This window comes from Onthophagus taurus, chromosome 11 (genome assembly GCF_036711975.1).
Source record: "Onthophagus taurus isolate NC chromosome 11, IU_Otau_3.0, whole genome shotgun sequence".
In the NCBI taxonomy this organism is placed as follows: domain Eukaryota; kingdom Metazoa; phylum Arthropoda; class Insecta; order Coleoptera; family Scarabaeidae; genus Onthophagus; species Onthophagus taurus.
Window position 1 is genome coordinate 10,666,931 of NC_091976.1, and position 72,089 is coordinate 10,739,019.

The 72,089-nt window shown below is 35.3% G+C and overlaps 5 protein-coding genes across 6 annotated transcripts in view; 2 read left to right on the forward strand and 3 right to left on the reverse strand.

Moving 5' to 3' along the window:
• The window catches only part of LOC139431766 (uncharacterized), a 3,351-nt gene extending 1,138 nt beyond the window's left edge, over positions 1 to 2,213 (reverse strand). Inside the window, exon 1 of the mRNA XM_071199922.1 lies at positions 1,877 to 2,213. Coding sequence (XP_071056023.1) covers positions 1,877 to 2,213 — 337 coding nt within the window. The remainder of the gene's footprint in view (positions 1 to 1,876) is intronic.
• A 31,459-nt stretch (positions 2,214 to 33,672) lies between these two features.
• Positions 33,673 to 36,138, forward strand: LOC111418019 (uncharacterized). Its single transcript, XM_023050454.2, has 2 exons — positions 33,673 to 33,980; positions 34,997 to 36,138. The coding sequence occupies exons 1-2, from the start codon at positions 33,673 to 33,675 to the stop codon at positions 35,913 to 35,915; spliced, it is 1,227 nt and encodes a 408-aa protein (XP_022906222.1). The 3' UTR covers positions 35,916 to 36,138.
• LOC111418020 (uncharacterized) lies at positions 34,034 to 36,293 on the reverse strand. Its single transcript, XM_071199888.1, has 3 exons — positions 36,140 to 36,293; positions 34,745 to 34,904; positions 34,034 to 34,685 (listed from the first exon to the last, which is right to left on the reverse strand). The coding sequence occupies exons 1-3, from the start codon at positions 36,291 to 36,293 to the stop codon at positions 34,079 to 34,081; spliced, it is 921 nt and encodes a 306-aa protein (XP_071055989.1). The 3' UTR covers positions 34,034 to 34,078.
• An 11,992-nt stretch (positions 36,294 to 48,285) lies between these two features.
• Positions 48,286 to 49,366, reverse strand: LOC139431757 (uncharacterized). 2 transcript variants are annotated; one of them, XM_071199890.1, is made up of 6 exons: positions 49,280 to 49,366; positions 49,083 to 49,224; positions 48,958 to 49,023; positions 48,808 to 48,905; positions 48,682 to 48,742; positions 48,286 to 48,631 (listed from the first exon to the last, which is right to left on the reverse strand). In XM_071199890.1, the coding sequence occupies exons 1-5, from the start codon at positions 49,364 to 49,366 to the stop codon at positions 48,731 to 48,733; spliced, it is 405 nt and encodes a 134-aa protein (XP_071055991.1). In that variant the 3' UTR covers positions 48,286 to 48,631; positions 48,682 to 48,730. The 2 variants fall into 2 exon arrangements, with proteins under 2 accessions (XP_071055991.1, XP_071055990.1); XM_071199889.1 differs by having other exon boundaries at positions 48,286 to 48,905.
• Positions 49,367 to 71,908: 22,542 nt separating this feature from the next.
• Positions 71,909 to 72,089, forward strand: part of LOC139431756 (uncharacterized) — a 2,444-nt gene continuing 2,263 nt past the window's right edge. Inside the window, exons 1-2 of the mRNA XM_071199887.1 lie at positions 71,909 to 71,981; positions 72,036 to 72,089. The exon at positions 72,036 to 72,089 is cut by the window's right edge and continues 2,263 nt beyond it. The gene's annotated coding sequence lies outside the window, so the exon portion shown is untranslated. The remainder of the gene's footprint in view (positions 71,982 to 72,035) is intronic.

The window sequence follows — 72,089 nt, forward strand, 5'->3', positions numbered from 1 at the left end:
TAAATAATAATTACTCAATTAGCTTGTAATGTAAGTAAAACAACACTAAATAAAAACACTGTGAAATAAAAACGTAATAACGGTCAGAAAGGCAAGGAATTACAAACATGGGATTATTCATCAATTTGAAGTAAACAAAATTACTTGCATGCACACATTTTGAAATCATAAGTTGTTATTGATCTAGAGATATTGTGGGTCGACCTAATTGTCGGAAGTAGCTGAATATTCATTCGATTGTTTTCGTTGGACCTTTAAATTGGTTTCGTACCTGTCTCTGTCTTGAAATGACCCTCTCTTTCTGAGTGCCGCATCTGTATGATCTGTGATAATAGTGTATAGTAAAATGGTACTTCAACTATATTTTTCACATATAGTTGAAGTTTTTAAATTTATACGAGCAAAATCTTGCGGAAATGACAACTAATGTTACCTAATGAGGGTCATAAATAGATTAAATAAATTTAATTAATTTACAAATAATGGGGTTTTAATACAAAAATTTTTAAAACCAACTAAATTATGTGTAACAAAAAAATTTATATTTTTTTAATTACTGTATATCCATTTCAAAAAATTATTCTGTTTTCAATGTTAACATGTATCAAATCAAATTATCACTAGCCCTTCACACTAAGTCCTCTTTCGTAAAATCGCGCGAATGGATCACATATGTTGACAACATTTTAAACTAATTTAATATGGGTATATACATACCTAGTCTTTCTTTATTTACGAACTTTTTGCAAACAGCTTGTTTCCACTTGTTTGAAACAAGAAGAAACAGCCGTATGCGCAAGTCAAAGCAGATACGAGAATAGATGAACACCAACCGACACTCGACGAACGAAGTTTCGGTTTTTACCGAACATTTGGTCGATTTTTGGCCGAAAATCGTATTTTGGCCGAAACTGGCTGAAACCAAAACCGAATCTTCGGTCGGACACTATTACTTACATGTTTTTCTTTTTGTTTCAGCTTGTGTGCGAACCACATGGATTTATGATGGTCAATCATTGTGCAACTAAAGTGGGGCCATTACGTTGATAGTAAATATTTTGTTTGATATTCAATGAAACTTCCTTCAGCATCAATTTCGAAAAATGAAAATTGTAGCTGAACGTGACTTTTCCACTGTCACATATGGGTTTTTATCAGACCAACATGCAATAATATACACATTTATATTATTTCCACAATATGCTGCTGACATGTCTCAATGATTTCATGTTTGTGAAATATAGTTGGGAACCGGTCTTTTATGGCTGTGCTATGGATCGATACACAAGTGTTCTGCCAAGAATGATTTCCAGAGAACTTGAATAATTCTTTGTGGAATGCATGTGTATGTGCAACCTGTACATTTTGGGATCTGCTTTTTTGGTAATTTGTTTTATTAAAGTTCCCAAAATGTAACTCCTAATACTGAATGTTATGTCCTTATAAGTCTGCTTATTTTTCTGTGTACTGGATATTATGTAACTGTTCACATAATTCATCATGTATCATTTTTAAAATTATAACCCAGAACCCAAATATTAATAATAAAAGTTGCACTCAATGTTTTGAATGTTAAGAACATCATGTTGCCATCATAGTTGAGTGATGATGCTCAATGTCCATAATGATTGTTCGAAAAGGATTTGTCTTGGCTAAACAGGTTCAGATGAGATCTTTTCGAGATATATTTCAGAATATTAAATTCTGAAATATATCTCTATTTATATTCGTGTTCTTGCTTTTTACTTTTTTCTGTAGAGAATCTTGGATTACAGCCTGGCACTAGTGGTCTCAGTGGATGCTCAGTATTGGTGTTTTCTTCTCCGACTCTATGGATGAGCAATTACTCTCTGAAGAACGTTCTGATACTTCATACTCACTACTTTCTTCCGTATTTTTGGAATTTTTCGCAAATTAAATTTTGTTATTCCAGTTCTTGTGATTGTGTACAAATCTTGATTATGATCACCGTGATTATTAACTCCTGACGAAGTATTTGGCAGCGAATTACTAGGCAGTTTAGGTGGATTACGATTATTACTGTCAGTTGTCACCTCGTTACCAACAATAGAAGCACTTGACCGCTTTTTAGATCCATTATGAGCATTATTAGTACGATCATTTTTATTAATCTGAATCTCAACCGCAGAGGTGCTTGACTGCAAATCATTCGGATTCAATTTTGTTTCATTATGATCATTATCAGTTATCATCTTAATGGAAACAGACGAAGTACTTTGCATCACTCCAGGCTGCTCAGTAGGTCTATCAAGTTAATTTCGAAAAATGAAAATGATGCTGGACGTAACTTTCCACTGCCATATGAGATTTCTTATCAGACCAACATAAACTTGTATATTATTTCCACAATATGCTGCTGACATGTCTCAATGACTTCATATTTGTGAAATATAATTGGGAACCAGTCTTTTATGGCTGTGCTATGGATAGGTACGCAAGTGTTCTACTAAGAATGATTTCCAGAGAATTTGAATAATTCTTTGTGGAATGCATGTGTATGTGCAACCTGTACATTTTTGGGATCTACTTTTTTTGCTAATTTGTTTTATTAAAGTTCCCAAAATGTAACTCCTAATACTGAATGTTATGTAACTGTTCACATAATTACTTTGAATCATTCAAATTAATTCCAGCACAGGTATAACTTACATGTGTGTGATACCGCTCACAGATCCCCGTCGTCACTCCCAAGGTTTATATATTAAAGGTTGTCTAAGTTCATATACTGCAATACTTTTAGTTTAGTTTGTGGCTGAGGGGCAAGAGCTGGAGTGTTTCGTGTCGTAAGTGACGACGTATTGCGCGCGTAACCTCAGGTTCATGTTTACTGAGAGTTGAAGTGTCTTCTCTAGTATAACATAAATTAATTACTACTTTACTTTCCCTCAATTATTTTATGATAAGTGAATTTATATCAAAAATTAAGTTGAATTATTTTCCATTTTACTACCGCAGTTAATTATATACCACACTCAATACATTAAAATAATTCAATTACATTATTTTAAAAATTGAATTGCTTCGCGGTATTATTTTCTGCCTATGGCGTAATGCGCAGTATGGTTGCGTACGAACCTAGACAACCTCTTATATATAAACTTTGCGTCACTCCATCTGTAAGGAGCGGCTCTTACTTTGTTGTGTGGGCGTGCTAAAGGCGTATGCGACAAGCAGAACCTTGTCACGCCGGCTTGGATTTAGGGAGCAAAGCTAAATGAAATTAAGAAAAATAATAGAAATCAAGTTAAATTTAAATACTAAATTTAATGAGTTGAAATCAAACAAAAACAATAGCAAAAGAAATAAAATACAATCTAAAATTAATAAACAGAATTAAAATTGAAATAAATTGGATCAAACAAAGTTTAGCTACAAAAATAACTCGAAAACTTTATATTGATTAACAACAAAAGAAATTTTAATCTAGTAATTTTCCTGACTTTACTTGAAAATCTGTATAAGCAAATTTAATTAAAAACATTAAAAAAAAATCTAAGTTCAACAATTATAAAATGATCAGTTTAATAAAAAGAATAATTCAAAAAGAATATCAAATATTACGTACGTTCATACCAAATCAGAAAAAGTCAAAGCAATTAAAATAAAACATTAACGACTTACCAAGGGTCAAAGCGATCATATTGAGAGGAGTAACTCGTTAAAAAGTGTAACACTTTAATTTTAATCCGATCGAATAAAAGTGAATTAATAATTATTAATTAAATAACTTACATCAAACTTAAGAATTACCGGAGTCTTACTCGGACTTTTCACTAACAAGGGAAGTATCAGAACTGTCCCTTACCGATTTTGTTGAAATTTGGTACAGCGATAGTATGGCCAAAAATAAAGTTTACGTATTTTTTTATACGTGCTAATAAAGCCCCTGGGGCGAGGCTGAAAACGAAAATAGCTATCGAAATGTGGTAAATATAAACTGATATTCATTTTCAAAGAGCTTTCCATTGATGTATCACACATATATCTGAGGGCTTCAGGAGGTAAACTACCCCTAGTTTTTTGGAATATTTTAAAAACTACCCTGTCGATTTTGGCGATATTATGTGTCCTTATAGTACGTTTAAAAATATTAATGACGTGTTTTTTCTTATTTGCCTCTGACCATCCCCTGCAAAGTTAAGGGGTATGATAGATAACCCCTTTCCTTAAGAATAATGTGATAAACTGTTACACTGTTGAACAATATTTTGAAGAAAACCATTAATTAGATGTAAATTAAGATTTACGCAGTAAAATAAACCCTATACGACATTAAGGGGTGGCGGGGGTTAACTACCCTAACCACCCCAAATACATTTTTTTTGCGAAAATTGTTTGTCGATTTTGGAGCAATTTACCACGCTGATTTTTTTATACGTTAGTACTATTGTAAGAACAAGGGTTAGAAGTTTGGGGTAGAAAATATATTTTCGCTAATAATTTTCATACTCCTACAGAAAAAGCTTTTTTATCCTTATTCTATTTAAATAACACAAAAGCTAGGATAATTATATAAATATTTATTAATAATGAGTTAAAAAGCAACTGAAAAAAATGGTTAAATATCACAAATTGTATTCTACATTGTTAGAATCCTCTGGTACGTTTGGACCGAGGGTAATAAATACAATGTTCAAAGCAGATAACATATTCGTTTTGGCATCAAAGTCTGGTAAACTGACTTCTGCTCATATGAAAAATTGGCTACAAAATGTCTATTTCCCAAACACCGGACCCAAATTATTACTATTACTGGATTCTTGGAGTGGCCACTGCCCTGAAATTATTAGTAAAGTAACTCTATCGGATGTTAAGTTTAAATATTTGTCTATACCTGCAGGAACAACAGGTCAAATTCAACCCTTGGATGTATTTGGTTTTAGAATATGGAATAATTTCATTAGAAGATTAATAATCTGATCAAATTATTCTCTACCAGTACGATGTCAATTTGCATCAGCGAGATAATATTTTAAAATTGCAATCCCCAACGCATAACCTGTTGTCTTCCCCACGATTTATTAATGTTTTTAAATACGCGTGGCTTGCGTCTGGATATATAGAGGAGAGAACAGAACAGTTTGAAAATCTCGTGGAGGTTTGCTTTTCCAATGAAAAAACTACGTGCGATATCTGTGGAGAAATAGCTGTTATAACTTGTGCATGGTGAAAACAATCGTTGTATTTAAAACATTTTTTCCATGATTTTCATTATTGCCAATACATTAATAAAAAAAGTAAAAAGAAAGAAATTAAATTAATAATGTAGAATACAATTTGTAATAGTCAACCATTTCTTTGCCAGCTACTTTTTAACTCATTATTAATAAATATTTATATAACTACAATAACTTTTGTGTTATTTAAATAAAGTAAATATAAAAAACGTTTTCTGTAGGATTATGAAAATTATTAGCGAAAATATATTTTCTACCCCAAACTTCTAACCCTTGTTCTTACAATAGTACTAACGTATAAAAAAATCATCGTCGTAAATTGCACCAAAATCGATTTTTTCGCAAAAAAATTTAATTTTTGGGGTGGTTAGGGTAGTTAACCCCAGCCACCCCTAAATGTCGTATAGGGTTTATTTTACTGCGTAAATCTTAATTTACATCTAATTTATGCTTTTCTTCAAAATATTGTTCAACAGTGTAACAGTTTATCACATTATTCTTAAGGAAAGGGGTTATCTATCATACCCCGTAACTTTGCAGGGGATGGTCAGAGGCAAATAAGAAAAAACACGTCATTAATATTTTTAAACGTACTATAAGGACACATAATATCGCCAAAATCGACAGGGTAGTTTTTGAAATATTCCAAAAAACTAGGGGTAGTTTACCCCCTGAAGCCCTCAGATATATGTGTGATACATCAATGGAAAGCTCTTTGAAAATGAATATCAGTTTACATTTACCACATTTCGATAGCTAATTTCGTTTTCAGCCTATAAGCAAATATATATATTTCGCCCCGATTTCCAACCCTTATAACTCGCCCCAGGGGCTTTATTAGCACGTATAAAAAATACGTAAACCTTATTTTTGGCTATACTATCGCTGTACCAAATTTCAACAAAATCGGTGAGGGACAGTCCTGATACTTCCCTTGTAAGACTCTTAACCGAAACCGAATAGGGTGCTTCGCCGAAGAAATTAATTTAAATCCAAACCTGATCTGCACTGCCTCAAAAGGCGCTCCTCCTTAAAATTTAAACCTTTACCCCCTGGACTCTCTTTCCTCTAGGAAAGTCCTGATTGGCCAACACATGGCTCAACCAATTAGAAATTGCAACATCAGCAATTAAACAAAAGAGAGGGAAGGAAAACAAAAGGAAAACGTTTTTCCCCCTGAACGCTCTTAACTCTAAGAATAATCTTATTGGTCAACGCGTGGTTTAACCAATCAAACAATTACAACTATAACAATTAGACAAAAGAAAAGGAAGGGAAGGATGAGTCGAGCAGCGATCCCCCTCTATTTGAGAATGAATAGCAAATATCAATAATTAATTGACAAAATTTGAACAGGTCTGCGGATCTGCGGGTCTGCGAAAGAACGCTACTATAGTTGCGTTTCTTTTTCAATTCTTATCATGCAATCACCTATTCGTATATTTAGCAAAGGCAACATAGGTGGTTGCCTGATCTTATCTGACAACAAAATTAATGGATACAATAATCAATTCTATATTTACTTATAGTCCTTAACTAGCATCACTAAAGGTGAATATTATCACTTCTGAAAATGACTATCGCGCACTCGAACACTTCGCGAGACTCATCACAACACTCTCCTTGTTTTGTAGATCAGCTGGGCTAGAACCCTCTACTCGGTAGATGTTGATGGTCTCATCCATGTTGGTATTTCGGTTACAGACGGATAAAAGGTTTTCTTTGGAGCCATCGTTTATGGTTCGGACGAAGCATTCGGTATAGTGGGAATCGCGTCCTCAGGAATAGGTATTAAGGGTACTTCTGGATCAGGGTTGTTCGCCTGTGGTCTATGTTTGTTTAACAACCACATGGTTAAGTTATTCCAGAGACTGGCCAGAATAATCAATCCACAACCCATTGTTCGATATAGAGCGTAACCATGTAGTATTACGCTAGCCAACCCTTTTAAGAAACGGAATAGAACTATAATTCCAATGAAACCACTGATAGCCATACCCACTGCCGTAAACCAACCCCATAGGTCTGATAGGGTACTTTTCGCACATTTTCGTAACTCACTGGGGTTGAATAGATTTACCACGTCTATATTACTCCCATGCGTATCTTTTCCTTGTAACCGTCTAATTAAAATGCTTTGAATCGCGTTTCGTTCGATTCCAAATCGGATTGCATCTTAGCAAGCGAAACTTCTTTTTTTAAAATGCTGAGAGCAGAAATACGATGTTCCACGCCCACATATTTATCGTTGGTATCTTTTATGGTCACCTGTGTCACAGGTCCAATCATCGTTAGTAAATTATTTAATATTCTCTCCAGAGGCATTATAAATCTTAAAAGCAATTTCCTCTTCATATTATTATTACTATCATTATTATTACCATTATTGTCATTATTATTATTATTATCATCATTATTTTCATCATTATTATCATCATTATTTTAAAAACGCAATCGATTTTTCAAAAAGTCTTCTGGATAACCAAAATGACACCGCTTAATCGAAAAGAATTCTCTTTCAATCACATCAAACGTCGAAAAGAAAAAGTTATCGAACTCGACGTGACTATAAACCAAAAATAAGCGATTGGATTTCAAAAACACCATGAATTAACTCAATCAATAGATTATGGTAATTTCCCAAAAGATGGTGTTGCCTATATTTAGAGACGGGAAAATTCATCAGATTTAAATGCCCTATAAGATTTAATCCTGGATGGATGGGGCCTCCCGGACCATTTAACGGCAAAGACACCTCAAGGACGGTGCTCAAGGGTGCTCCAAAACGGAATCGACACATCCGACAGTCAGAGTGCTGCCTTCTTTATCAAGTATACCATGAAAAACTAAGGGGACCTGTAATATTGGTCGTCGGAGCACTACAATCGTATGCTATATTTGCTGCAACCTCAGTTACCACCACCATGAAAACCATGATCCATTTTCCTGCACATATTTTGAATCACAATGAACATTGTGATTCGACAATCTATTCTTCCAAACGTAACGACGTTATCTTATAAATAAAATTACTCTAAATGACATTAATATTGCAATTCATGAGACGAAACAAAACGGTTATACTGAATAATACAACTATTACGAACGTTACAAAACAATAAAGTAAGAAAGGAAAAGAAAGAAAAGTAGGAAAGGATTTCTCTTTTCCCAGATTAGCGAAGGACTGAACATCTGTTCCTTCGCTAATCCTCCCACACTGGTTTAAACTGCACTGGTGTTAAACCACATAAAATACCAGCGGTGGCCCTAGCTCTACTCAAGAGTCGACAGCCTGACTAGAGCTGGTAGTACGGCATCACCCATAGGCCACAATACGTAAAAAAAAAATTTTACTACGGGGGATTATCAAATAATTCCATCCCGCAGTTGAGTGATGCCTCGCGAGTGTCTGCAATGAAAAGAAATTTTTATGAACTACGCCCCAAGGGCACGGCCTCCTTTTCTTTATGTTGTAATTATGCATGTTGCAAGGTGTATATAAATAATGAAAAATCAACATTAACCTCTTACTTGTTTTTTATTATTTGCTTCGATACTAGTTTCGAGGTGTTACCTCATCTTCAGTCGAAAACTACAAGAATTTTTATAATTAGGAAAAATTAATTATGTTAAAATAAAATAAAAAACTTACAGTCAAAAATGAAGTTCACAATTGAGAAAAACATTACCAAAAATATTATCAAAAATTTTTAAACATGTTGAAACGGAGAAAATCTTAATGCGCAGCAAAAATATATTATGAAGGTCAAAAGGTAAAACGTGGTTGAAGACCAAAAAAATTATTTATAAGAGGTTAAATCTAAAATATAAAGCGGTTAACGATACGAACAATTTAAAAATATAAAAACATACGAAAAGGCGAAAATGATAAATTTAGCATAGGCTGCGAGACTTTTAAGGTAAAAGGCCGAAAAACGTTAGAAACATTTAAAAATACGTTAGAAGTCTCGCAGCGATGCGTAGGAGGTACGAGAAGAGAAGAGACTAAAACCAGGGGTAGGCAACACAATGTATTAGAAATTAAACCGTATTAGCGCCATCTATGGACACTATCTCCAACTAATTTGGTGCCATATAGTCTAGTTATTAATCTGAAATAAATCCTATATTAACAAATTTCTTCTTGATTATTTCTGTTAATAAAATAATATTATATTATTAAAAATTTATAAAAATAAAAGTTTATGATAATAATTTTTAATAACATAATATTATTTTATAAATAGAAATAATCAAGAAGAACAATTAATTTCTTAATAGGATAGGTGAAAGAATAAAAAACAATTTTGTTATAAATTATTTATGTTTACTACTATAACTTATTGCCGATTTATAAATAGGATCGTTTCCTTTATATCTATTATCTTTTTTATTTAGTATTCTATTAATTCCCACGGCCCAATTATTAATACATAATAATGTGAACTGTTCTATAATTTTTTTTTCATTATTTCTGAATGTTTACAATTAAATTTGAATCTAAATCGAATGATCTTACTCAATTCCTGTGTTAAGAACTCATAGGTAATTTTTTTCATTGCAAATTTAGGTAAATTTACCATTATAATTCTATATAATTGAAATAGACTGTTAATAAACTCTGGTGTGGCATATTTTAATCTATATGGTATATCTACATCACACTTGATCTCTTCCATAAATACTAACCAGTCCTCATTTCTATTAATACATACTAAATTATTTTTGCAGTGTTCACATTCGTACATACACCTAATTTTTTTACATAATATGTATTTGCTTATACAGGGTGCCCATTATGTATGAAATATTGTATATATCTTGGCAAGTATCAACTTTATAAAAAAACATTTTATACAAAAGTTGGTTAGTATTTTATTTGCCATAATAAGACACCATTCAATTGTTTTTATTTCAGAAAACAAATGAGCAACGAATAACATTTAATTTTTTTTAAAGGGCAATGTACCCTTTTATTAGGCTTATTTGATAGAGATTTCTTTTCTCTTTATGATGACGTAAAATTTTCTGATGTAAGGGTACAACATCAGAAAATTTTTGCATAAAATGTAAAAATTGTTTATTAAGAAAATTTAACCAATAACATTAATCTAGATATCCGAGATCGTCAACTACCTCGAATTATTACCGTAAATTAAATCTACATACAAAATAAAACAAATAAACTAAAAATTAGTGTAAATGAAAATTATTAAATTTTGAAGACAAAACGAAATTAGCACTAAAATGGTTTTCACGACAATAAATGTTCAAAATGTTCACCATTAACTGCAAGGCAGTGGCCCAATCTATCATAAAAGGCTTGAAAAGAATTTCTTAGCGATCTGGGAGAAATAGCTGCAGCTTCATCTTTTATTCGTTGCTCTAATTCTGTCAGATTTTGAGGTCGGTTTACATAAATTTTAGATTTTAAATATCCCCAGAAGAAGAAATCGCAAGGTGTAAGATCCGGAGATCGGGGTGGCCACTCTACAGACCCTCTTCTGCCTATCCAACGGGCCGGAAATACCGTATCTAAATATCGGCGTACATCTAAATGATAGTGGGGCGGTGCCCCATCTTGTTGAAACCAAAGATCATCAAGATTTTCTTGGCAAGCTGGGATAATTTCCTGTTGCAATAATTGTAAATAACGGTGACTAGTTAGAGTACCTCGAATAAAGAAAGGTCCAATTATGTGATCTGCACAAATTCCCACCCATACGTTTAATTTCTGTGGTGTTTGAGTATGATTTTGAATCATCCAATGGGGATTTTTAGCGGCCCAATATCGAGAATTTTGCTTATTTGCATTACCATTTAAACAAAACATTACCACTTCCACGACATATGCGACAACGTCCTCTTTTAGTACCTTGACTAGGGGTATCATCCTTACAAGTTTTCCTTATTTTTCTTCCAGTACTTTCTATAGCTGTGGTCACCAAATTTGTAAAACCCCGACCATCTTCTTCAATTTTCTTTACTCTTCTTTCAATTTGTGTCCTAGCAAGTTCCATTCCCAAATCTTGAAGAAATATTTTTCTTCGATATGTTATGGATGAATCACTGTGCCACTCCGGATTTTTTATTGTCCCCAAAACAAACGCGTTATAACATGCTATGTCAATCAAATTGAGAAATAGTCTAAGTGGCCATCTTCTCGTATTTCTTTTGCATGAATACTCACGCACAAGTTTGTCCAAAACATCTACGCCACTTTTTGTTTTGTTATATGCCAGAATGATATCAGGTTTAAATTTTTCGTTTTCATCAGCAATGTCATGTTCGTGATGGGTAGAGGAAAGTAAAATTACAAATTTTTTTGGTTTAGTAACATAGGACACTAATGTTAAGTCTCTAGTAAAGAGAAAATCATACGAATATACTGCACGTGATTTTATATCCAAAAGACTCTTTGGTAAGTCCTTTCTATTTTTGCGCATAGTTCCAATTAAAGTTAGTTTTTCTTTTAGAAGCTCTTCCGCAAGAGTTAAATCAGTAAAAAAATTATCTGTCGTTATATTGCGGCCACTTCCATACCAATGATTTGCTAAAGTCTTTACTACGCGAGGTCCTTGATTTTGTTCAGCTGATCCTCCCTTTTTACCTAAGTAAACTTCTAAATTACAGCAGTAAAATGTTGTCGCATCACATAATGTCCAAATTTTTATCCCATATTTGCCGGGCTTGCTGGGTATATAAACCTTAAATGGACAACGGCCTCTATAACTTACCAGCTGCTCATCTATTGTTCCAAATGCTGATGGGCAATATGAATCTCTGCAGTTTTTTGTGAAATTATCAACAACATCGCGAATTGGAGCAAGTTTGTCTAGACTTTTTCTCTCTGTTCTTGTGGAAATGTCGTCAAAACGAAGGAAGCGTAAAATATCGCAATATCTACTTCGGCTCATACAAGCTTGATATATTGGTCTTGATAAAGATATATTTGTTGAAGTCCACAAATTAACTGGGTTTTCTTTTGCTTCTCTAAATCTTCCTGATAAAATTAGTATTGCAAAGAAACCACGTATTTCCGTAACATCTACGTCTTGCCATGATTTGAATAAGTTGTCTTCATGAGTCTCATTATATTTACTTATAATTTCTTTTGCTCTTTGATTAGTAAATTTTACAATAATTTCAAAAATTTCGTCAGAAATAAATAAAAAGAAACAATCCAGAATCGATTCGATATCCTTGCTTTTCTCTGTCAAACCTTTTTCTTTGCGAATACAATCTGCTGCTCTTGTTTTCCTTTGTTTTTGAGCTATGTATTTCCATGTACGACCAGCAACTTCAATATTACGATCTAATTCTTCCTCAATTTCATCGCTAATATCGTTTTCCTCACTAGATAAAATATTGTCGTCATCATCATCAATATTTTCATTTTCTTCTATAACATCTTCTACTTCTTCAGAACTATCACTAAATACTTCCTCAATCATCAACTCCCTTTCATTTTCGTCTTCCGAATCATTGATAAGATTTTGAAAAAGTTCGTCGTCCGATAACGCCTTTTTATATGCCATTGTACTATTTTGCTACGATGAACCACAAACACTACATTACACTGGCACGTACGGAAGTAAACTGAATTGAAAAACAAGTCTTAACTTGCATGAAATAAGTTCGTTAGAATTAAGAAAAAATAAAACACAGTATACCAAAACCGGGTCACAGCTGACCCATTGCAACAAAATGCAATTTATTCTTGAACTGCGTTAATTTTCGTTTTGGTTATTATTGCTTATGTTTCAATACGATATTTTAGAAAAATTCAAAAAAGGAAAAAAACTAAAAAAAAATATTTAGCAAGTTACAAGGAAAAAAACTAAATTTCTTGAAACCGGGTCAACATTGACCCGGTTTCAGTCAAGCGAAGGTTAATGATGGTGGAATGCTCTCTTGTTGTCCTTTCTTAAACCACATATTTTTCAGCACAACCTTCGCATAATCAAAAAATTGATGATGGGGTGAATTATGTGTCAATGCACACCGCAATTCTTTTTTTCTTGGAGGGTACACGGAGTTTCCATTGACACTGTCAAACAACTTATCAAAAAAGTTTAGAATTTGGGCTGTACCAGCCGCGGTTTCTACAAACAAAATATTAACATTTATGTTTATTATAAAATAACAAAATAAAACAGTATAATAAATTACCTGATTTTATTAAAGCATTTATAGCACCCGCTACAGAATGGCTGAGAGTCTGTGTTGCGATACATACTTTCATTTTTTTAATTTTGTTCGGTACACAATGCTCCTCTGTTAGTTTTGTGAGAATGCTTAATTCCCCAGCGGCATTATCAAGCATATATACATTATATATGTCGTCCCATTTGGCAACATTAACAATATTTTTGTCCTTACACACTAAATCTTTTGTTAATAAATTGTTCCTCACGCCTTTGATTAGGTGTGGAGGATCAAATATATGATAAATGATGTCATTGTTTACTTTATAACATTTTCTGTTTCGATATTCTACTTCATTTAATGACTGTTACATTAAATAATTTATAGCTGCCATATTTGATGCCCCTTGGTCGCTAACGCTTGCAATAATTCGCAATCCAATATTCTCACATTGTTTGACAATTTCTTTGATTTTTCTTACTAAATCAATTGTTTTAATCGAACTCTGTGTAAACCCAAACGCAATAGGTTGCTTCCAATCCCTGGTAACGCCTCTTAACATAAAAACGATCGCATGATTAGCAATTTTTGGTGACGAAACATCATCACCAAGATCTTCAAAACCACAAAATTGTTTTGTTTTCATACAAAATGAAACATGCGATTATATCGCCATTTCGTCAAACAGAACACATATTTTTTCATCTGACGAAAAAGTTGTAATAGTGTCCTTTAAGTTTTTTAAAACTTCTTTATTAATTCCTACATTTAAAGGAATGTTTTGTAAAATTGTTGTCATGGTTTTTCTCCCTGGCGCCGCGAACAGTTTCGAAAACAATCTGTAGCCTTGAGGGCTTTGCTTATATAGTATAATTGCTAAAGATTTATCATTCAATGTATATCTTCTACCTTGTGGATGTTTCCCACTCAAGCGAATTTGGCTTTTTATAAATTCCGCGACATGTGGTTCCAAATCGTCTGTGACTCTTTTAATCATTTCTGTTCTTGTGAACGCATGCGTCCTTTCTTTTAATTGTAAATTAGATCGCTTTAATCTATAAATGCTCCTTTTTAGTTGCATATTTTTTTGGTAAAGTCTTCGTGCCTTAGGGGATAAATGTTTTTCTCTTCGTACACCAATCTCTTTTAATATGGAAATTATATCTAATAACAAAATATAACATCAATATATCAATCACTATAATTATTAATACAGCAAATGAGCTACCCATGCAAAAACAGAAGCAATGCATTAAAAAACAAGCAAAATACAAAATTAAGTTATGACAGCAAATAATAGTAACACATAACTTACGTTTTCTTGTTGAAGATACAAACTGTTGACTACTTGTCGAAGGTATATTATCTACAACAAAATAAAAAAATTAATTAGTTTTATAAAAAATTGTGGAAAAGAAAAGTATTAATTTAGTTACCTTCTAGCAATGGGGTATCATCCAATTGTTTTGTATAACCATGTTCGATACATTGGTGCGACGTAGAAGCAGCTTCATTTACTACTGAAATGAATATATATTATAATACAATATATGTAATAATATCAGTAATTTTACAAATAATTTAAAATTAAAAAAATTCAAAATTATTATAAGGCGACTTGTGGTAAGTGCGATCATATGGTGGGGCAAGTGAGACTATAATTTTTTTGTTTTTTAATATGAATATAACGCCTTTTAAAAAAGTATTGACTTTCTTTATATCACTTTATAAGATTCCTTATATATTACTTTATATTACTTTTTCAGTTAACTGAACAAGAACTTGGTCATGTGGTAGAGTTGGTATGTTCAAAGTAGGAACAACATTTTTCTTTAGAAGGTTATTAGAGCAGTCGCGCCGACTTTTTAATATTTAAGGGGGGGCAGAAGACAATTGTACACTTTTACAATTTTCCGGGGGGGCTAAAGCCTCGTGGCGCCGACTTCGGGGGGGCTCAAGACCCGCAGCCCCCCCGTAGTCGGCGCCACTGTATTAGAGTATATATCGTCGGAGGTGAAATGAGAGTTACAAACTCTCTCCTTGCGGTATAACTCCTTGGTATCCATTCCCATCAAATCATTATTTCCACATACTTTTACCCAAGCATCAAATGTCTCTGGAAATTTCTCTGGGTTTGGAAATAAATGTCTAGAAGACACCTTATCTTCACAACCCTTAACAGCGCACGTGCGGTAGCGTACCATTGTTATGTGCTATATATTGAAACAAAATTTATTTAAGAATTTCTCTAAAAAGCTGTTAATAGTTATGAAAAGCCTAATATCATGTAACGAACATAATATTTGCCAAAACAATTGTATTGCACTAGATTTCCAAATTATGTAAGTTAAACAAAGCTTTTGATAACATATTAGCAACAACGTTTTATCTAATCCCATTAAAAAAGCAATTTTTCTTCAAAACTTGAATTATTATAATGGAGTTAAATAAATATTTTTTACATATCAATTATACTTACGATATTATAAACAGCTGGTAAACATCTCACTCAAGAACCATTATGTTTACTTACTTAAATATATTTCCGCATTCTTTTTCCAATTTTTACTCTTCCTTCAAAATTTTAAGAATGATAGTAAAGAATAAATTTTGCTGGCATTTCGACCCCAAGCATTTATCACCAACGAATGTGAAATTATAAGTGAATTAATGTAACCATAATATATAATTTTTAATTTGTACTTTAAATAAACGCAAATATTCAATTACATGTAATAATTTAAAGTAATTTTTATAGTTATACACATTGATACAATACAAGGTTAGTTGAGGTTAGTGTATCAAATGTCAAATTTTTCATGTTTACCACATGTTTACAAATATTCGATAATGAAGTTTACTACCTTAACTACTTTGAGATGTAAGCGCCATCTCTGGGGACTGTCTCCAGCTAATAGCACAGTTTTTAATCAGGTTCTCGACACTCACTAAAGTGAACACCCCATGACTAAAACGACTAACGGAAAAAGAACCGCAGGTCGGGAAACGTGTTCGCGAGGGAAAGGGGAAATCAGCATTTAAGTTTAAAATCTTTTAAATATGTAAATATGGGTTTCTGTGTTAATTGAAGTTGATCATTTAAGAGTACAAATTCTTCATTGTTTTTATGTTTAACGATTTCAAGAATTTCAAGAAAATCAAGTTTATGACTTTTGTTACATTTATGTAATAGTTTAATATCTTTGTAATTAATAATATGACCTGTTTCAATGTGGTGTTTGTAGATGTTAGAGTTAGCTTTACTTTTATGCTCGCGAACACGTGTCCCAAGCGCACGTCCCGTTTGACCAACGTATATGGCATCGCAGTTAGAGCATCCAATCGAATATACTCCACTTTCTTTTAAAACATCAGAATTTTTAGGGTTGTAGTTAGAAAGAAGTTTCATGATAGAATTATTATTAGAGTATGCAAGGGAAATATTATATTTTGAAAAGATATGTTGGGCACGGGAAGTGACGTGGTTGTAGACTATGGGTTTATAAATTTTATTAATTTTATTATTAGTATGAAGGGTGTCTCTCTACTGTTGAATTCTGTAAAAGAGTTTATCAATAATATGTTTAGGGAAGTTATTATTATATGCCGAAGTGTATATGTAGTTATTTTCGTTAATTTTATTAATTTGAGAAAAGGGATAACTAAGTGCTCTATTAAAGAGAAAACGAAAATTAGCGAGTTTGTGGTTTAAAGGGTGTTCAGAATCAAAAGGTATAGTAGTAGGTATGGCTGAAGGCTTTCTATAAACATTAAAATCAATAAGGTTGTTGTTTTTCCTATTTAGATTTAAATCTAAAAACTTTAGCTGTTTATCTTTCTCTATTTCAAGGGTAAAATTCAAGTTTTTGTGCAAATTATTGAGATATTCGTGAAAACATACCAATTCTTCATTACTCCCCGTCCACAAACAAAAAATATCGTCAACATAACGTAGCCATTTGGTAACTCTCCCAAAATAAGGGTTAACACTGTTTAAAATGAAATTATTTTCAATGTGGTTCAGAAAAATGTCAGCCAAAAGTCACCATAATGGCATTCCCATAGGAAGCCCATCGGCAACAAAAAAGAAATCGTCATTAAAAGAACAATAATTTTGTGTAACTATATGCCTTAGAATTATGTTAAGATGTTCGATGGTAGTATTTTTATTTTTGAAAAAGGATTTAAAAAGATTAGAAGTTATATCTAAAGTGAAATCAATAGGGACATTAGAATAAAGCTTAGTCACATCAAAGGATATCGTGATACCATCTTGTATTTTAACATCTTTGATAGAATCAATAAATTGAATGGAGTTACGTACAGTAAAATTAGGAATGAAATTAATATTTTGAAAAATTTTTAACATGAAATTAGCGAGTTTCCGAGTGGGGGAGTTACCAAAAGCAGTTATAGGCCTGATGGGCTTGTCAGTTTTATGCAATTTAGGGAGTGAATAAAGTTTAGGAATATTAGAATTCATGTGTAAAAACAATGAGGTGGAAAAATACTTATTTTTAGAATTATTAAGGTGTGGAGTATATTCGATTAGAGTATCTTTACAGTGGTTGATTACTTCTTTACTTTTTCTAATTATTTTATCTAAAGGATTGGTTTTCAATTTGCTATAATTATTGTTATTTAAAAATTCATAGGTTTTTTGAATATAAACATCTCTGTCAAGGATCACAACCTTTTTTTTAGCCTCCCGATACCCTAGGAGGGAAGTGTAATTCAAGGATCGACGCCATAAGTTAGTTTTTCCGGAGGTTTGATCTCTACGACCCCTTCGCAAAGCTAACGGTAAACTAGTATCATTATCAATCGGAACATTGCTATCAGATTCTGTATCGGCCATCAGCTCATTGCTCTCGGTCGTTTCAATGTTATTTTCGTTATTTAGATCTTCTTCTAGTGCTTCGGCAAACTCTGGAGATTTAAACAATCTCGTTGGAACGACCTTCACGTTTCGAGTAGGAGTTAAGGATGGTCTGTTTTCTTGTACTCTTGGAGATCTCATTTTCCATGGCCCAGGAATTGTTCTAAAGATTGGCATCGGCAGGGTCATAGGCTTATATATTGGATCAGGTTCCTTAATTGGCGAAATTTCGTTATTACCTTTCTTCACATCATTTTTCCGTAGATAATCCGAGTAGTTATGATTTGAAGGAGTTTTATTCCAATTGGTTTTGAACGGTTTTAATCGATTTACGTGAATAACAGTTGTTTGCGACCCGTTTTGAACTTTAATTTTGTAATTTACTTCATTTAGTATTTCTACTATTCGATACGGTCCTGTCCATGTTCTAGATAATTTTCGTGACAATCCAGGCTTGACACTAACATCCTTAAGAAGTACTAAATCTCCTAATTCAAATAATCTTTTCTTACTCTTACGATTAAAATAACTCGCCTGTTTATCAGATACCGTTTTTAATCTTTCTCTGACTTCGTTGAACACGTTGTGCATTCTCGCTATATAGTCGCTCTCATAGTCGTATTTTATCGGTATTGGTTTTATGAATTCATCAATTGGCAATTCGATATCACGTCCGTACAACAGAAAATAAGGGGTGTATCCAGTACTACTATGATACGATGACTATTTATTTATACGATATGACTATTTTAACAGAATAGGATTAATTAATTATTGCAATGAAATAAACAATGTACCGGCGGCAAACTGAATCTAATTATTAAAAGCAATAAATTGCTAAGATCCATAATAGTGTTTTATGAAAACGGCTGAACCGATTTTAATGTAATGTAAAACATTTTTTCATTAATTATATTTTGATATATTTCTGTAAATTCGATAGAAAATACTTTTGAATAATATTTTGATGTCAAAACTCCGCGATTTTAATTATTTATTACTTTGATGCACGTTACGAGTATGCAAAGACACGTACAATTTATGAAAATATATTTAATTATTAGTGAACCACCAGACAGTCGGGTAATAAAAAAATTATTAATAAAGTAGGGACAAAAAGTTCAACCTTTCTCGGCTTTCTGTTCTTCTGTGGAAGTATCTAATAATGGCTCTGTTCAGTATTTAATTTTTAATACGTACCTACTACACTCAAACATTACAAATATACTTATTACAACTTAAATATATCTCCTATCGCAGGTGGGTTGGAAGAGATTTCCTTTACGAATAAGCCTCACCTTTTGTACTTACGTATTGTTTTGTAATTTATCCATTTTTTGTGTACTTACGCGTACAATAAATTGTAAAATAAATAATAAAATAAAAGTATGTATAACAAATAGGCAGGTAAGTACTTATTTTTTCCGACACTGGCAAACACTAACATCTATTCACTTTACATTACTTTTCGAAATTTCGGAAACAAATGAGTAGCGTTTCTCCTTGGCATTCGTATTCATGCAAGATTGTAAGCACACACACCACAAGTCGTATTTCGTCCCTTTGCACGTCTGAACAAGCGTTGCGGGCAGCGGCGGTTTACAAGGCTCGACACGTTGTACTGAATATGGAGTATGCTAATTTTTACAAGTAACAGTCGCTGAGCTTCTTAACCCTAGGTTACTCACGTGAATGACGATAACGTACAAAGTCACGCGGGGGACAGGTGTCACCCATTTTTCACTAGCTATAATTTTAATTGTTATATTGTGTTTAATGCATTTTTGCATGGTTATATCATAGGACAATGTATTTGATAAAACAAAATAAGAAAAATAATCAAAATAAACTTCATTCTTAATAAATAACTTAATAAACACTAATTTGTATTGCAGTTAATGCATATCTCTTTCAGGTGCTCACCACATACCCATTTTCCACATTTTTCGTAAAATTTTCTAGATGTTTTATCACGAACTCTTCCACATACGTAACACCTCCCACGAGAGCCTGTTCTATCTTCACGTAGTGGTACAGGTTCTTCAATCTCAAGAAGCAACCTTGCGCGTCGTCGTAGTTCTACTGGAAGGTTTGTAATTTGGGATCTCCGTTCTATTTGTGGCTTTATCAAATTTCAGCTGAGATTTTGCAAAAACGTAGCTCGTGACATTTTTTCGTTTATGTGATGGTGCTTATAAACACATAAGGCATTTATTCCTGTTATATTTACGAGATTATAAAAAAGAACCATAGGCCTACGCCGAGTATTGCGTGCAACGTTATTGTGTTGACAAAGTTGGTCAACGAGGTCAACACCTACTTTAGTCATATTATAAAACGTTATAGCCTCTGGTTTATTTTTATGACCAGTAAACTCGTCTATGGCATCCGTATAATGCATCGTTGATAAAAGTAGCACTGCTTTGTTTTTTTAGGACAGTAAGATACTAAAGAGCAGTCTGGTCTTCATGAAATCCAAACACTGAAGAATTTTCTGTTCTATTTTTGTTCGGTAAAAATTGTTTTGGTATCTCGCGTTTATTTTTTCGTATGGTCCCTACATATGTTAGCTTCTTTTCCGTCCGAAGCTTTTTCGACAGTATTACACTAGTGAACTAGTTATCGCCAGTAATATTTCTGTTGGATTCTGAAATTGGTGCAACCAAACGCAAAACAATGTCTTCCGCTGAGTTGCTTACTTGGTATGGTCCCTCAGGCTATTTACCCACGTATACCTCTAAATTAGAAGTGTGGGAAGCAGTTTTACTGTCGACTAGCGCCAATACCTTCAGACCGTATTTAGCAGGCTTGCTTGGGCTACAAGTTGCTCGTCTACTGTCAGGTATTCACTTGGCGAAAAGTATTTTTGAAAATTATTTACTAGTAGCTCTGATACCTCCCTGATTGGCGCTAATTTGTCAATTGCCCTTCGAGCGGGTCTATCCAGAATACTGTCAAATCGAAAACATCTGATCAAAAATCGAAATCTGACTTCGCTCATTGTAAGGTAACAAGATTCAAGGCCGTTGCCTCTTGAATTATCCCAGAGTAAATGTAAGTTTTTGCGAGACGATCTCAAAGATCCAATCATGTATAATAAACCTATAAAAGCTCGTACTTCAATAGCATCTGTATGTCTAGCATCTTGAGAACGTTGAAAATTATCCTGAATGCTGTCTATGCGTCTATACGAGTTCGTACATTTCTAGAACATATTGAAGTCCATTTTGTTCCGTCTTTACCTATGTAGTCGTTTATTGATTTGCTTGTAATTGCAACACTTTCATCAACATCTTCTTCAATTTCATTGATATCCTGATTCATTTCTTGTTCTGTATCGGTATCATGCTCACTTTCTGACACATGATCTTCCTCTCCTGGTTCACTTTCATCTTCGTTAGTAGGTCTTCTGTCATCATCAGCTCATAGTTCCTCATACCATTTCATCCAAATATCTGGATCCTTACTGTATTCAATCTTGCGTCTTTTTGAATTGTCCATTTCAGTCTAAAAGATCTAATTGACAAAATTTAGATTCAAATGTCTGTTCGTAAATGGTTTATGAAAAAAATCGCTTGCATTTCTGACCAATTTTTATATTATTTTTGAAAAGTAGATTTCAAATTTTATTTTTCTTACTAAATAATTTACTAAAAATATATTATGTTTACTGATAAACTATAATCTTTACTTAGATTTCAATTTTTAGTTACATTACATACAATTATTTCTACGGTGCAGATAAATTGATCACAAAAAACTTACCTTTACAATGACACACGACAAATGACAAATGACGTTATTACTCACGCGGGGTAATAACGTCATTTGTCAACCAATGAAATTTGATGCGAATATAGAAGAGAATCAAAACACCTTATCTTACGGAAACTATTGCCAATTGTTTATGGTACATTACTGGTAAGGTATTGAATTCGACAGCATGGTATACCCCGTCTGTTTGAAGTTGCGTACATAAACAGACCAGTGGGTGACGTACGTCACCCATGTGACTAACGTAGGGTTAAAATATTAATAGGTGAAGTGAAGCCAACATTTTAGTTCTTCACTATCGAAACCAGATAAATTTTCGAGGACCCTCGCTTACGAATTGTGAACCCCCATTTTTTTGTCACGCCAACGTAGACCCCCGTCGAATCTAACATGGACCCCTGGGGATCCACCTGGACCACTTTAGGAATCAATGAATTAGTGCCTCTGCCGAAACTGTGCATGTAGTTTGCTACCTCCATTTTTTCTATAAAGCACATGACAGTTCCAAATAGTTTGATATAATATATGATGAATGTATGATCTTTCTTGAAATTGGGTAATCTGTGAGGTGTTGATCAGCGCGATCAACACCTCGCATTGTATGATTATAGTCTAAGTTGGCCTTAGGTTTTTCTAGGTTTTTTTGTCTTTCCATTTGAATGTACACACCTTTCCTCGTTAGTAGTTAATAATGCCTTCTTTGGCTGATTTAGTTGTGTCGTGACACCAGCCAGTTTTTTTTACGTGTTTGGCAACACGAAGATTTTGTCAGGATGTAGATAGTAAAACAACAATCGGTAAAGGTTAATTCATACTTTATTGTCTTCTTACACTTTGGTAACTTGATAATTGAAGAACGAATTCAGGAGATGTGTGACGAGTAGAAGACAGTTGTTAACTACTTTCAAGTCTGCAGTAAACCTTTGTGCTCCGCAAATATGGATTTATCTTCACGCGTTCAGATTATAGAGGGTGTGCTCATGAATTATTTCCAACATTGTATATGACCTTATCGCATTTTCGGTGGTCAACCCGTGTGAATTAACAAGGGGCAAAAATAATATAGTCGCACACACATCCTGTTGTTCGCTCTCCAGTTCTTATCGTATTTTCGTGGTTGAAAACACTTCGTTAGGGTAATGAGGGTTAGAATTGATTAGGAATAAAGCTTCCTGTTACATTGGTATTTAACACCTCCCCCTTTAAAAATGTTAATGATCTTATTATTATTTTTTTTTCATCAAATTTAGGTCACTTAATCTAACAAAAAAACTTATTGGCTTATAATAAAATAATTTCACATGAGATAAGAATAATTCAAATAAGATGAGACAATAGGAGTAAAATTGAAAATAATCAGTTTAAAGTTTATTAAGGTTATTTAAATTTTAAATCGACCTACCAATGATCTCCTAGGGCGGATCATGGGTGAAGATGCATTGGGGTGTAATCGTGGAACTTCTACTCTTGCTCGACGAAGGTTTTCGTCGTCTTCTTCTTCTAGATGTCTGAGTCTTAAAGAGTTAAATGCTGCAAGTTGACGATCGGTTAATTCAAAACGTTCGTTGTGTTTAGTGATGCGCACGTTCGGCAGTCCACAGTATTGGGGATGTTTAGGAAAGAAACGTCCTATTATGGGTAACCACGAGCACTTGCAACAGCAACACATTAGGATTATTGCACAAATTATTAATAACACTCGTCTGGTTGAAATAAGAACTTTCAAGAAGAACTGATCTCTTCTTGATCTTTTGGGCAAATTTTTGGTTTGTTAACAAGAATTACTTGTATCTTTTTAAATATGGATCAATTCATTAAATATTTCCTGTTTTAAATGATGACATCGTTTCTGAAGGGTTGTGTTTAGATTTAGTTTGTTTTAATTTATCTAGTTTTATCAAGGAGACGCTGGCTCCAGTGTCTATTAAAAACATGAATTCGATATTTTGGTAAATCGTTTTTATATAAACCATGCCTTTATTGGCGATGAATGTGTCAATAGCTTTGGAAACATTAGAAGGATTTTGATTAATTTGTTGGCATTTGGAGGTAGAAATGGTGTTTGGATTTGATATAGGAAAAGGTGTAGAGTTCGTTTCGAAGCAATTATTAGAATTCGATTTAGGATTTTTAAGATTTGATTCGAATGAAGGATTAGATTTAGAATTAAGTTTCAATTTGAATGACGAATTAGATTTAGAATTTTTAAGATTTGATTTTAACGACGGATTAGATTTAAAATTTGATTTAAATTTCGATGAAAAGTTAAGCCGGATTTATACAGACGATTTAGCTGTAAACTTAAATTTAAAAATTTAGCTGTAAGAGCTAAATGTAAACATAAACTTGGTCAACTTTTATAAATTTACAGCGTCACACATGCGCAAGACGACCTCAATCAGTATCCAATGTATCCAATGATCGGTCGGTGTAAATAGCGCGCTAACCTCAACTGTTGTTTATTTCTGTGCCAACAAAAGGAGTGAATTAGATGGAAAATTAATTAAAATTATTGAGAACTACCGATATACATATTTACGACAAAAAATGTTCTGAACATAAAGATAAGATATTGGTAGAAAATGACAACACAAAAACCAGTAATATTTTGTTTCTTGAGGTTTCGATTCTGTAAATCTTAAATTCTGTATAAATTAATTTTTTTGTTGAAGCTAAATAAAATCCTTAAATTTAAATCTTTAAATTTAAATTTACAGCTAAATTCTGTATAAACCTGGCATTAGAATTTGATTTTATGTTGGAATTCGAATTAGCTACACCATTTGAATATCTTGTTCCACAAGTGAGGCGTTCACGTGGGATGGATTGGAGTTTAAATGAACTTGTGCGGAATTATTATGATTAGAATTATTATTTTGCTGTTTTCGTTTGTTATTATATTCGCGTTTGCGACACTCGCTTATTGTATGTCCATTCTTTTTACAATAGTTACAAAATTTGGCGTTTGGATTAGGGTTTGCATTTGTTTTATTTAACTTTTGATTTGAATTATAATTAGAATTAGAGAAGTTAGATGAATTTGAATTAGAAGGATTAGATGAATTGAAGTTAATTGGTTGGTTTAGGGATTTAGGTTTTCTAAAACAAGCTTTTGTGTTATGATTATTCTTTTTACAGAAGCTGCAATATTTATTACTGGATTTTGGTCGAAATTCACTGTGGGAAATATTGATTGCTCTTTCTTCTTCAAGTGCTCTTAGCAAAGCTTCGGAGATGTCATCTAAATTTTGTCCTCTAAGGAATCGGGAAATGTCGGGTTTTGAATGATGGATAAATCTATTCATAGCCAATTCTTTAATAGTTTCAAATTTACCGATTTGTTCCTTAAGATTTTTATAAGAAACTGAACCAAGGAGTCTTGAAGTTAACTTATCTATTCGTTCGTGGAATGAGGCAACAGATTCGGAATTTCGTTGTTTCAAGGTGTTTAATTCTTCAATGAGTTGAATATAATGTTTTTTATCTTGGTGAACAGTACAGAGGATTTCTTTTAAGTCATCCCAATCATCGTAACATTTACCTTGTAATTGAGATCTAACTCTACCGGTCAATTTTGAAATAATGTACACTAAGAGGGGCCTTTTTTGAAATTCTGCTCTTTTGCCATCAAAAGATCTGGGAATGAGTGAACACAGAAACGTTAATTGGAACTCTGGTTGATGGTTTGTTGTGCAAATTAGTGGGAATGTTGTCGTTCGTCTTTTTAATAGTGGGAATGTTGTCGTTCGTCATTTTAATATGCTTTTAAGGTTTTGATATAGAAGAAGTGTTTGAATTAGGAATGGTGATTTTGTACCAAAAGAAATGCAAAAAGGTGAAAGAAAAGAAATATCGCTTACCTTGCTCAATTACGCTCGAACAGTTGTGCTTCGGGTGATGGGCTCTCGCTCAAAAGATTGAAATCCACTAACTGGAAGGAACCTTGGAAGGTGTTGTCCTCGCTGTTGTAGTCGAAGTATCCCACTTCTGACATCAAATTTTATGTCGTGACACCAGCCAGTTTTTTCTACGTGTTTGGCAACACGAACTTTTTGTTAGGATGTAGATAGTAAAACACAACAATCGGTAAAGCTTAATTCTTTCTTTATTGTCTTCTTACACTTCGGTAACTTGATGATTGAAGAACGAATTCAGGAGATGTGTGACGAGTAGAAGACAGTTGTTAACTGTGTTGAAGTCGAAGAAAATAAGAGAATAAGAGAGGGAGCTTTTGGAATCCAGGGTTTATACAGGGTGTAGCTTAAGTGATGACTTTAATTTCAAGGGGTGATTCCTTGTTATATTTTAAGCACAAAAGTTCATACGAACATGCACAAATAAATGTTTTTTTGAAGGTTATATTATTATTTATTTTCTCAACTTTGACACCCTATATCTTGGAAACGAAGCATTTGCGGACCCATGTTCATATGAACTTTTGTGCTTAAAATATAACAAGGAATCACCCATTGAAATTAAAGTCATCACTTAAGTAAGTTACACCCTGTATATACGACCTTATCGCATTTTCCGTGGTCAACCAGTGTGAATGAACTAGGGGCAAAAATAATCTAGTCGCACACACATCCTGTTGTTCGCTCTCCAGTTCTTATCGTATTTTCGTGGTTGAAAATACTTCGTTAGGGTAATGAGGGTTAGAATTGATTAGGAATAAAGCTTCCTGTTACATTGGTATCTAACAGTTGACTTCAAATTTGCAGGAACGTCCTTTCGTCTCAACCTCAATGTCCCGTATGTATCTGTTTTGTGTGTTATCAATAGATCTGCTAGTTGAGGAGACGTATAAAAATTATCAGTGGTATCAGTAGTTAGACAATGTACTTTTCTTAGCAGATCTTTGATAAGAGAGTAGTATAGTAATGCCGGTTCTGGAGCGGAAATGGCTCCCACGTCACGTGTGACGTCAGAGATAAGTGTGTGACGTAATGTATGACGTCATGGAGTGCGCCATCTGTTGGAGAGTGTCGGCGGTGTGGGTAATGTAGGTTTCTGTTGTGGTGGGGGTGAAGCCTATCTTTTGGAGAGTGTCGGCGGTGTGGGTAATGTAGGTTTCTGTTGTGGTTGGGTGAAGGACATCTGTTGGAGAGTGTCGGCGGTGTGAGTAATGTAATAATAATAATAATAATAATCGCTTTATTGCCTCACAAAAATAAATAAATACAAGAAGAAAAAGTACAAAAAATCGCAAATAAAGAAAAAAGATTATAATATAATAAATACAAAATTAACTTTTAGAGGCAATCTCATGGTGGAGTTCAATTACAGTGAATTGGTCTTCCACTACACCATGTATTACTGTGCAACTCTTTTATACAATTGGCGCATAATACTTAAACTAATACGTATTCTTGAAAGTTCAACATAGTTTAACACATAACCGACTCACCCCCGGCCGCACGGACCACGCACACGCTGCGCCGCCCACGCCCCACAAAATGATCATTGCTTATTGAATAAGTAATCTTTATATTTGTTTTTAAAAAGTTTTAAGGATGTACTACAAAGATGTGCTGGCAAGTGATTAAAGAAATTTGCTATACGGTATGTAAAACATGATTTATAAAATTCTGTCTTATGAGCAGGAGGTGTTAGCCTTCCCCTAAATCTAACATTGATGTTATGTACATCTGAACGGAATGTAAGCTTGCTGTAAAGATAAGGCGGTTTTTCCGTTGCAATAGTATTATAAAATAAGCATGCAGAGTGAGCGAGTCTCCGATTACACATATTTAGCCAGTCTGCTGTATGCAAGTATGGTGATACACTCTCCCATCGACGCAACCCAAACATAAAACGTATACACGAATTTTGAACCTTTTGAATTTTATATTTTAGTACCGAAGTTAAAAAGGGAGAGTAAAGAACATCTCCGTAATTAAAAGTTGACAATACCAAAGAATCGCAAAGCAACCTTTTTGTTTTTAAATTTAAAAAGGATCTTTGGGAGTACAAACATTTTAACTTAGCATAAGCTTTTCGCAGACAGTTGTTAACATGGTTACTGAAAGTAAGTCGCTCATCAATAAGCACACCCAAGTTCCTCACCACCCCCTTCAATTCGAGCCTCTCTCCCCCAACACACACCCAGTAGATAATAAATGAGAGTTCTGGACCGGAAATCAATCCCCCATCCCCCTAATCCCCCATGACGTCACTTCCGGTGTCATCCCACTTCCGGTGTCATCCCACTTCCGGTATCTTGTCACTTCCGGTATCTTGTCACTTCCGGTGTCATCTTCAACCCCATGTTAGTGCCCTTTTGGCCCTTCAACCCCCAACCCCCAACCCCCCTTCAACCCCATGTGAGTGCCCTATTGGCCCCTTCAACCCCATGTGAGTGCCCTAATGGGCCCTTCAACCCCCATCCCCCTTCAACCCCATGTTAGTGCCCTATTTGCCCCCTTCAACCCCCATCCCCCTTCAACCCCAATCCCCCTTCAACCCCATGTTAGTGCCCTATTGGCCCCCTTCAACCCCATGTTAGTGCCCTATTGGCCCTTCAACCCCATGTTAGTGCCCTATTGGTCCCCATCCCCCTTCAACCCCATGTTAGTGCCCTATTGGTCCCCTTCAACCCCATCACCCCCTTCAACCCCATGCTAGCGCCCTAACAGTCGGTTAAAATTTTTTTTTTTTTTTTGCCAACGCTCAGGATCGAACCCGGGCTGTCTGGTTGAGAGTCGGGCGTCTTGCCCGCTAGGCTACCGAAGGAAATGAGTTAAAGGTGTTTAAATAACGTTCAAGTAGAGATGACGATGACGGCGCTCATACGTTTATCAGCGCGGAGGCTAATCCCCCGCGGAGCGATGACGACGACGGCGATGACGTCGACGATCGTATGCTTATCAGCGGAAGCTAATCCCCCGCGGAGCGATGACTGAATTGAAATAATACTCACCTTAAAATAGGTTATTTATTATTATTATTATTATTGATTGAGGGTAGGAGGAAGAGAAAATCACAAAAAATTAAAGTTAATACATATATTAAAAATTTAAATTTAAATTAAACATGCCCAAAATGATAAACATATGCAGACAGCGCTTGTGATAACATCGATCAAAGTGCAGAGAATTTCGGCGACAAAAGATAGTAAACTATTTAAACATTTACCCATTGTGTAGCACTTTAATTACAAAACTTTAAATCTCAATCGTTCGGTAGCGGGTGTATATCCTTCATAGATTAATCCAAGCCTAATCGAATCGAGTCGCTCTTGTCCGTGGATGATATCTTTCCAAATGTTCTCAGCGTAAAGGGGCGGTATATATACCCTAACGTGCTCCAATTCTGCCAGAAGGTCTTGATACGATTCCGGATCTTGCGTGAAACGTATCACCCGATACACCCTATTCTTCTCTAACGACGAAATGGGAACTTTAGGTTTGTCCGCGTTTATACCTAAGGCATTTAAACCTTGTATCGCAAAAATCAAATCGCGTTGGGACATATCGTAACGCTAAACGTCGACTGAAATTTAAAACGGTGGCGATATATAATATATATTTTGGAGGAGAGAAAAATTACATAAGCGCCATCTATACTACAATAGGTCGCACATAAATTTCAGATAACGCTCAATGGGAGACGGCGTCAACGATCGTATGCTTATCAGCGGAAGTTAATCCCCCGCGGAGCGATGACTGAATTGAAATAATACTCACCTTAAAATAGGTTATTTATTATTATTATTATTATTATTGATTGATTGAGGGTAGGAGGAGGAAGAGAAAATCACAAAAAATTAAAGTTAATAGATATATTAAAAATTTAAATTTCAATTAAACATAATTAACGAATAAGATTAGTCAGTACCGTTCACGACATCGGTCGCTAAATTGTAATAGAAACCGTCTTGGTTACGTTCGCGAAGAGGGACCCGTGCTGCCCCATGATATCGTCTGCTGACGGGTGTGGACACTTCCGGAACAGTATGGGCCACCACCAAATTTTCAGCGACGTCCGCTACCGGAGAAGGAATCGTATAAATTTTCTGATCGAATCGGATTAAATTCGCAGGATTCTGTTTCCCAAAATCCCTCTTTCCGAGATATACTAAAGACATCCTATCGAGGGACCGTAACTCTTCATCAGTTATAGCTTCGGCAATTCTCAACGGTAAATATACCGCAAAACCATCTTCCAACTCAACAATAACGGAGGGCCATTTGTTCGATGCGATTCTTTTAGCTCTCACAATCGGGTAAGGATGATCGATTTGTAGCGAAGAAAGCGAACGTTTTAATGGGAAAACGTATGAACCCAAAAGATTTAGACGAGACATCTTATCAGTATGAGCGGCTACCTCGGACTACATTGAAATTACGGTAGGGATAGTAATTACCCTAAACCAAAAAGATGCGCGCGCATCAGTGAATCCACCAATTAGAAAATATAAAAACCGCAAAATACCCTTGAACTAAGGGAGTAGCTCCCTCATTATTACATCATCCCTATCGCTGTCGTAAATCAAATTAGATTGATGTAAATTAAAAAAAAAGATTTAATTTAAAATAAATAAAATAATTTAACGAAATTATCACCAGAATAAAAATCTCGCAACCGTTAAATGGGGTTAATGCGGTTAGATAATGATTACGAATTCTCGACTTTTCGCTTAAATACAATAATTTTAAATTAAGGAGTTTAGTATCATTTAACTTGTTTTACGTTAACATATACTACAATGGCTTTGATCAACGCACCTTCGCTGAAAGATTTGGCTCAAGCGAAAATCAATGTAAACATATCGAATCGTCTACATATACTATCACTCCAAGAATACTTGCCGTGGAAACTAGTGTTAGACTTATGGAACACGTGGTTCCAGGATAATTGGTTCGAGCTTGGAACGCATAAAAAATGTTCCGATGATGTGGACGTTAGGTGCATTACAATGGATGTGTTTAATTATAAACTGAATCATAAGTTACAATGCGCCATCTTTAGAAATGTTGAAATTTTCAGGTAAATTAGAAATTAAAATATAGTCTTTAAAGATAATAATTGAGATGTTAATAATAATAATACTTTAGTGATGAAATTTTCAATCAAATAAATGGGGATGGAGTAGTATACAAGAGGGTATTTTTCTGTCAAACTAAACACGGACCTGTTTGCGCCCATTGTTGGGATATGTTCGAAATGGAGCTTAATTGGGGTTTACAATATAAAGAAGGATTTCAACCCAAACCACAAATCAGCAGAATTCGGAGGTATCGATTTGAAAATACAATTGATCCCATTATTCGGGGGCGTGAAATTATAAATAAGAGTGAATTCATTGAGCTAGTGGAAAGCGAGAAAATGTGGTGTGCTTTTTGTCTGGTACGTCCACATTTTAAAGTAAGTTTAAGAGTAACAGTTTCCGAAGTTTTATACCAATTTTTAATGGTAGAAGTAGCTCGTTATAAGCTTGTAAGTTAAATATAAAAGATAAGTTAGTTTATTATAATTTACATATAAATAATGTAGGTATATTATTTTTTAAAATAAGCTTGTAAGTTAAATATAAAAGATAAGTTAGTTTATTATAATTTACGTATAATATTTTTAAATAAATTTTTTTTTATAATTTAAGAAATTATTGTTTGATATTTTTAAATAATCCAAACGCATTGAGGAATTAATATTAAATAACTCTTTAAAGATATATGTGCGGGGGATGGAAATTTGATAAAGAAAACAAATTAAATTCAGGTCGAGGCATTTTAATCTAAATAAATTAAAAAATAAAAGTTAATATAAATATAATAACAATTTAAAATGAATAAACTCACTTTCTAGCCTATATAATATGGAGACATACGTCCCCATATCAGCAAAATATAAACCAGGCCCGAGGGGCGTGAAGCCCCTCGGACATTTATATCGAGGCACTTGCCTCGACAAGAAAATTGATTTCTGCACCCTCTAAATTTAAAGATATAAATTAAAATAATGAAATTAAACCTCTGTATTGAGACTTACTTTTAAATGGGGGGGCAGGAGCCTCCCCGCCAGCTCCTCCACAATGAATTTAACTGAAAAAATTTGAATTTTAAACTCAAAACTTAAATTTTAACAATTTAACAATTTAGAGCTCACCTCTTTGGTTATACATTATTAACCAAAATGCGGTAAAACGGTATTGCATAAGACTTTATACCCTTTACAGAGTATACCCTTATCAAGTGTGTGGTTTCCTAAGGAAACGACTTGGGCGCAACGTTCTTATGCTGCAAACCCTTATCAAATGTGGTTTCTTAAGGAAAAAAGAAACTCGAGTAAAATAGACGTTTAAAAAAGTAAATTTTATTTTAAAAAATAATTCACATCGATAGAAAAAAATTTTTATGATATATCTTTATTTGATATCCAAGAATTATGGGATGAATCGAATCCTAACCATTTTACGTACAACTTATCCTTCTTCCTCTTCAACACCTTTTCAACGAGGTAAACGTTGGGTTGAGCGGTCCTTTGAAGTTCGAATTCGTAAAAAGCGCCTTTAATCGGCTGACCACGCACATCCTCCAATAAATACGAAATTGGATTTGTGATATTCACTTTAACGATTTTAAACAATTCGGCGGTCCAGTTGGGCAGATATCCTTTATCAAACACATGTTTATATTTACTGATACGAACAGCGTCTCCAACTCTAAACTTTCCTCTGCCGGCAATTTTAATATGATTGTACACTGTATCGAGAAGTTTATTCTCTACCGATTTCGAATTTATTTCAGACGGTTTCATTTTCGTAGTCGAATGTTTCGTACTGTTATATCGAGATGTTATATCCACCAATAGGTGCGCCCATTTATGATTTCCATATAGACTGAAGAACTTGTAGATTCTTTGTTTAACGGTTCGAATTACACGTTCAGCCATCGACGCTTTCATAACGCTATACGATGAAAAATGATTAATTTTAAAATCCGACATCAACCGTTTAAATTGACTGTTGTAGAACTCTTTGCCCTGATCGGTTTGTAGATTTCGAGGCGCGCGACCGTCGTCTGTGAGAATTGAGCGTAGCGCTGCGGTGACGTCCGTAGAATTTTTACTTTTTAACGGACGCGTCCAAAGAAACTTGGAGAAACAGTTTATAACCACTAATATATATTTATATCCGGAATTCAATCTGGCAAACTCAATCATTTCAATTAGATCCGCCTGCCATAGATCATCGATCCCCTTCAGGATGGTTCTTCGTCTAGCGAAAATACGTCTAGCGGGGCGATGGAGCTCCTCCACAATGACACGTTTCGCATCTGACACCTTCTCCATTGTGACAATTAAGGTTTGAGACCAACCTTTTTCTCTAATATATCAAGTCGGGAAAATATAGCGGAATCCATGAGGTCAACTCGCGACTTTTGCGCACCGATCGACTGTCGTATATTCGATATGAGCGTATCAATCACCGATAGACGATTTCTAATGCGATTTAGATTCAAAGGTATATCGGTGTTTACCGTTTTAATTAGCGATGCGATCTGTCCGGTCTTAAGGTGGAATTTCGTTGCGACGTCCAGCGTTCGCGGCCCGCCGCGACGTCCAGCAGTAACCGCCAGCCGTTACGTTCGCGTGAATTTCGTTGGAACGTCTGAGTCTGTGCTTCGGCAGCATTTATGTTCATGCTTCTGTAGTGAAAGGTGCTTTTTAAAAATGGATAGGAAGACGTTAGCGGCATTGATTTTGCTAGAAGAAGAAGAAGATGATGATATTAGGCTTTTGCTATCCATTCGTGAGGACACTAGCGAGTTATATAAATCTCGAAACCAAGAAGGGTATTTTGAAATACTTATAAGAAATCATCTCAATGCCGATGATGAAAAGTTTCGCAGTTTCTTCAGGCTAAATAAAGAGCAATTTAATTTTGTGTTGAATCTCGTTCATGCAGATTTGAAGAAACAATCCACAAATTGTGTGAAAAACCCAATTTCTCCTGAGGAAAAGTTAGCGTTGACCTTAAGGTAAGGATGTTTTCTTTGTAAAAAAATACAGATGTTTAAAAAAAAACCAACAATTTTATCAAAAATGCACGTTTAATTAACAAAAGCAATATATAAGTTTATTTCATGTTGTAATAGTCGTTTGAATAGGGTGTCATAAACGTAGTGGGCGTATGATCGTCAGGTGTACTTGTATTATGGGAAGTATTGAGGGAAAATGTTGGAGTTGGTGCCTGTGGTTGGTGGGGTTGTGTCTGTGTATGTGGAATATTTATTATTGGGGAAGATGCTTGTAAATTAGTCACTAGTGTTAGGATTTGTAACTTTGCTTGCGATATTAAATTGGGAGGTAGCTTTTTTACCATTAGAGCGATGCTTCTCATGAATAAATCCACTTCATCTTCTTCCTTTTGGTGCGTTAATTGTGATAGAACGTGAAGACGATGTTTAGACCGTTCTTCCAATTCGTGTAATAATTTCGCTTTTGCGTTGCTAGGTGTTGAACTGCTGCAAGTTGGCGTGTTTGAACGGCTTCTATCGTCCATGTTTGTTCTTTTTAGTATTTTCGGATTTGGCTGATTTAAATGTATGGAATCTGGTGATCCTACGTCGTCTTCAATTATTCTTGATTGCGATTCCGAATCAGTTTGAACATCTTCATCGCCGCTATCCTGAGTATTCTGAGATGATTCGGTGTTTTGCTGTACATTACAATTTTGAATGCGGCTACAATAATAAATAAATAAGAAAACTTAAAAAAACATAACTCAAAAGAGATAGTATACCTTCGTTCAGATTTGAGAAGTTCCAAAAATGTTAGCTGTTCGTATAAATGCCATTTTGATGGTCTTGTTGATGCTGCCGAACCAGTTCCTTGCTTTTGTTTTCTTTTTTGTTTTAAGTAGTTATCGCGAATATTTTTCCATCGCAATTTACAATCCTCGGCTGGAAAAATAAAATAAGAATAGGTACATAATATAAAAACATGAAATTGTATCGTATCGTATCGAATGATGTTTTGATGTTCTTTTTTTTAGGTTTTTAGCTACAGGTGAAACATTTAAATCCCTTTCATTTGCCTTTCGTATCTCATCCAGCTACATTTCAATTGTTGTCCGAGAAACATTAGAAGTGCTATGTCTGCGTTTAGTTCCTATATTTCTACCACCACAAAATGAAATAGATATGAAGGAAAAAGCACAGGAATTTTGGAATAAGTGGAATTTTCCTAACTGCGTCGCAGGAGTTGATGGCAAACATATTCGAGTTTTTTGTCCCAGAAAAAGCGGATCGCTATTCTTCAATTACAAGGATTATTTCTCAATAGTATTGCTTGCTATGGTAGATGCAAATTGCAAATTTTTATTTGTGGATGTTGGTGCCTATGGAAAAGAAGGAGATAGTACCATTTTTTCAACTTCTGAAATGGGCAAACAAGTGTACTCTGGAAAATTATTTCCAAAAGACGAAATGCTTCCCAATTCGAACAAAAAGTTGCCGTATGTTGTAGTTGGCGATGAAGCGTTTAGATTACACAGACATTTAATGAAACCATACAGCAAATTATCTGCTAAATCGGATAGGAGGAAAACTATTTACAACTATCGATTATGCAGAGCTCGACGAGTCACTGAAAACGCATTTGGTCTTTTAAGCCAAATTTTTCGCATTTACTACACACCAATAGCTATAAATCCAGAATCGTGTGATAAGTTGATCATGGTAACTTGTTGTTTGCACAATCTGTTAAGAGATGCATTTTTGGAGAAAGGCAATCGACCCTTTTACGAATATGATCCAAATGTACAGATCCCGAACAATGTGACTCCATTAGCAGGAGCAGGTGGCTTTGCAAGTGCAAATGGTTTGGAAGTAAGGGAAATGTTCACCCAGTTTTTTAATGAGGATGGGGCACTCCATTGGCAGAATGATCGTGTTTTTAGAGTGTCCAGTTAATTTCTGTATGCTATTATACAGTGAGCGCAAAACTATTGGAATAAATTCACTTAAAATTCTTTTGTTTTTGAAAACATATTCGGACCCGCTAATTTTTATTTTTAGTTGCGCATTTTCTAAACTAATTTTTATTTATACAGGGTGCCCCAGAAATATAAATAGTTTAATATAAATAATTTAATATAATGTACTTAGCTAGCACAAATATATACATGCATACTTACATTTCTTCAATAACACTACACCAATCTTATTCCACGCATTTTCCCGAATCTGGTGATCCTTAAAGTCCTTATTTGCATGGTCGTAAATGCAAGGATATTCACGTACTTGTTCAATTAATAATTCGTCATCATCATGAGAAAATTTTTGCGACATTTTTAATCTAAATACGAACTCTGCATGCAAATATAACCTCTCAAATATAAAGTCACGGTTGGCGTTCGCGTCTCGACATGTTTTTGAGCAGTCGGGACGCAGCCGTCGACGGCTGGCCGCTGAGCCGTCGGGACGCGCCGCGTCAACGAAATCAATTCCATTGTATGCATTGTATTAGTGCTTGACTGCCGGACGTCGCGGCGGGCCGCGAACGCTGGACGTCGCAACGAAATTCCACCTTTAGATGGGTCTAATAAATTCGATACATCTTCGATATTCGATTTGTTAAGCTTTACTTGATTTAATAAATTAGTGAATTCCGTTTTAATTGCGTCCCCCAACTTTGTTAAACGATCGGAAAGTTGAGTTAAATCACCAGAGACGTCCGAGTAATTTCGATTAATAACATCTGTGAACTTTGCCGCCGTATCAGTTAATTCGTTGGATATTTCGGTAATTTTTACATCGCCAACATCAATTTTAGCATGCAGATTTTTAATATCGGATACCCAGTGCGATTTTAAATTTAAAATCTGATCCTCGATCGCTTCGATTAAAGGTTTTAAATTTCCGGAAACTTGCAGATCGATATATTTCTTGCTGGCATCGAATTCATCACGTAGGGTTTGAATCTCCGGCGTAACTTGTTCGGATTTAATTCGCAAATTTTCAACACCCGATTTTAAATTTAAAATCTGATCCTCGATCGCTTCGATTGAAGGCCTTAAATTTCCGGAAACTTGAAGATCAATATATTTCTTGCTAGCATCAATTTCATCACGTAGGGTTTCAATCACCGACGTACCTTTTCTGGATTTATCTCGCAAATCATCAACCTCCGATTTTAAAGAATAATGAAGATTCCTATTAGCTCGCATTGTCCTACTTATTGAATCGAGCATACGTTTATACTCCGTATCGTTTGTCTTAAACATCTCATCTACATATGCTTTTATAACGCAATCGTTTTCTAACGATGGGCTTTGTACATTACTAAGTTTACGTCCCTGCATATCATAATCCCCAGATGAGGTTAACGGTAATCCAACCGCCCGCTGAGACGTTCCGGCTTCATCAATTATTCTACCCCATGAAGATGCGTGCAACGTACGTCCGAATTTATCGATACTGATAATACCACCAACACCACCTCCAAACATGTCTAGCGTAGTTATTTATTTGATAACGTTGATTTCTTTAAGCTCCTCCACAATATACGCAATCTCGTTTCTATGCGAATTGTTTCCGGCCGCATACGATGCGTGCAACAATCGCAATCGATCTACCAATTCGTTAACATCATCCCAGTATTTATACTGAATCCGATTGGAATTAACCTCTAGACCCGATCCTGCAGCTGTTTCACCCGCGCTGCTAAATAGCGGTTTAATTATTTTAATATATTTTTCAGAACGATTACTCGCTATGGGACCGGTATAGTTCTGTTTATGAGCTCCCGTATACGTTAGAATCTCTTTATACTTGCGAAGATCCTCTTCCGTAAAATTTTTAGGTGCTTTCAATTGTATGAGCTCGTATAAACCCGAGCTGGTTGGAATATTTAATTTACCACCGTCTAGTGATATGTGAGCGTCGGTAAATTCAACAGGTTTTGAACCAATCTTCCATCCATCTGTTTTAGAATCGTACCTTATACCCATTCTGAGATCAATTGAATCCCGTTTGCCGTACATATAATATAAATTTCTAATTCCGACGGGTAGCCTTCCAATAGGTATACGCTCTAATTTTGCATCGGGTTTCGTCAACGTTGACGTTGAAGGGGATTTTGATACATCAGCTCCCAAATTTTCAATCATTTGCGAACCCTTGGGAATTACGGACGGACTTTTAACCTCAAACTTATCAACATCTTCATCACTAAACTTTATCTCTTTAATTTCCCCCTTAACTGTTTTCTGTTGAGTCTTTCGATGCAATTTTATCGGTACCTTTACGTCATCCAATTTTTTCGATATATCCTTCAAAGTATCGCTTAACGGTCGGTGGAGTTTAGCTATAAGCGCGTCATCGCGTTCCTGGCCTAGTCTAATCGCCAGGCGTTTACGCTTTATCGCATTCGTGATGTTTACTATAGCTCTATCACGTTCGACGTTTGACCGCTTGCCTACTTTATTTTGTTTACTACTATAATTGGCCATCGATGATAATGGTGATGATGACCTCACACAAACGCATGTAAAATAGCAATGCGTCTTTTCAATCTGGGTAGATGTATTTATCCATGCCTATACGATATCTACCATCCTTAACTTCAAAGTCTTTCATTATAATTAATGGGTTATATTTACCGTCGTTCCAACAGCGTCTACACATCTCTTTAAATTCTTCAAACCTCATATCGGTATTTACATGTTCGTCGTATACATGTTTCAAGTTCACCTCATCCTGCTTGAAAAGCACTAACACGTTAGCGTTATCCCGAATTAGATGTTTAGGTATACGCGTATAGGTCTGTGTAAGGTAGAAAGAGTCTACGTTTCTATGTCTACCCATAGAAAAATACGCTCGAATTTTATCCTGCTTATCGCACGCCACATCATCGAATATAAAAATTGAATTCTCCTTAGCTTCATTCGGATCCACTACGGCGTCATTATCGCTGAATCGATAGAATCCAATTTCCGGAAGTCGATTCAAAACTAAACTTAAAAGTTCATATTTCGGTTGCCCCAGTGACTTTGAGTAAATGTAGATATTTTCGAATGTCAGACCATTTTCATCAAATATTAGATTCAAAATTAAATTTGTCTTCCCACAGCCAGAAGGTCCGCAGACAATTGCGCGTAAACTGTTGGGTATTAAATCGCTATGTCTACGCTTCGTCTCCGTTGCTGATACCAGCCGATCGAGATCAGTCAATGGCATAGTTAGAGAAGGGTGTTTCACTACACGCATGTTGTCAAAAATTGACTGAGACTCTAACGTACCTGCACGTATATATAAAGGCCCCGGTTATGTTTGAAATCGCATCACTTGAGAGTAATGCTCGCTCAAGGTAACACATCAACAGTAGCTTCAATTCGAGGTGGAGGAATTTTAAATTCAATTATCAACAAACTCCCCGTAGAGTTACACATTCCCGGATATCAATTTTGCGGGCCCGGAACAAAGTTGGATAAACGCTTGGCACGAGGTGAAAAAGGCATAAATCCGTTAGATCGCGCCTGTAGAGAACACGATATAGCCTATAGGGATAATAAAACATTAGATCAACGTCACGAGGCCGATAGGCGTTTAGAGGATACCGCTTGGGAAAGGGTGAAGGCGAAAGACTCATCACTTGGTGAAAAGGCTTCGGCGTGGTTAGTCACAAACGCTATGAAAGCGAAACGTAAATTAGGCATGGGGCATAAGCGTAAAGGTGTTGGTGGTAAAAGCCGGCGAAAACGTCGAGGTGGATCATTGAAGTCGAAAAGTGGTGGTGGTGGTGGTAAACAGGTGACCTTTCAAAAGGGGATAGTTAAGCGTATAGCAAATGATTTACCAAAAAACACCGATAGTTTACGAGAAGCGGCGCGATTGGCGTTGAAAGGTGCTCGCATAGCTGTAAAGTCTGTAGGCGGAAAGCGAAAAGTTAAAATTCCACGAACAATCCCAATTCCAGTTAAACGAGGAGGAATATTACCACTTTTACCTGCGATATTCGCCGGACTGTCAGCTCTCAGCGCACTATCCGGAGGCGCGGCCGGAGTCTATAGAGCAGTAAAGAAAACTCAAGAGGCGAAGGATAAAATGAAAGAAGCTGAGCGGCACAATAAAGCAATGGAGGACATTGCGATCGGAAAGACGGGGAGTGGTATTTACATTAAAAGGTATAAAAAGGGATTGGGTATATATTTAACGAAGAAGAAGAAGACTCAAAAAAACTTTTAAGGCTGCTACCCAAGAGACCTCTAACCAACTTTGATATACTACGTTACGCTAAATCTCTAAATATCCCAAAATTCCGCGGCGTCTATATGCGAAACGCATTACCAAAAGGGGGCCCTAAAACGGATGAAGCGGCGGTGGTGAATTTAGATGTACAAAGCGGAGATGGAACGCATTGGGTAGCCTATAGAAAATCCGGTAATAGAGTGTTCTATTTTGATAGTTATGGGGATCTCAAACCCCCCAAAGAACTTTTAAAGTACTTTAAAGACACTCAAATTATATACAACCACGATAATTATCAAAAGGACAATCAGTACAATTGCGGGCATTTATGTATAAAATTCCTACTTCAAACGGGAAACGGGTCATATGTATAACGATGTCGCAGACGTTCACACTGGTTGGTACGAAGAGCGAAATTTCTGAGGAATACTTTCCACCTATACAATTGGATCCCAACTTTAACTATTCATTGGGATTGATTGGTCTGTACACATATAACAGCATACCCAACATTGAAGAGGGAGTTAACGATAAATTCCACTTTACAATAGTAAATCCCATCAATAAACAGCAGCAGCAACAGCAGCAGCAGGGGCCTAAGAATACTTCAAAAGAGGTAATCGGAATTCCTACGGGCGTATACGAAATTTCAGATATTGAAAAATATTTGCAAAAGGAGATTCTACGGTTGGTCGGATTGGATAAGATAGATAGACCTGAGACCCTATTGTCCCTCAAGGCTAATAACAATACGTTACAGTGCGAGATTAGCAGCGACTACTTGGAGATTGATTTCACAGAATCCGATTCGATTGCTTCGATTTTAGGATTCTCCCAACGTACACTGAAACCCGAACAATTACACAGATCCGATCTCCCTGTAAATATAATACGCGTGACGTCCGTTCGCGTGGAGTGTAATATAATTTCCGGATCATATTACAACAATAAGCAGTCACATACGCTATTCGAATTCGCACCGGCGGTAGATCCTGGCTTCAGTATAAATATAGAGCCTAGGAACCCAATATATTTCGCAGTCGACACCGATCGACCGATAACGAACATTACCCTTAGACTCCTGGATCAGCGCGGTAGATTGGTAAACTTTCGAGGAGAGGAAATCGTACTTAGGTTAGAGCTGAAACGTGTTGCATTATAATGGGATTTATGTTTGAAACGCCTGGTGGTGGTGGTGGTGGTGGTGGAACCTATCGCCCACCACCACCATCACAACCTACCTTGAAAAAGGGTAAAGGGTATAAATGTAAACGTAAGAGAACGTCTAGATCAGTCTGCAGAAAGACTTCGTTGCGACCTGACAACGTTCGTTTCCTTCAAGATTTGGGGTACCATGTCAACAAAAAAATTAAACATTTATAGAGATCCTATCGTGGATAATTCCATCGCTAGGGAAGAGGTGCACAGTTACCATCCTTCAACAAATTCGTTTCAAAACAACGATGTGTTCACCATTGAACTGAACCAAGAAGATGTTTTATTTTCCTTTTTCGAGAGTTATATACGAATTGAGGGTAACTATGTTAAAAAATTGACGGATCCTGCAGATAGCGTAAGTTTAACGCACAATTTGCCGGCATTTCTATTTGAGTACATCGCATTCGAACATAATGGCGTTGAAATAGAACGTGTTCGTGAACCAGGGCTCACATCGCTAATTAGAACCCTTCTACACCATAACGATGTGGAATGTAAATCATTGGAAATTGCCGGGTTAAAATGGCCTCCTGAAGGAGCCTTACCCACGGTGGACAGCGCAAACGATAACTTTGTATTTCAAATCCCACTTGTGCACATTTTTGGATTATTTAGAGACTACAATCAGGTTATGAGAGGTCGTTTCAAGTTTAGGTTTGTCAGAAGCCGCACAGATTCAAACTGTTTTAAATCTATATCGACTAAAGCCGACCCCAGCACTGCAGAGTTTACCATAAAGACAGTGTCATTACTGGCGAAGCATGTTTATCCCAGTCCATCGATAAAGATTAAACTTTTGGATGGGCTAAATAAAAATTCGAATATAGCCGTACCTTTTCGTAAATGGACGTTTTATGAATTGCCATCTATGAGACGGGGGAATAAAGAGATTTGGCCTGTTACATCAACTACTAACAGGGGTAGACCGCAATATGTTATAGTGGCATTCCAAACCAATCGAAAGGATCAGCCGAAATCTGATTGTACGCTGTTTGACCACTTGAACATTATAGATCTTAAAGTCTATTTAAATTCATATTCCTACCCATTCGAGTCTATGAATTTGGATTTTACGAAGGAAAACTACGTTGAACTATATAAAATGTATACGGAATTTCAATCATACATTTGGGAATCTAACCGAAAACAACCGATAATGGATTTCAACAGTTTCAAGAAAAGACCTCTATTCGTAATTGATACCACAAAGAATAATGATGAGGAGGCAGCGCCATCTGCATCATGTGAAGTGCGGCTTGAAATTCAGAGTGATAAAGATTTTCCCGCCAACACGAAGGCATACTGTATCCTAATACAGGAATCTATGTATACCTATAAGCCGCTGAGTGGGGAGGTCTCAATCGTTATTAATTGAGTCAATTTCGATTGCGCATCATAGTCAGAGTTATGGAGTTGCGTAGAGCGGTAGTTGATATTCAGGGGTTCTATATAGACTCTGAATTCATAGTTAAAGAATTCACACTTCTGGACCTTATCACCGACTATGCCGTACATCTCCACTTCAAGGCTGACAGACCCTTTCGATGCTTATCGGTTCAAGATCAACGATCCGCCAAGTATTTAGAGCGAAATCACCATAAACTATCGTATATTGGAGGATGGATGGATCTGTCGATGGGGTTAAATTTACTGGATGATATACTGTCGTTCTATGATGAGGTGTATGTGAAGGGTAGCCAGAAGAGGGAGTTTTTGGAAAGCAGACCCTATTATCGGTTCCGATGTCATCGGAATTTGACGGTCAGGGATATTGCCTCGGAGTTTTCTGAGAAGGCGGTTGAAGAAGATACTAAATTGACGGCGACTTCCAATCCATGCTGGTTCCACAACGATGCTCCCGCAGTTTGCTCGCAAAATAACGCCATAATTTTAAAGAATTTTTTATGTAATTTGCATAGACGTGTTATATAAGAAGTTGTTAAATTTTTTTTTAATACATATATTAACTTTTATTTATTGTATTTATTTTTGAATCCTTCATGCATTCAGTGTCTGACCTCCATCACGCAAACATGTACATTGCGAGAGTTATTTTAGTATATACGCTCTGGGCGCTTCCAATACGAATTTTAATGGGAGATTTGATGTACGATAGGGATATGGAAATCTATAAATATCTCAAAGCATTTGGATATTTAAATGGGAATGTGAGCGGTTTACATCATCATCGTCATCAGATGGAATATACAACAACAACAACAACAACAACAATGACGGAAGGGTTACGTAAATTGCAGGAATATTTTCACCTGCCAGTATCGGGTGAAGTTGATTTTAAAACTTTGGATTTGATTGGTAAACCAAGATGTGGGAATAAAGACTTGGAAGACATATCAGTAGACGCTAAACGTACGATACATCGAAAGTGGGGGATCCCAATAGTTAAATGGGCCATCTATAATAAATATCCAGATGGCTTTCCCAATATCGTTGAAAGGGCATTTGCGGTTTGGGCTAAGCATATAGATTTAAAGTTTCAGAGCTCGTTTACCGACGTCAACATTCTAATCGGGTTTAAAGGTTACAACCATACGTGCATAAGGAACGTTGGATCAATGTGTGGTAGTACATTCAAAAATGGGATTTTAGCTCACGCATACTATCCTTATATTAATGGGCGTAATGTTGAAATCCATATAAATTCAGATTTAGAGTTTGATTTATCCAACTCTACAGTAGATGGGAAATATAACCTATTTTTGGTAATGGTGCATGAAATTGGACATTCCTTAGGTTTAATGCATCGAGTTGAACTCGATTCCATCATGCATCCCAACTATGGTAACATGAGAATTGAGGATTTCAAGTTGAATAGCAGAGATATTGTGGCAATTCAAGCTATATATGGTAGACCCAAATTGTATACATCATCGACTGTTTCAAGTCACGTTACATCATCATATAGGACCACGACGAGTCGGTCTACGACAAATCCTGCCGTTCAACCCTCACCCTTTAGAGACGTTTGCGATGTGGATTCAAAGTTTTCCGGTTTTTTGATTCACTATCAAACCATGTACGTGTTTTACAAACAATGGGTTTGGTTAATAGATTTAAAGTCTAAACGACCTAAACAACCCAATCCTATAGACATAAATGATTGGCTGCCGACTTTGAGGAATGTTTTTCGTACTGTAGACTATAGTTATAAAGTGTCTATCTCGCCTATAGGTGACCTTATACTTATAATGGAAAATGCAATATACAGAATTGATTTTAAGAGTATGAATGTGCGGTCTGTGTGGCCGTTCACTTCCACCGAGTTAGGGTTTAATAATTTTACTCGAGTTAACGGGATAGTTACAAGCAATTACGGTTTACCTTACATATTTTTCGATGATATGTACGCAATTCAAGTGGATTTTAATTACTTTAGAAAGGAGAGAGTTATAGTTTCGATTGGTGAACTTTTTCCGGGAATCCCAACTTCTTTCAATGGGATTTACAAAGGTTCCGACGGCATATTTAATTTCTTTGTTGGCGATCGAATCCTCCAATACGATGAATATTTAAAGGAGGTTGTAGGCACCTCTGACAAGAGTCTATCGATATTAGGGATAACTTGCCCCTATATATCAATTTTAGATCAATTGAAATCTCTCCTCTCAACAATCATTTCAACCAATCTCTCAATTCCCATAAATTATTGAGATGATGGGGGGAGGGAGGGGGTAATTAATTATATTCACCCGTTGCGTGCATTTAAATTCAGTTCTCCATTGGAAATGGATATCGAGGGAGGAGTGAGCGACAGTAGTATAGTAATGCCGGTTCTGGAGCGGAAATGGCTCCCACGTCACGTGTGACGTCAGAGATAAGTGTGTGACGTAATGTATGACGTCATGGAGTGCGCCATCTGTTGGAGAGTGTCGGCGGTGTGGGTAATGTAGGTTTCTGTTGTGGTGGGGGTGAAGCCTATCTTTTGGAGAGTGTCGGCGGTGTGGGTAATGTAGGTTTCTGTTGTGGTGGGGGTGAAGGCCATCTGTTGGAGAGTGTCGGCGGTGTGAGTAATGTAGGTTTCTGTTGTGGTGGGGGTGAAGCACCTTCCGGCCCGCGAGTGCATGCAGGCACCTAGCGGTGGGGTGGTGTTGATGGGTTAAATTAAAACGAATTAAGCGAACAGCAAGTGAGCAGACATGTCACACATAGCTTACGGAACAGAAAGTCAAAATATCGTATGCTCGCATTGTGGGCAAGAAGGTAAAACTAGGATTAAATCTAAAATAACAACAAGAACTCACACATTCAGTTTAATATTATGTTTGTTTGGGTAAATAAATTATAGTATAAAGAGATTTTTAAATTTAATAAATATTTAAATTATAGATGCTGGCCTTGTATTTGGATACCATACTTAATGGACACGTGTATGAACATTGATCATTATTGTGTTAATTGTGAAACATATCTAGGAACATATCAGAATTGAGGATGGTGTAGTAGAGCAACATAGTATGAGATTATAGGATTGAAATAAAAATAATGTAAATTTAATATGTTTGAAATAAAAAGAATATTAACGTATAAATGTAATTTTATTGCTAAAAAAATAGTATATACATTATGTTAACTTAATTTGGTTGGGGAGATTTTTCACAAAACGATATAAGGTGCGCATTGTTGACTTGCCCAACTTCTTTCTCCCCTTCATAGATGATGCACATTGAACTTAGCGACTGGATGTCTTCATCAGTCATCTCCTCAGCCATCCGTTTCGGCAAAAACACCGAAAAACCATCCTCTAATTCGAGAACAACTGATGGCCATTTCAACGTTGTCACACGTTTTGCTTGTTTTATAGGATGAGGAATTTTCAAGCCCAAATCAACCAATTTCTTCTTCTGTGGGAATTCACAGAGCCCCAACTTATTTAAATGCGATAGTGACATACTTGGTATAGCAGTTTTGACTTTAACTAGAATACTCATAATTAAAAGCCGTCTTATATACCTAAATTTCACGTCATTTCGAATTATCTAGAAATAAAAAACAGGATGTTTACAGAACTTTCATTGGTTGAGAAGAAAAAATAGGGGGGATTTCCGGGAAGTTGTGGTAGACCATAAAGATAACTATCTCTTTTATGAACAACAGGATGTTGACGCATCAGAAGAAATAGGGTGGGTTTCCGGGAAGTTGCGGTAGACCATAAAGATAATTATGTCTGTTATGAAAAACAGGATGTTTACATGAGAGAAGAAATAGGGGGGGATTTCCGGGAAGTTGCGGTAGACCATGAAGATAATTATGTCTTTTATGAAAAACAGGATGTTTGCATGAAAGAAGAAATAGGGGGGGATTTCCGGGAAGTTGTGGTAGACCATAAAGATGACTATCTCTTTTATGAACAACAGGATGTTGACACGAAAGAAGAAATAGAGGGGGTTTCCGGGAAGTTGCGGTGGACCATAAAGATAATTATATCTTTTATGAAAAACAGGATGGTTACATGAAAGAAGAAATAGGGGGGATTTCCGGGAAGTCATGGTCACAAAAACAGGATGTATGCGAAATCAAAAATGGGAAATTTAAATATAACATGTATAATAAATCTATTTAATATCTTATAAATACAGCAAAAATCACATTATTTTTATGATATAAACTCCAAACAGCATAATCAAAGTAGCAAAATTCCACATGTTCGATATTATTATTGAAAGATAAAGCATTATCCATAATGATTAATTTAGCGTTTTCATTTTCAATAAAGTGTCCTTTTTCTTTTAAAAAACTTTTAAATTTATTATGAAATTCAAATACATCACTATTTCCAGCATAGAACGTATTTCCATTCCGATAGATTTTCCAGTTTATCGATAAATAATCACAATACATAATGAACTCAACATTTTCAAATAATTCAGTGTCCAGGTCTTCTAAATTTAATAGTTTCAACTCGATTTCAGAGTTTTCAGCATGTAGAATAATATCGTTTAAAAACACCTTCAATGCGCATCTAAATTCTTCCTGAGACATCATTTTATACATGTTTTCTTTTAGAAGTTAAATATGTAACTGATTAATTAATTTCAGAATTTTATGTATTTAAACATTTCATTTGCAAGGGATAACGGATGTGGTGTGGGACGGACATATATAAGTAAGGATGTATGATAGTAATTTTTTAATATTAGTAAAAATGAGTTCATATAAATTCCAACCAGTGTCTTTACGCGACATAGCATTAAAACGTATAAATTTAAGTGTAAATAACAGAGTGGGAATTTTAAGACTACATTTGTATTTACCCTGGGGGTTAGTATTAGCGCTATGGAACACCTGGGTTGAAGATAATTGGGATGAGATGGTGGGTGCATATGATCACAATATAAATTATGAAATGCTATGTATCGAACGGGAAACGTTTAATTATGAAATGAATCATCGGTGTATAAAAGCGCTATCATTCCATTTCAGTAGTTATAGGTAGGTAGGAGCAAATTAATGAATAAACAACGGATGCTAATTTTTATAAAAATTTCAAAGTGATGCAATCTTTGAAGATAATCAGCAGATATGTATGTGGTGGTGCTATTATAAAACAACGCATGGTGGGGTGTGTCATGATTGTATAAGGCGCTATAACATATATGTTAGAGGTTTCAAAGATTTTTTTGCGGAACGGCTGTTCGTAGTAGCATATGAAGAATGTAAAATCGATCATGAAATAGTTTCAACAGAAGAGTGTGGTGATACTATTCTAGAGTTTGGAAATTGGTGTAACTTTTGTTTAAGACGCCCCAACTTCAGGTTGCTATTAAAAACGGAATGCTCATCACATGTACATAGGATATTCAATGAAATGTAAATAAAACATGTTAAATAAAATAAGTTAAATAAAATATATTAATTAATTTCTTATATATATTCATTTAATTTTATACAATACAATACTGTAATCAAACATAACAAATTAAAGATTTTATAAAATACTAAATGTGATGCGCTCATGGAGTCAGCGATAACGATCACATGGTCATCATTACCAACACCAGTGGCGATACCATAACTCCACCTGTAAAAAATATAAAATTAATTAAAAAGTAAAAAACCAACTACATCATCATTGCCTTCAACAGATAATGGTGGGGATAAAATGTGATTTCGGACCCCCAATGTTAAATCTTATGGGATTTTGGTCCAGAACGCCCATAGCTATACTGCACCGCAGAATTAACAGCGTTTGATTACTTCCTCTATAAAAAAATAAAATTAATTAAAAAGTAAAAAACTAAGTCATCATCACCTTTAGTGGTTACGTCAACCATATCTAATGGGATAAGCGGCAGCAAAAATTACTCTTCCGGCTATAAATAAAATGAAATAAAAGTATAAAAGCCAACTGAATATAAAATAAAAATATATCAATTACCGCTGAATCGTTATCTGTGGTAATGTCTATTTCTATTACCACAGAATTAACAGCGCCTACACCACCACCGGCACCCGTCGTTAGATCGATCAATTCCTCTGTAAAAATAAAATTAATTAAAAAGTAAAAAACCAACTAAGTCATCATTACCTTCACCGGTTAAATCGACCATATCTAATGGGATAAGCGGTGGCGGTGGTAAAATTACTCCTCCGACTATAAATAAAAGTATAAAAAATTAATACAAAATTAAAGTAAAAAGAAAAAATACTTACAGAGTATAAAAAAATGAGATGGCACGACCTCGCTCTCAGAAATTATTAAAAAATCTGTGGGGGTCACATAGCTATAAACTATGCGCCCCCCCTGCACGAGCGAGTCCTCCAAACCGCCATTAGTTGTTACAATCATAATGGGCTAAAAAATTAATATTACATATTGAAAAATTAATTCTAGTATAGGTATAACTTACATTTGGATGATGTAATTCACAAATCCCCCGGATTAGATCCCAGGGGATTGCCGCATATTCATTTGCGTTGTTATTGTTATTGTTCATATTGCACTAAAAACCTTCTTTAAACTAACTGTAAAAACATAAGACACGCTATTTATACCGAGAGATGATATCTAAAAAAATTAACGAAAACAGGAAGATTTGGTTTGAATATGAATCATTTTAATTATCTCCGGAAAACTCGGTTTCTATGGTTGTTAATATCAATTTGTTTATAAAATAAAATTGTCCTTGTAGATTTTTTAAAAAATTATAATTTATAAAACTTAAAAATTAAACAATATTATCTTTAGATATCCAACTATTATGTGTTGAATCAAAACCTAGCCATTTTACATATAGCATATTCTTTTTACGTTTTAACACTTTCTCAACAAGATATGCATCCGATTGTCTAGATTTTTGAAGTTCAAATTCATAAAACGCGCCTTTAATCGGCTGCCCGTTGATATCTTCCAATATATAGGTTACAGGATTTGTAATTTGCACTATAACAATTTTAAATAATTCAGTAGTCCAGTTGGGTAAGTAGCCTTTATCGAAAACATGTTTATATTTACTAATTCGAACGACGTCGCCAATTTTAAATTTTCCTTTACCGGCAATCTTAATGTGGTTGTACACCGTTTTAAGTAGTTCGTTTTCAACGGATTTCGAATTAATTTGAGCTGGTGCTAACCTTGTGGTACTATGTTTTGTGTTGTTGTATTTTAATGTTACATCTTTTAAAGTTTGCAGCCATATATGATTTCCGTAAAGACTAAACAATTTATACAATTTTTGTTTTATAGTTCTAATAACACGTTCAGCCATCGAAGCTTTCATAACGCTGAACGTAGAATAATGGTTAATGTTAAATTCTTCCATCAATTTTTTAAATTGATTATTGTAGAATTCTTTACCGTTGTCCGTTTGTAGGTTGCGAGGCGTGCGATGTCCGTTTTCAGATAAGATTGTGCGTAACGCGTGAGTAACATCCGTGGCTGATTTGGTTTTTAGCGGTCGAGTCCATAGGTATTTTGAAAAACAATCGATAACAACTAGAATGTATTTATTTCCGGAATTAACTTTAGCGAACTCAATCATTTCAATAAGATCAGCTTGCCATAGATCATCGATCCCCTTTAGTATAGTTCTTCGTCGAGGAAATATACGTCTAGTCGGACGATGTAGTTCTTCAACTATGGTCTCCTTTGCTTTGGATACTTTAGCCATTGATGGTATTATTCTTCTTCAATTCAAGGGATTCTACTATCCAGTTTATCAATACGTGATTTTAGATCCGCATCTAGGGAATCAATTCGCTTCTGAACATCCGTAATGCTATTTCGAATATTCTCGTTGGATGTTTTAACTGAGTTTACAATATCAAACAAAGTACCGTTGAAATATATGAATTCCTTATCTACCTCCACCTTATTTTCATCAATTTTAGTTTTAAGGTTTGGAATTTCAGCGCTAAGATTGTTTATCGTCGCAGATGACTTATCAATGTATGTTTTATGATCAGTAATTTGCTTTTTAATGTTTATGATTTCGTTTGCACAGTTATTTATAGAGGTTTCGGTGAGATTTTTCAAATTAACGAAGTTTGAGCGATGATCTAAAGTAATTTCCGCTTTAGCTTTATCAATTTCCTTCAAGATTTCATCCTTATATTTCATATAAGTTTCATCTACATATTGTTTAAGTTTCTTATTAGTATCAATTATTTTATCAGCAACTTCCTTTAAGATTTTATTCTTACAAGTTTCATCCGCATATTGTTTAAGTTTCCTATTAGTATAGTCTATTTTATGCTCTGTTTTATTCTCTATATCCGTTATTTGTTTTCTAACATACATTATGAGATTATCTTCTAAATCTTTACAGTGTTTAGTAAATTCATTTTTAGTATCAATAAATAATTTTGTTGTTTCTAAAAACTTAACACCCCATTCTTTATCCATTTCATCCACGTTTTGTTTTATAGCACAATCATCAGCGGCTTCAGGTCGCTTAACGTTTGATAATTTTCGACCCTGAACATCATAATCACCATCGGCGGTCAAAGAGAATCCGATGTTTCGTTGAAATGCAAATCTACCACCTTCATCGCCACCATCTGATTTACTCCATGAAGTGCGACCAAATTTATCAATACTAACAACGGCTGAGTGCATTAGGAAATAATGTTGCTTTCTTTCAATTCCTCTATAATTGAAGTAATTTCATTGATATGTGAATTATTACCAGCCACTTGTGATGCATGCAACAATCTCAAACGATCTACCAATTCATTAACATCATCCCAGTATTTATACTGAATGGATTTACTGTTAACTTCTAGAAATTTATCCGAAATTCCTCGCCCCTCTCCATCCCCCACGTTATATAGGGGTTTAATTATTTTAACATACTTGGATGATCTATTTCCCGTAATATAACCATCATACTCATAATTATGTCTATGCGCGCTGGTATATTGTAAAATCGCTTTATATTGTTTTAAATCATCATCTGTGTAGTGTTTAGGTTCCTTTAATTGTATGAGCTCATATAGACCGGGGGTAGCTTGAAATTGTTTTTCACCACCTATGATAATATGGGATGGCTTAAATTGAACTGCCTTCGATCCAATCTTCCATCCGTTATCGCCAGAGGAGCGCCGTATACCCATCCTATCATCAATAATCCCCCTTTTAAGATAATATTGCTGAATTTGGAGCGGTAAATTTTCAATTGAGGTCTCATCAGACTTTACTTTCGATTCAGGTGTTAGTAGTAATTTCCTTTTTTTCACACTAACTCCGGACAAGGTGGGGGTTTTAAATTCTTCGATTCCCTCATCATCAGGTTTTAACCCTACCGGTGGTGGTGGTGGGTAGTGGTGATGGAAATGTGTAGCTTTATTTCCATCGTTTAATTTATTAGTGATGTCCTTCAGCGGTTCAAGCAACGGTTGATGAAGTTTAGCGATGAGTTTATCATCTCTATCACGACCGAGTTTAAGAGCCAGATACTTTTTCTTAATATTATTCGTTATACTAATTATAGCTTTATCTCTTTCACGCATTGATTTCATAACATCCTTATTATTAGATCGATTATGTGATGGTGGCATGTTTACATTGTGAAAACCTATGTATGAATAATTAAATTTAGTCTAGGTGGAGAAATTTATCCATTCCCATACGGTATCTACCATTTTTAATTTCAAAATCCTTCATAATAATCATCGGTGTGTACGGCCCACCATCATTCCAACACCGAATGCAAACCTCTTTGAAAACATCAAATTTCATATCGGTGTTAACGTGTTCATCATATACATGTTTCAAATTAAGCTCATCCTGTTTGAATAACATTAAAACATTAGCGTTATCCCTAATTAAATGTTTAGGTATTCTCGTATAAGTTTGTGTAAGATAAAATGAATCAATGTTTTTATGTCCACCCATACAAAAAAACGCTCGAATCCTGTCTTGTTTATCACACGCTACGTCATCAAATATAAAGATTGAGTTCTCTTTAGCTTCAGCTGGATCGACAACTGATTCATTATCTGCAAAGCGATAAAGCCCCACATCTGGTAGCCGTTTTAAAACCTTTTCTAACAATTCATATTTCGGTTGATGTAGTGATTTAGAATAGATGTAAATGTTTTCAAATTTTAAACCATTTATATCGAAAATAAGATTTAGCATTAAATTTGTTTTCCCACATCCGCTTGGACCGCATACTATCGCCCGCAAACTATTCGGCATGAGCTCACCATGACGTTGACGTCGATCGGATGTAGATTGAGTCATCACCAGCCGATCTAGATCGATGGATGACATAGACAGCGATGGATGCTTTACAATGCGCATTATGCTACTAAATATGAAACACACCCCACATCAACTATATATTTGTTGGAAACTTTAAAATACCACCATTTCAATGTGATGTTCATACGTGATAACAGCATCATATCATCACCTACAACGTTAGGAGGAGGAGGTGGTTTTAATACGCTTATCAACAAACTACCAATCGAGTTACACGTTCCAGGCTATCAATTTTGTGGACCGGGCACAAAATTAAAGAAGCGTCTAGCACGTGGGGATACTGGTATTAACCCGCTAGATCGTGCTTGTAGAGAACACGATATAGCGTATTCTAATAGTAATACTTTAGATCGACGTCACGAAGCCGATAAGCGTTTGGAGGAAAACGCTTGGGAAAGAGTTAAGGCTAAAGACTCAACGTTTGGTGAAAAGGCATCAGCTTGGATGGTTACAAACGTTATGAAAGCAAAACGAAAATTAGGCCTCGGCCATAAAAGGCGGAGTCGTCGTCAAACTAAACCAAAACCGCCGTCAACGGGCGTCTTAAAAAGAAAAATTTCGAAGAAAAAAAAACGATGTGAAAAAGAAAATATAATTCGAGGAGTAGAAAAAGGAGGAGCTTTAAAATATAAATCTAATAAACCGCTAGCATTTAAACGCACGCTTGTAAACCGCATAGTTAAAGATCTACCAAAATCTACTGATAATTTACGGGAAGCAGCTCAATTAGCGCTAAAGAGCGCTCGTATAGCCGTGAAAACTGTTGGTGGTAGGAAAAAAATAAAAATCCCTCGAGCAATACCGTTACCGATTAAAAGGGGAGGTATTCTTCCAATTTTACCTGCCATATTTGCTGGGCTTTCAGCCCTCGGAGCATTATCCGGTGGTACGGCAGGAGTGTATCGGGCTATAAAGAGTGGGCAGGAGGCTAAAGAGAAATTAGAAGAGGCTGAACGGCATAATAAACAGATGGAAGCTATCGCAATAGGTAAATCGGGTAATGGTCTCTACATCAAGAAATATAAAAAAGGATTGGGTTTATATTTAAGTAAAAAAAAGAAACAAAAAAACTTGTAGATAGGCTACCCAACAGACCTCTAACAAATCTTGATATAATTCAATTCGTTAAAGCTCTAAAAATTTCAAATTTTCGCGGTGTATTTATGCGGAATGAATTACCTAAGAGCGGTCCTAAATATAAGGAATCAGCAGTTATAAATTTAGATGATCGAAACGGTCGCGGAACCCATTGGGTAGCCTATAAAAAGAATGGTAATCAAGCGTTGTACTTCGACAGCTATGGCGATCTTAAACCTCCCTTTGAACTACTGAATTATTTGAAAAATTGTCGAATTGTGTACAATCATGAAAATTTTCAAAAAGAGAACCCCTTTAACTGTGGACATTTATGTATAAATTTCCTGTTAAACACCGAAAACTCATCATTTGATTAAAAATGTCTCAAACGTTCACACTGGTTGGTAGAAAAAGCGAAATTTCTGAAGATTATTATCCACTAATAGATTTGAATCCTAAATTAAACTACTCTTTGGGGCTTATTGGATTCCACACCTACAATAGTATACCTAATATTGAAGAAGGAGTTAACAATATATTTTATTTTACTGAAGAAAACGCGATAAATTCCGCTCGACAAGCGATTATAGACGTGGGACCAGCAATAAATGTTATCACAATTCCTACAGGTTCTTACGAAATTACTGATATCGAGAAATATTTACAAAAAGAGATTCTACGAATTGTTGGTTTAGATGATACCGTTGACGATCCTAATAAGTATTTCACCCTCAAAGCTAATAATAATACCTTAAAGTGCGAATTAAAGAGCGATTATTTTGGGGTTGATTTTTCTAAGCCTAATACGTTAGCTTCGGTATTGGGGTTTTCCGAGGGTAGAACTCTACCTGCAGGTATAAAACACTACTCCGATCTCCCAGTCAACATAATTCGCGTAACAACCATTAGAGTGGAGTGTAATATAATTTCTGGGTCATACTACAACAGCAAGCTATCACATACTTTATACGAATTTGCTCCAACGGTGGATCCTGGTTTCAGTATAAATATTGAACCTAGGAACCCCATCTATTTACCAATCAATTCAGACAACGCGATATCGAACATCACAATTAGATTGCTCGATCAGCGTGGTAATTTGGTTAATTTTCGAGGCGAAGAAATAGTTGTTAGGTTAGAATTGAAACGTACAATATAATGGGATTAATATTTTTGACGGAAGGCAGCAGCAGCGATCCTCAACGACATCAACATCCTTCGACTACAAAAAAACGTTATAACTCGATTGGAAAGAAGGGTTCTAGAGCAGTATACAAAAAGACATCATTGCGAGCGGACAACCGACGTTTCCTCGAGAAACTGGGTTATCATGTCAACAAAAAAATTAAATATATACCGCGAACCTATCACGGATAATTCCATAGCTAGAGAGGAAGTGCATAGCTATCATCCATCTACAAATTCTTTTGAAAACAATGATGTATTTATCATCGAGTTGAACCAAGAAGACGTCCTATTTTCATTTTTTGAAAGCTATCTACGCATCGAAGGTAATTTTACAAAAACTTTAGGTGATCCTGCTAATGATGTTATTCAATTAACACATAACCTACCAACTTTTCTATTTGAATACATCGCATTTGAGCATAATGGAACGGAAATTGAGCGGGTTCGAGAGCCAGGTTTAACATCACTCATTCGAACTCTACTCCAATTAAACGATGTGGAGTGTAAAACTTTAGAAATCGCTGGTTTAAAATGGCCGCCTGAAGGAGATCTACCAACGGTGGATGCAAACAACAATTTCATGTTTCAAATACCACTTAGTCATATATTCGGTCTATTCCGAGATTATAATCACATTATGCGAGGACGTTTTAAATTCAGATTTGTTAGAAGTCGGACGGACTCTAATTGCTACAAAGCCACATCAAACGTCAAAGCAAAACCTAGTAGTGCAAAGTTTGCTATAAAAACGGTTACATTGTTAGCAAAACATGTCTATCCTAGCCCAACGATAAAAATGAAGCTTTTAGATGGTTTAAATAAAAATTCAAATATTCTAGTACCATTTCGTAAATGGTCCTTTTACGAGCTACCATCAATGCGAAAAGGTAATAAGGAGATATGGTCGGTCACATCAACGTCCAACAGGGGTCGACCTCAATACGTTATAGTTGGGTTTCAAACTAAGAGAAAAGATCACGTCGCTTCCGACTGCACTTTCTTCGATCACTTAAACATCGTTGATCTTAAAGTATATCTTAACTCATACTGTTATCCGTTCGAATCTATGAATTTAAACTTCGCAAAGGAAAATTATGTGGAATTATATAAAATGTACACCGAGTTTCAACCCTACATTTGGGAATCTTCGCGAAAACAGCCGCTTATGGATTTCAAAAGCTTTAAAGAGAGATCGTTGTTTGTTGTTGATACTACAAAAAATAATGATGAAGAAGCAGCGCCATCTACTTCATGTGAAGTACGTATTGAAATTCAAAGCGATATGGATTTTCCGCCTGATACGAAGGCTTACTGTCTCTTGATACAAGAATCCATGTATGCATATAAACCTTTAAGTGGGGAGGTATCTATCATTATAAATTAAAGTGCGCTTACTTACCGCATGCTAGTTTACATCAAGATGTTCAAAAGAGCGATCGCAGACCTTCAAGGTTTTCATATTAATTCAGACTTTATGGTAAAAGAGTTTACACTTCTTGATCTCACTAGTGATTATGTGGTGCATCTAAACTTGAAGTCTGACATACCATACCAGAGGTTATCTACACAAGATCAGCGATCGGTGAGATATTTAGAGCGTAATCACCATAAATTATCGTACAACGATGGATGGATGGAACAATCAGATGGTTTAAATATAATTGATGATTTATTATCCAATTATAATCAAATTTACGTTAAGGGTAATCAAAAAGCCCATTTTTTGGAAGCGCGCGCTGGTAGATGTATTATAACCGATATTGGAGTCGAATTTGATGAAGACAGTACCAATAAATTAAATTTAACCATCACTCCGTGCTGGTTCCACATTAGTGCCCCAGCAATCTGTTCTCAAAACAATGTGTTTATTTTAAAAAAATTTTTGTGTAGTACCCGCTCTAGAGATGTATGCTGTTAATCGTTCGCTCTAGATATTGTGTTAATTTTAAAAAATGTTTGTGTAGTACCCGCTCTAGAGATGTATTCTGTTAATCGTTCGTTCTAAAGATGTATATATTGGTAAATTCTATGTAAATAAATAAATATTACTTTTTTATTGGAAACTATTTTTTTATTTTATCCATAATAATTATATAAATCGATAACCTCTTGATATTTAATCATTTACTCACTAACTCTCACACAGTGTAGACGTGGAAAAAAATTTTAAATATGAAGGTATTATTGTTGATTCTTTGGATGTATATGTTAAGACATATCACGGGGTTGCTAACCGAGCATGAAGTGGAAATTTATAATATTCTAGATAAGTATGGTTATATCAGACAAGATGCTAATGCTGGTACTGGTAAAATAAGCGTGCATAAAACTGAGAATGAAATGTTGAGGGATGGTATAAATAATTTCCAAAAATATTTTAATCTCCCAATCACAGGACAAGCAAATTTTGACACCTTGGAGTTACTTTGGACGCCTAGATGTGGTAATGTGGATTTATTCGAAAATTTAAGTTCCAAACCAATCACGACTCGAAGATGGAATCTATCAACACTTAGATGGAATGTATACACATCTTCATATCCCGGTTTTACAACCGTGGTGGAAAGAGCCTTTAACGTTTGGTCTAAATACATTAACGTAAAGTTTGAAAGGACGTTTGCGGGCGCTAATATTTTAATAGGTTTCCTATCGAAAAATCATACGTGTATACGAAATTCAACGATATATTGTCGGAGTTCTTTAGATGGTAAAGGGCGCGTGTTAGCTCACGCATACTATCCACATATTAAAAAATCCAAAGTTGAAATTCATGTAGATTTAGATGAAGATTGGGATATAACCAATACCACAATAGAAGGTAAACATAACCTATTTCTAGTTATGGTGCATGAAATAGGGCACGCCTTAGGATTACATCATAATGTACGACTCAACTCGGTGATGCATCCGATTTATGGTAGCATAAATATTGAAAATTTCACGTTAAGTCGTGAAGATATTTATAATATACAACAATTATATGGAAATTCAACAGAAAGTGTAACCACCACTGTTAATCCAACACCTACGTTAAATACAACACCCCCCGCCTATATTACACATTCCCTAACATCTACATCTTCAACACCAACATTGTCGAATCTAGCACACGCGGAGGTATGTGATGTGGACAATAAGTTTTCAGGATTTTTAATTTACAATAAACAAATTTATGTATTCTATAAACAATGGGTTTGGTTAATCGATCTAAAAACAAAAAAACCAATTTGGTCTAAACCTGTAAACATTGTGGATTGGATACGTCCTTTAAGAGGGGTTTTAAAAGAGGATGATGATTATGTAGTTTCGATAGGTCCTAACGGTCAATTTATATTTATCATACGTGATACAATCTATATAATTGAAATTGCTAGTATAACCATACGCTATAAATGGAAATTTTCAGAAACTGATTTAGGTTTAAATGATCAATCTAAGGTTAGAGGTGTTGTAACGAGTAATTATGGATTAACATATATATTTTTTGATGATATTTATGCGATTGGGGTGGATGAGTCATTTTACAATAGAAACAAAATTATTACATCAGTTGTCGATCTATTTCCTGGGATGCCAACGAAATTTAATGGAGTATACAAAACACCTGATGGTTTATTGAATTTCATCGTTGGAGATAAAATTATTCGTTATGATGAATATTTAAAGGAAGTTACAGATAGTTTAGATAAAAGTTTATTTATTTTAGGTATATCTTGCCCCTATAAATCTCTATTAGATCAACTTAAATATGTATTATCTGCGATCATTTCATACAAACTACCAATTCCCGCTGAATATTAAAAAATGTTTGACATGAAATATAAAGGAGTCAACATCGATCAATCGATTTAGTTTACATTCAATCTCTTTGCGAAATGGATGCTACCAGCATTTGTAAAATTTCTGATGAAATCTCTTACTGGACCTCACTGAATAAACAGTGGAAACAGTCTCAGGCTGCTATAGAGAAAGAAAATAAATTTATTGGTGAGACGGACTTTTCCACTGAAAATTTTTGTATTAAAGTTGGAATTAGTGCTGCGAGAGGTTTTATAACCTGTGTAAAATTAACCTCAAAATTAATTGAATCCCAAAATCATTTAATCACATTGCTGAGGGATGATTGGATGATATTAATAAATACGCTTAAGCTCATCCACTTCAATTTAAACTTTTCATATGAAACAATCCCATTAGCTGAAGGAATTCTTAGAGTTGCTGCTAACGATGGTGTAGATGGTGATAATTATATTCACATAACATATGAACATGAAGATGGTGATGATGTTGATGATGTGGGATCTAAAAATAGATATTTTATACCAATAATGCTAACCTTGGAAGATGTGCGTGAAATTTTATCCAAGACGGTTTTAATTTCATACAAATTGAATATATTGGATAATTTAAATCTTAAAAATTATATACATTTTATAATGACCTCATCTTCCTCATCATCTAAGTTTTCAAAGGATAAGTTGGATTTAGTTAGACGATTTTGTTCGGAAAACATATGTGAGATTAACTTTTATGTGATGCAATATTTGGAAATGTCGTGCAAACCACATGATGACAATAACACCTCCCCCCACACACACACATAAAAGCCGGCTTATGCGACCTAATGCGTCACTTTAATACTAGTTCCTACAATAACAAAGTGTACAATGTTTTCATGCGAATTCTGTAATCAAGTATTCACTTTAAAGAAAAATCTTTTACGCCATTTGCAAAATGTAAATCATGGTTTGATGGATGTGGGACCTACACCTTCAACATCCGCTGTGGATGTTCCTGGACCTATACCTTCAACATCCGCTGCCGATGTCGTTGATGTTGCGGCTACAACCTCTTCAAGCTCTAAGTTTAAGGAATGTGGAATCTGCGCTAAAATGTTCCCATCAATTTCAACACTTCGAGCGCATCTTTGCGCTGAACATGTATCTCCGGTTGATGGTGAAAACGATGTGGAAATGATAGCTACATGTTTTAAAAACCGCATCGCCGTTTATAGAGTGAAAGGTGCAACGCGCGATGATGACATACCATCATACTTAAAGAAATGTGGTAATGTTGTATTTAGATTAATTATGGATAGTATAGGTAAATTTAATTCTATTAAAGTTCAAATTGAACTATTAGCATTTTTCATTAAATCCGATCCAGATGAAAACGGTGATGATAACTTAGAGGGTGTGCTTGTTTCGGAAAAAAATTTTAATTCAAAATTTAAAGTTATTACACCTACTACGGAGTTGGATGCGGTGTACAATGACATGACTCGTGATATTTTAAATCAGAGTGAGGAGTTTCAGGAGCGTGGATCTGGTTGGGCTTTCTTAGCTATATCCAACCTTCTGCTTAATATCAATAAATATGAGCCGCTGTCTGGGTCATCATACATCCGACTTCCAGAGCAAATCGCTAAAAAACATGCATGTATCAATATTAAAAACTATGATGATGATGCATGTTTAGCGTGGTGTTTGACAGCGGCCCTCTATCCCACCGATTTTACTCAGGATCGGATTTCTAGCTATCCACATTATAGCACAGTACTTAATTTAAATGGTATAATGTTCCCAGTTCATTTAAAGGACTTAGTTAAAATAGAATTAATGAATAATTTAAGTATTAATGTTTATGAATTAGTTGTAGATAATTATGGTGGATGCACGGTGGAAGGACCAATTTATTTTACTAAACGACGTCGGGATATACATATTAATCTCCTATATTTATTTAAAAACGGTATAGGTCATTTCGTTTTAATAAAAAACCTATCACGACTTATTTCTAGTCGGCTTTCAAACCACGAACATGCGAATTACATATGTGATGGTTGTTTATTACGATTTCCATCCGTTAATAAGCTGCAGGTACATCAACTTAATGATTGTAACCATAAAATGACCATCATACCATCGAAAGATGTAAAACCAACACCAAATTTTTTTGGACAATTAACCCCGCAAAATATTTTAGAATTCAATAACTATAAATTCACTCAAATGTGCCCGTTTGTGATTTATGCGGATTTTGAGGCTCTTTTACTACCGATCCAGCATTGTGAACCCAATTCAACCCAATCTTTCACCGAAAAAATTGAGATGCATTTACCCTATAGTTTCGCATATTACATAGTATCCACAGTGGATGATAGTTATAATAAATTTGAAACTTACACGGGTCCTGATGCATCACAAGTTTTTATCACAAAATTACTTAACGATACTAAATTTATCTATAGCGAATACTTTAAAACCGTAAAACCTATGCTACCTTTAACGACTGAAGAGCAACATAATTTCGATATTGCACAATTTTGTTTCATTTGTCAAAATCCTTTCACAATAGACCAAACTAAGGTGCGGGATCACTGTCACATAAGTGGCAGATATCGCGGGCCGGCTCATACAAACTGTAATCTAAATTATAAACTTCAACATTTCGTTCCAGTATTTTTCCATAATTTTAGCGGTTATGATTGCCATTTATTTATCAAAGAAATAGCTAAACTTGGTGATGGGCTTGATGTATTACCTAACAATAAAGAGAGATACATCAGTTTTAGTAAAAGGGTGCTTGTTGATAGAGTTGAAAAGGAAAATAATCAGTTTGAAGATGTTTTTATGAAACTAAAATTTCTGGATTCGTTTAGATTTATGGCATCTTCATTAGATTCTTTACTCAGCACTCTCGATAATTGTGATTTTAAAAATGTGCGTAAATTTTTCCCACACAACAATCAATTTAAATTATTAACTAAAAAAGGAATATTTCCATATAATTACATGAACTCTTTTGATAAACTTAATGATACAGTTCTACCCTGTAAAGATGCGTTTTTCAATAAACTCACTTTAGAAGCTATAACCGATGAACAATATTTACACGCGCAAACTGTGTGGGAAACATTTATGTGTCAAACTCTAAAAGACTATTCGGATCTATATCTAAAGTCGGATGTTCTTTTACTTGCTGATGTTTTCGAAAAATTTCGGCAAGTTTGTTTTAGAACATACGGTTTGGATCCTGCGAATTATTATACCGCTCCTAGTCTTTCGTGGGATTCAATGTTGAAATTTACAAAAATTAAATTGGAATTACTAACGGATATAGATCAAGTTCACTTTATTAAAAAAGGTATTCGTGGTGGTATTTCTCAATGTTCATTACGTCATGCCAGAGCTAATAATAAATTTATGGAACATTTTGATACTAATTTACCCTCAAATTTTTTAATGTATTGGGATGCCAACAATTTGTATGGGTGGGCGATGTCGCAACCTATGCCTGTTGGTGAGTTCACGTGGTTAAATGAAAACCAAATTCGAAATTTCAATTTTAATGATGTATCCGATTGCTCTGATTTTGGCTATATTTTAGATGTGGATGTTGAATACCCTAAAAATTTACACGATCTACATAACGATCTACCTTTTCTACCTGAAAACATAATCCCACCTAATGGTAAATGTGAAAGTGATAGACGTTTAATCCCGAATTTATTAAGCAAGAAAAATTATATTATACATTATAGAAACTTAAAGCAAGCTGTCGCTCATGGCCTTAAAGTTAGTAGTGTGAATAGAGTTTTATCGTTTAAGCAGTCGGCTTGGTTAAAGTCTTACATTAACAAAAATACAGAATTACGTCAGATGGCAAACAATTCATTTGAGAAAGATTTTTTTAAATTGATGAATAATTCTGTATTCGGGAAAACAATGGAGAACGTTGATAAGCGAGTTGATGTAAAATTAGTCACTAGCTGGGATGATGTTCATACAGGTGGTCGTGGTCGACCACGACTTGGAGCGCGTAGTTTAATTTCAAAGTTAAATTTTAAAAGTATAAAAATTTTCACTAAAACGTTTTCAGCTATTGAGATGGAGCGGCTTCACGTAATTTACGATAAACCTCTATACATAGGTTTTACCGTTTTAGAGCTATCAAAATTATTAATGTATGATTTCTACTACGCTTATTTAAAGCCGAAATATGGTGAAGATATTCGGTTATGCTATATGGATACAGATAGCTTCACCGTTCAAATTTATACAGATGACATTTATAATGAGGTTAAATTGAATTTAGATAAATTTGACACATCGAATTATAGTCCAGATAACCAGTTTAACATCCCGCTCCAAAATAAAGCTGTTTTAGGACTCATGAAAGATGAGAATTGTGGTAATATAATGCTGGAATTCGTTGGTTTAAGGTCAAAGGTGTATGCGAATCGTGTTTCAGGTGAACGTATTACAAAAAAATCGAAAGGGGTTAGAAAGGCTATTGTTAAACGTAAAATCACTTTTGAAAATTATTTAGATTGTTTGAGTACGAAATCGGTTTTATTTAAAAAACAGCTCATCTTCAGAAGTTTCAATCATGACATTTTTACCGTTTTACAGAATAAATTGGTCCTATCACCTTATGACTCTAAGCGATGGATTGATTCTGATTATATTAATACATTAGCTTGGGGTCACCACAATATTATTAATAATAGATAAGTATTTATTTATGTAATCTATATAACTTTATGATACATACATGTTATCTATATTGCTTTGCGGTTTTTATAGCGATAAAATATGTATAAAATCTCGCAACGTTATTTTCATAATTTTAGTTTAAGTTTTAATTCAAATCTAACCAGTCGTCGCCGCGTTCGCATACATACACCACAACTATGAACTCGACAATATTTTACACTATACTACATGGAGTTTTATTAATTAAATTTCCTACTGAAGTTAAAAACGTATCAATTTCTTTCATTAGTGATTATACCAGTAAACCTGCTAGTGATAATGATTTAAAATGGTTGAAAATGATGAAGCCGAACACTACCACCGTTGATTATGATGACTATGGGGATGATAGCGTTTTTCAAATTGTTCCCCCCAATACCACATTCAGTGAGATTATTACTTTTAAGTTGCGGTACACGTTAGAAAATAATAATGTGATTAATGGAAATTGGACATCGATCTTATACAATACCAATACTATTTCATTGTGTTATATTAATAGGATACTTCTTATAGCCGCCTCAGTAATTATATTTATTACCATTAGTTATAGTTGTATATTTTTTCCACTTGTCGTACGCCAAAGTTGTATGATTTTCTCAACAATGATTTTAGATTGTATTAAATAAAATTGTTTAACTGTTATTTACTTAATTCGTTTTAATTTAACCCATCAACACCACCCCACCGCTAGGTGCCTGCATGCACTCGCGGGCCGGAAGGTGCTTCACCCCCACCACAACAGAAACCTACATTACTCACACCGCCGACACTCTCCAACAGATGGCCTTCACCCCCACCACAACAGAAACCTACATTACCCACACCGCCGACACTCTCCAAAAGATAGGCTTCACCCCCACCACAACAGAAACCTACATTACCCACACCGCCGACACTCTCCAACAGATGGCGCACTCCATGACGTCATACATTACGTCACACACTTATCTCTGACGTCACACGTGACGTGGGAGCCATTTCCGCTCCAGAACCGGCATTACTATACTACTAGCGACGTCTGTGAAGAGATGGGCTTGGATTATTGGAATTCAATCGGCGCGCAGTGGAAACGGTATCGTGAATTGATAAAAAAGGAGACTAAATTTATCGGGGAAACGCAATTTTCAACTGAATCTTTCAGCATTAAAGTTGGAATTAGCGTCGCTAGAGGGGGTACAACCTGTGTAAAGTTCGTAGTTAGAACATGCAAAGGTTTGGAATCCCAGTCGCATCAAATTACGTTTTTACGTCAAGATTGGGAACATCTAATATCTACCCTTAAACTGATACGTTTCAATGTAGAAGTTTCCTCGCAGACGCTACCATTAGCCGAAGGTAACCTAAAGGTCGAATTTGACGATGATGATGATTACCTGTATCTAACGTATGTGATTGAGGATTCCGAAAGTGGTGTATTCATACCGATTTTACTTCATTCAACGGATATCGATAAGATTTTCGCAATGGAGAAGCTAATTACCTATAAAATGAACCTTTTGGATAGCCTAAATTTTATGGAATACATTAAATCTCTACAGCTTGTTGACGACGACGATATGTATAACACGACGTCCATTGAAGAATTCTGTTTAAATAATTTATCGGAAATTAATTTTTATGTGATGGAATACTTGGAAATAATAAACTCCACTACAACAGTTTCTATTTGATCACGTGATCACCTCGTAATATTGTCCGCCGCGCCTATCGGATCACGTGATCACCTCGTGATAGTGTCGACCGACCTTCATAACTCTAATCACACACCTAGCTGCTTATCAGTTCAGCGTTAGCGGCCGTCGCGTACATTTATTCAATTTCGTAATAAAATGTTTCTTTGCAAAGTGTGTAACGGTGCGTTTACCTTAAAACACAATCTTACCCGACATATACGTTTGAAACACGGTGATGTGCGGGAATCGAACTTTAAATGCAGTATCTGCGAAAAAGTTTATTCAAGATCCGACAAATTGAAACACCATCAAAGAAGCGTACATGGACTAGATGTTCCACGTTATGTTGCGCCGCCGCCGCCGCCGCCGTCGCCGCCGCCACCACTACCACCATCTTTACAAAGTACATCGGTCGGTCCGGTTGAACAGACGTCATTGCGTCATCCGCCTAAACAACAACCCTCCAACCCTTCATCAAGTACGTCGGCGGAGCCTGTTCAACATGTGTCATCAACATCATCACGTCCTTCACCTAAGCAGCGGCAACCCTCCAACTTATGTCCAATTTGCGGTGTTGACTTTATATCTACCACTCACCTACGGACTCATCTAAGATTGGAACATGCGACCCCGGTCGAAGGTGAAGATAACGTCGATAGATTGGAATCATGTTTTAAAGGTAGAGTTTGCACCTATAGAGTCGCAGACGTGTTGGTTGATGATGATATATCATCGTTCCTAACAAGATCAGAAGGAGCTGTTAAACGAATGATTGAGGTTAGTTTAGATCGCTGTGGTCCCTCTATAAAGGTTCAGATTGAGTTTTTTGCGAATTATGTTAAAGCCGCGTATGATGAAAATGGGGATGAAGACGTATTAATGTCCGAGAAAAATTTTAATTGTAAATTTCAAGTTGTTTCGGTGGGTACGGATTTGCATGAGGTGTATGTTGGGATGTGTAGGGAAATTTTAGCTCAAAGCGAAGAATTTCAAGAACGCGACTCTGGGTGGGCCTTCTTCTCCGTATCTCACCTCCTGCTTAATATTAATAAATTTGAACCTATACCCGGAGCATCGTATATACGTTTACCACAGGTAATTGCTGAAAAACATGCGTGCGTAAATATTAAAAACTATACGGACGATGCTTGTTTAGCGTGGTGTTTGACGGCGGCTCTTCATCCCGCAAACCTTCATCAAGATCGAACTACAAGCTACCCTCATTATAGTCAAGTACTTAATTTGCGCGGGATTACATTTCCCATTACTTTAAAAGATATAATTAATGTAGAAAAATTAAATAATTTAAGTATTAATGTTTACGAATTGATAAGTAGTAGTAGTAGCAGTGGTAAATACACGGTGGAAGGGCCAATTTATTTTACCAAACAAAGACGCGATATTCATATAAATTTGCTTTATCTATATGAAAACGGGAAGGGACATTTCGTTTTAATTAAAAATCTTTCAAGGCTAATATCAAACCAGTGGGTGAACCGTAACGGCTCTATACACCTTTGTGATGGATGTTTAACGCGGTTTTCATCCGCAGACAAGTTACTCACACATCAGACTTATGATTGTAATCATGTGATGACCGTTTTACCTACAACCGATTTAAAATCTAAACCAAACTTTTTCGGTTTAAAAACTCCGCAAAATATTTTAGAATTTAACAATTATAAATTCACTCAGATGGCACCATTTGTCATCTACGCCGACTTTGAATCGCTTTTAAAACCGATCGATTATTGTAAGCAGAGTAGCGCTAAATCTTTTACGGAAAAAATTGAGGAGCATCAACCTTACAGTTTTGCTTATTACATTGTTTCCAATATTGATAGCAGTTTAAATAAATTTGAAACGTATACGGGGCCGGATGCGCCTAAAATTTTTATCTCTAAATTAATTGATGATGTTAAATTACTTTACAGCAAATACTTTAAAACTATAAAACCAATGATACCTTTAACGGCCGATGAGCAACGGCATTTCGATTCGGCCGAAAATTGTAGAGAGAGAAAATATCTTTATTAAGCTATCGACCCTTTTCGGGTCTTTCCGCTTACAATATTCATAGAATTACAATACATTTATATTTTTATTTTTTTTTTTTTTTTTTTTTTTTTTATTTTTTTTATATTTGTGCATTTATGTTGAGGTGTTCGTACAATGATTTTGGTCTTCCTTCGTTTGTTCGGGTTTTGCACATCATATCCAGGGTGTCTAACTTGGCATTTTTTGAAAATTTTTCTTTCAGAAGTTTATGCCTTTCTGAAATTGGTTTTACTTTTGTTTTAGCGTATAAATCTTCATTATTTATGTTGTGCAGTGGATTGCTCGGGTGTCTAATTTTTGTCAGAATTCTTAAGCACTTTCTTTCTGCTTTACTGATTATTTCTTTTGTTGACTTCGGAGAACATATAGTCGTGAGATGTCCGTAGTCGAGGAGTGGTCTGCAAATACTTTTGTAAATCTGTGTCGCTGATTTTACCGAGATACCCCTGTCTTTGTAAGTCAATGACCTAAAATGTTTTGCTCGTCTTGTTACCTCAGTTTGTATTTTTTTGTAGTGAGCTTTAAATTTTAATTTGTTGTCCAAGGTTATGCCCAAATATTTTACCAACTTTGTAGGTTTTGTAGTTGATGTGCCTGTCGTGATGTGAGGGGATTGATTGGTGATTCTGGAGTGTGGAATCAATAGTTGGAATTTGTCCGGATTGGGGGTGACTCTCCATTTGTGGAACCATGTTGATATGTTATTGTATAGCGTCTGTAGTGATTCTATTGCTATTTGAAGGTTTTTTCCATGTGTTATTAGGGTGGTATCGTCTGCATATTGAAGTATGTAGCTATCCGGATCAATATTGTTGGCGTTTGGATGGGTTGGAGGGTATATATCATAGCAGAAGATGTTGTATAAGGTAGGTGAGATTGGGGATCCTTGAGGTACTCCTTGGGAAAGGGAGAAAGGGAAGGATGAAGCATTATTCAGTTTGATGCTCAGTATCCTGTCGCGAAGATATGCATCTATAATTTTCATGTAGGGTGTAGGTATTCCTAATTTATCCATCTTGTATAGAAGTCCCTGGTGCCAGACTGTGTCAAAGGCTTTGTTTATGTCCAGAAATAAGATCGCGGTTTTTCGATGATGGACGTTCATTACTTGTATGTTATTTGTGAGAATAATGAGTGGGTGAATTGTTGATTGTTTACGTTTGAAGCCGAATTGGTATATAGGGATTTTGTCGTTAATAAAGTGAAGAATTCTGGAGTTAAGGATACTTTCGTAAATTTTTCCAATTACTGATAGTAGGGTGATAGGGCGGTAGCTTTGTGGAAGAGAGTGGTTTGCGCCAGGTTTGGGGATTGTAATAATTGTAGCTTTTTTCCATGTTGATGGGAATATGAGGTTTTGCATGCAGAAATTGAAAATTTTTCGGATTGAGTTATGTACTTCTAGATTTAGTTGTCTCAGTAATTTTTTTGTTATTAAATCCAAGCCGGGGCATGAACTTTTGCCTTTTAATAGATGTTCGTCATATTCTTCTTGAGTTATTTCTGGTGTTTCATCATGCGCGTGAGTTGGAGTATTTACAAATCTTGTGTACCATTCGTTAATATATTCTTGGTGATGATTGTCATAATCGTGGTTTGGTTTGGGGGTGAATGCACTTTGAAAGTGTTGGGCAAGAATATCGCATTTTTGTTGATCGGTTCTATATTCTATATTGTTGTACGTTATTGTCGGAATGTCGCCGCTCTTCTTGTATTTTGTAACTTTTTTGATTTTCTGCCAATATGTTCTGCCGCGATCCGTTTCTATTTCTCTGCATGTTACTAACCAACGATCCAGTTGGTATTTTTGGATTAATTTTTGTATTCTTTTGTTTTCTATGTTTAATTCATTTTTCAATATTCTGTTGTTTGTTCTTTTGTATTCTCTGTATACTCGTCTTTTGTTATGAATTATTTCGAGAATGTAGTTGGGGAGTGTATATATATATGGAGTGTACCTCGTTTTCGGTGAGTGACGTATTATCGCTTGTGTAAGGGAGTTGTGAAAGTCTTGTATGAAGTTCTCGTTCAATGCTGTTGTTCTGGATTCGTTGATAAAGATTGTCATGTCTTCGTTTACTTTTTGTGCGTTGGTTCTAGTTAGGTTATATTTTAACATTTCAGCCTGGGTTGGTGGGGTTTGATTTGTGAAGATTTTGAATGTTATCGCCAAGTGGTCGGAGCATAGATCACCAGTAAGACTAATGTCTTTTACAATTTCTGTAATATTTTCAGTGTGGATTAATATATCCGGGGTTGTGTCGTTGTTTGCCGGCATCAGGAATGTAGGGTCTGTATGTCTTTTTTTGAAATAAGAGTTGTCTAGGAACGATTGCAATTGTTTGCGTTTAGATGGGTTAAGGTTGAAATCACCTATTATTATGACATATTTATATTGTGCTGCTTTAGAGAAAATGTTTTTTTCGAGAGGCTGATGTGGGTGGATGTACACAAGAAAGATGTGGATTTGTTCTTTATCGAAAGGGATGGTGAAGTGGAGGCATTCATTGAGAGGTCTGTTAATAGATGGTGGGTTTGCTTTACCTAGAGGTATTGTTGGTTTTAGCAATATGAGGGACCCGCCTCTTGTCTTATTGGTTATGTAACCTTGCTTTTGAATTACTTGCCAGTCTCTGTATTTAATATGTTGATCTGTCTTTGTTTTAGTTTCTACAAATAGCATCATGTCTATGTCATTTTTTTGTATATAGTTGTAAATTAGGGATTTCTTATTGTTAAAGCTGTTAATGTTTGCATAAATGACGTTTATACATTCTTTGGGAACTGAGTCGTTGTTAATTTCCTCTCTGTTAGTCTCAGGTTCTGGTAGTTGCTATATGTAGCCGGGTTCTCTTGGTTCTGTATCTGCTATCTCCATCGTATTTTGAATATCGCAGATTGATTCGGTTGTGAGGACGACATGTGAATTACTGTCTTCCAACTCTGGAGATGTTAAGCTGATGTTGCTCTGTTGTCCGTGAGAGGGAATTGATGCTGGTGGTGCGTCATTATCTAGGCGATCCAGCATTACTATATAAGCACGGTTGCCAGATATATTGACAAAGGTATCTATTTGGAATTGGTCTGCGAAACGAGCTCTTAGTTTTTGTATTAATTCATTTCTGTTCTGATTTTCTGGTTTATTCAATTCGTATATGTATGTGTCAATTATGTAGTCGTGCATCGACATCGGTTTATGAATTCTTGAAGTTTTGACTACTTGTTCATTGATTTCCTCGGTTTTTTTGTTAGCGGATTTTACTTGAATTGTGGGCAGTCCTTCAATGGGTTTAAGGGGGCGCTTTTTGCATTTAAAAGACCATGCCTGGTGTCCTATTTCCCCGCAAGCTAGACAAGATATGGGAAGGTCTGTAGTGCAGTTGTGGGTTTTGTGGTTTTCTTTGCATTTACCACATCGCTGTGTCTCATTGCAAGCATCTGTCGTGTGTGCAAAACTTGTACATTTCCCGCAAGGGATGGGAGCAGGTGGTGGTGCATTGCTTTCGATTGTTTTGTAATGTTTATGTCTATAGTATAATCCTTCTTGTACAAGTTTTTGAAAAGCGTTGACTTCACCTGTAATAATTCTTATTTTTCGTGTTGGATTGTTGGTAGCGCGTGATATTATTCGTTTACAGTATCGATGAAAGATAAGCTTATCATTGAGGAAGTTGCTAATATCTTCATCTACAATATCTAGTTCCACATCGCATATGATTACGGAAAATGAGTTGGATTTGTTATTTAATGTATTTTTCATTGTTGGTCTAGGTTTACTTTCTATGAAATCTCCGATAATTTGTTTTTCTTTTAATATGTTTAGTAATTTATATATTGTGTTTTTGTTTTCTTTAGATTTAATTAGAAAACCTTGTTTAGTGTCGCTGATTATGTCATTATGAACTACATTGTTTGCAAATTGAATTTCGCTCCAGTGGAGAGACAGTTGACTTCTTGTTAATGTTTTTGATTTGGGTGTAATTTCAAAAATCGTAGTGAGTTCTTTGTTTAGCTGTTTCATTTTGTCATTAAACGCGTACGTAATATGTTTATTTGTATTTTGGTTTATTTTTTGTGTGTTATTTGTTGAATTATTACCTTGTTTTGTAAAATCCAGTTTTTGTGGTTTTTTGAATAACCCGCTTTGCCTTTGTGTTGACGTCCCTGGATCGCCATGTGGCAGATTCTTCGGTGGTGTTTTTTTAAGATCTGGTCTCTTAGTTTGTGACGATGTAGTTCCGCGTTTGGGTCGTCCACGTTTCCGTCCTCTAGTCACGGAAGAAAATGACCCCTCCGTGTCACTCATTACGTAAGTAATTTAAATATTTAACTTCTAAAACTTCTAAAACTTTAAACTTTTTAGTAAAACACGTCCGTATTGGGCAAAGCCACTAACCGGTCTGAAAATTGTATTATT

Bases quoted from the DNA above. Each gene is read 5' to 3' on its own strand.
- LOC111418020 (XM_071199888.1), bottom strand. From the start codon at position 36,293: ATGTCGCAAAAATTTTCTCATGATGATGACGAATTATTAATTGAACAA. The intron at 34,905-36,139 runs GTAAGTATGCAT...TTATTTTTCCAG, and splicing joins TGTAGTGTTATTGAAGAAAT to CCGAGGATTGTAAATTGCGA. The intron at 34,686-34,744 runs GTATACTATCTC...TTATTATTGTAG, and splicing joins CTTCTCAAATCTGAACGAAG to CCGCATTCAAAATTGTAATG.
- LOC111418019 (XM_023050454.2), top strand. From the start codon at position 33,673: ATGGATAGGAAGACGTTAGCGGCATTGATTTTGCTAGAAGAAGAAGAA. The intron at 33,981-34,996 runs GTAAGGATGTTT...TCTTTTTTTTAG, and splicing joins AAGTTAGCGTTGACCTTAAG to GTTTTTAGCTACAGGTGAAA.
- LOC139431757 (XM_071199889.1), bottom strand. From the start codon at position 49,366: ATGAACAATAACAATAACAACGCAAATGAATATGCGGCAATCCCCTGG. The intron at 49,225-49,279 runs GTAAGTTATACC...TTAATTTTTTAG, and splicing joins GTGAATTACATCATCCAAAT to CCCATTATGATTGTAACAAC. The intron at 49,024-49,082 runs GTAAGTATTTTT...TTTTATTTATAG, and splicing joins ATCTCATTTTTTTATACTCT to TCGGAGGAGTAATTTTACCA.